This window comes from Myxocyprinus asiaticus, chromosome 22, assembly GCF_019703515.2.
Source record: "Myxocyprinus asiaticus isolate MX2 ecotype Aquarium Trade chromosome 22, UBuf_Myxa_2, whole genome shotgun sequence".
In the NCBI taxonomy this organism is placed as follows: domain Eukaryota; kingdom Metazoa; phylum Chordata; class Actinopteri; order Cypriniformes; family Catostomidae; genus Myxocyprinus; species Myxocyprinus asiaticus.
This window is the reverse complement of record NC_059365.1, coordinates 21,980,001-22,030,657: the sequence shown is the minus strand read 5'-3', so window position 1 is coordinate 22,030,657 and position 50,657 is coordinate 21,980,001. Positions and strand designations below refer to the sequence as shown.

The 50,657-nt window shown below is 38.8% G+C and overlaps 1 protein-coding gene across 3 annotated transcripts; it reads right to left on the bottom strand.

Annotated features, from left to right (window-relative positions):
* Positions 1 to 10,180: 10,180 nt before the first annotated feature.
* On the bottom strand, positions 10,181 to 43,363 carry LOC127412914 (glycine receptor subunit beta-like). Of its 3 annotated transcripts, none has more exons than XM_051649632.1 (11): positions 43,081 to 43,363; positions 32,400 to 32,524; positions 31,024 to 31,130; positions 28,336 to 28,403; positions 24,699 to 24,925; positions 20,792 to 20,874; positions 18,789 to 18,929; positions 18,026 to 18,209; positions 16,957 to 17,030; positions 15,230 to 15,531; positions 10,181 to 11,025 (listed from the first exon to the last, which is right to left on the bottom strand). In XM_051649632.1, exons 1-11 carry the CDS (start codon positions 43,081 to 43,083, stop codon positions 10,729 to 10,731), a joined length of 1,611 nt encoding a protein of 536 aa, XP_051505592.1. In that variant the 5' UTR covers positions 43,084 to 43,363; the 3' UTR covers positions 10,181 to 10,728. The 3 variants fall into 3 exon arrangements, with proteins under 3 accessions (XP_051505592.1, XP_051505593.1, XP_051505594.1); XM_051649633.1 differs by having other exon boundaries at positions 15,260 to 15,531; XM_051649634.1 differs by lacking the exon at positions 16,957 to 17,030 and having other exon boundaries at positions 18,057 to 18,209.
* Positions 43,364 to 50,657: the final 7,294 nt, after the last annotated feature.

Below are 50,657 nucleotides of genomic sequence, written 5' to 3'. Positions count from 1 at the left end.
AAGTCTATCTACCTAAAAAAAAAAAAAAAAAATGCTTATATTGCATTACATAGCACTTTTTGACTATTATCAAACTGACTTTTATATATTCAAAGGCTTAGCACACCTCCACGTTGGCCTTTCTAGTTACGCAAATGTAGCAGCACTAACACAGTAATTAGTCAAATGGCTGTGGAGGTGGATTTCACTGCATAATGCTTTGAGGGAAGACATACATAAATCAATTGACCAGATAACAGACATCATGAGTGTGGCTTGGGAAAAATAGATAGTTTAGTAATTTTGCAAAAAGTTGTTTATCACAATTCCATCTCCTGTTTTTGATTATATTTTACAGTTATACTGTGACAAAGCATGATTGAAATTTGAAGGGGAGGTTCACCCAAAATAAAAATGGCAGATGCTGTTTGCACCTTGGTGAAAATAAAGGTAGATGCTATTTACAACCCAGTGCAAATAGAGGCAAATATGATTTGCACCTCAACCCTGGTACAAGTAATGATAGATTCTGTTTGCACCCCAGTGCAAATAGTGGCAGGTTTGCACCCATAATTAAATACTAACAATATTGGGGCATCACTGCAGCGTGTTTATTGTGTTTATCTAGAGTCCCACAGTCACACTACACCAACCAATAAAATGGATGCAATAAAATGGATTGAATCGTATTTGACTACGAGAAAACAGTGCACTCAGGACATGAAACATATATATCCTCCTTAAGAGGTTGTTCAACTGGGGTCCCTCAGGGGTCTACACTTAGGCTCTTACTCTTCAGTTTGTACTTTGTACTATCTTCCAGATGCCTGTCCGGATGTACATACTCAAATGTATGCAGACGATACTGTGATTTATGTACATGCCAAAACTAGTGAACAGGTGGCGCTCAAGTTATCATCTGCAATGACAACATTTTTGATTGGCTTACACAGTGCTGTCTTACATTAAACATTCAGAAAACAGCATGTATGTTTTTTACTAACAAAACTAAGTTAGAAGTCCAACCCGATATTTTAGTTAATAGTGAAATATTACAAATTGAGCCATATTTTAAATACCTTGCAATTATTTTAGACTCATATTTGACATTTGAAAAGCATATTTAAAAAGTAGTTTGTGCAGTTACATTTAACATAAGACATTTTACATTTATACGGAATCAACTTTCAATAAATGCTGCTAAAGTATTTTTACATTCAATGATTTTTTCTCATTTCTCTTACTGTATCACATCGTGGTCACAAGCAGGAAAAACTACCCATAGACCTTTACACAGTTTATACAAACAGGCATTAAAAATATTTGATAAAAACCCAAATACATATCATCATTGTCACATAATTACGAAGTATAATTTTTTTTAAAAATAAGCCAAATTTGCGAACATTGAATAATTTGTAATCTGGTCATTTATAATCATAATTTTGAGCAATTTTTAATTTAGTAGCTCTGTTGTCTATTGACTAATGTTTTAATGATGCTATTTGTAATTAATTTTTTTGCCCAGGGACTACAGATGAAATTTAGCTCTGTAGCTAATTCTGGGGCAGTCATCGACTATCCATTGTCCCTGTCAAATAAACTACTACAAAAAAAAAAAAAAAGAAAAAAAAAACCTACCCCTAAACCTAACCCTAACAAAAATTAACCATGGTTTTATTACAGTAACCATAGTATCACCTGGTATCTTGCAGTAAAATCACAGTAACCACAAAATTAAACATGGTTACTATATAAATACCTTATTACTGTTGTAATGCCAATTTTAATTGCATCAAATCTATGGTTTCCGCCAAAAAACATGGTTACTACAATATGACTATAGTAAAACTACCTTTATATTCATTTTTGAACCTGTTTGACTTTCTTCAGTGGAGCTGAGTTGTTAGGCAGAATGAACGCCTTAGTAACCATTCACTTTCAATGCAATTTCAAATTGCAATGAAAGTGAATGGTGACTGTGGCAAACATTCTGCCTTGCATCTCTTTTGTGTTCCATGCCAGAAATGTAAGCGCAGTGTAGTTCTAGCGGGAAGACTAGCAGCTGTACATCATCGCACCATTAGCTAGGTAACTCCTAGCCAATCACATGTAAGCCATTGCTTTATGTCTGCTCATATTATCACATTGCTGTTTCAGTTGTGCTAGCACGGCAACCTCCACCACCCCACCATCACCAGTCGAGTCCCGTCCTGCACAGGGGTAGGCTCCTCGCCCCTGCCTCCTATCTCCGGCAGGATATGACGGTTCCGAGTACAACTTCTTCGGACTGCCAGACGGAGCTTACGCCAAAGAGAGACATTACATTTTCTGTTTTATATTCATCAAATAAATGTCATCTTGAATTTCACTCAAGTCTGCAAGTCTTCCTGATAGAAATAAAGTTATGTTGGTTTGGTGAGTAAATGATGACAGAATTTTCCTTTTTGGGTGAACTATCACTTAAGGTCATCTGCTTTAGTGAGTGAGTTAGTAAGAGGAACAGCTAGAGGGCTCTAAAGTGCATCTTAACATTTTTGAAGTCTGAGGCTTTAATCAACTTTAAGGAGTAGGCTAAGTCAAAATAAAGTATTTAAAATACATAATTGACAAGAACATTTCCAGAAGAAGCTCTTTAGATGTTTTTAAATGATGAATGATGTCTTGATAAGGAATGTACTACCTGAGACGATTTTGTCCACTAGTTTGAATATAATGTGAGTGCTTTAAAGGTTTTAAAAGCAGACCTGGCTCCAGACAACCCTATGAGACTGGGAAGTATATCAGCAAAATCACGCAGTAGCTGTCTCAGTGTCTGTTGCCATAGCAACTGACTAACCATTCGACACATGCTCTGGTACACTGTGTATACCACAAAGATAACAGAAGAATAAGTGTGGGGAGCGGGGAGTGGTCAGTTTTTGTGCCTCAAGACATTTTCCTATTGCACATCTTTTTTTAAATAAACAACTCCAGGTTTCTCTTAGGTTTCTTGACATGGCCTTTTTGTTGTGTGAATGTGGCAGGGAGGGGTAGGGCATTCTCATTTAGCACGCTTCATAACATTACAGACAGATTTCATATTCTGACTAAGTAGAAAGACACCCGTAGGTCAATCTGCAAGAATATTTCACAATATAATGAATATTGGGCTTGGACCCAGGACAGCTGTGCTGTGTGTTTTATGTCTCTACATGCCCGGTCAGTAACACATATAACAATTAACCAGCTGCAAAACAGCCATTATATATGGAAAGATACTGACAGCTTTCACCTAGAAGTTGCAATCTGGGTGATACAAATGACTACTGACATTATGGCATTATGGCAAGGTGAAGTGTGTAATTTCTGCACCACAAGCATCACCAGATGGAACTGCAAAAATAATGAAAATAAAAGTAATGTTTTGAGTGCCACAGAGCCACAATCAACCTACAGATAACTTACTTTTATTTTTCTCTGCATACTTAGCAGCTGAAGGGATAGTTCACCAAAAAAAAAAAAAACAATTATTCACTCTCATGCCATCCCAGATGTGTATGACTTTCTTTCTTCTGCTGAACACAAAGATATTTAGTAGAAATTGTCAGCTCTGTAGGTCCTCACAAAGCTTATGAATGGTGGCCAGATCTTTCCAGCTCCAAAATCATATAAAGGCAGAATAAAAGAAATCCATATGACTCCAGTGGTTAAATCCATATCTTCAAAAGCAATATGATAGGTGTGAGTGAAATATTCAATATTTAAATAATTTTTTACTAAATCTTTCCTTTACTTTCACATTCTTCTTTTGTTTTTGGCGATTTGCATTTGTCATGCATATCACCACATACTGGGCAGAGAGGAGAATTTATGGTTAAAACTCCTAAGTAATAAGAGTATTTTAATATCAAAAAATTATACTCTTCACCTTTAAGGCATAATCTAACAAAACTACCCTGAAGCATTTAAGGCTAATGGATATTTTTATTTATTTATTTTATTTTATTTCAACCACTAGGTATTGTCAAGTTCTTAAATATCAGACAAATCATCAAAAACTGTTTTTTCCTTTTTCGTTTCTATCAATGAACTATTGAGGATATATTGAATTTAACCCTCTTGTGGTGTCTGACTCATTTCTGACCCATTTTGATTTTGTTTCTTTAATAAAAATGGTATCCTTTATCTGAGTGGTAGAAGACTTAGTGACTTTTCCTCCACTAGCAATCCTGTTGAAGGTGCTGACATACAGAACCAGAAATAAAATCAGACCAGAAATATCAAAGTTGCAGTGTGGCTTTTTGGAGGACAGTGGAACCAGGAATGCAATTTTTATGTTGAGAATTTTATCAGAAAGATCAATAGAAATGAAACAGGATCTGTATATGTGTTTTATAGACTACACTAAAGCTTTTGATACTGTGAAGCATGGGGAATTGCTGAATATAGTAAAAGAAATAAACACTGATGCAAAAGACCTAAGAATTATAAGAAATCTCTACTGGAACCAAAGAGCAGCCATTAGAGTTGGTAATGACATTGGGGAGTTTGTAGAAATCAAGAAATGCGTGTGTCAAGGATGTGTTTTCTCACCGGATCTATTCAATATATCTGGTGAGTGGATACTGAGAAAGCTAGACGAAGTTCCAGAAATAGTGATAGGTGGTATAAAGATAAACAATCTAAGATATGCAGATGGCATAGTCCTGATAGCTAGATCTGAATCAGACCTCCAACAAATAGTGAGTAACGTTGCATCTGAGAGTGAGAAGAAAGGGCTCTTTATCAACTGCAAGAAAATGGTATGCCTTGTGGTTACAAAGCAAAAGGAAACTCCGATCTGCAATATTAAAATCCTTGGAGAAGGTCTGAATCAAGTGAAAGGCTTTAACTATTTGGGAAGTTGGATAACATCAGATGGGATATGCAACAGAGAGATTGAGAGAAGAATTGCATTGGCTAAAGAAACTTTCTCTAGAATGGGCAGCCTTCATTGTAATTGAAAAATCACCATGGAAACAAGGATCAGGGTACTAGACTGCTATATAATGCCAATTCTGAAATATGGCTGTGAGAGTTGGTTGATATCAAAAGAAATGGAAGATCAATTACAGGCAACAGAAATGTGGTTCCTCAGATGTATGTTACATAAGTCATACTACAAATGAGACAGAGCAGGCAGTCAAAGGGTGCTGCTCAGGAAGATCCAGAAACAACAATTTGAGTTCTTGGGCCATTGTGTAAGGAAAGAAGGTCTAGAGTATTTTCTTTTAACTGGCAGCAGCAAACCTCCATGTGTTGCTTGAAAAGATGGTGGTACAAGATGATCCGGAGGCCTTCCTGGAGCTCTTGGAGCACACACCCAAGCTCTGGAATGGCCGTGGGCGCAATGGGCAGTCCACCTCTTACCGCTGCTGACCGGGGAGGCCCAACTCGCGGCCCAACAGTTCCTGGTCGACAACCTCCTGAGGTACCCCGAGCTGAAGAAAGCCATCCCGCAGCAGGTCGGCCACAGTCCAGAGGAGCACCGCCAGCGGTTCCGGTCCCTGATGCTGAGAGAAGTCGGCCGCCCGTTTGCCTTTGCATAACAGCTCTATGATGCCTGCGGGGTGCTGGCTGAGGAGCCCAGTGATGTCGGGCATGTCGTCGAACTCATGGTGCTGGAGCAATTAATCTCCCAACTACCGAAAGGATCGGCAGAGTGGGTCCAGTGCCATCACCCGGCGTCGCTGGATGAAGCAGTAGAGTTGGCAGAGGACCATTTAGTGGCATACCCGGGGGCCGGCACGCCCCACTCTCTCTCTATCTCTGTGATCCCTCCCCCTCCCCTCCTTCCTTCAGACCTATCCCGTTCCCCCAGAAAGAGTGGAACAATCCCCTGAAAACGGTACCCTGGCCTCGTGGGTGTATTAACCCTCCTGTTTCTCTCTCCCCCGGCTCTACCCATTCTTTCTCTCAGGTGGGGAAAGCTGCTGCCACTAGTGTGGGCATGAGGTTTGTGCCGGTCTGTTGGAGTTGCGGGGAGATGGGTCACGTCCGCGAACAGTGCCCGGTGATGGAGGTGGGGACATTGATCCAACAATCCACAGGCCGCCCCCGACTGAGCCGGGATGTAACAAATACCCATGAGTATTGGGGGGGGCTACATACCAAGCCTTGGTGGATTCAGGTTGTAACCAAACCTCCATTCATCAATACTGGGTTCAAAATGGGGCATTGGACACAAATAATCGGGTGAAGGTGAGGTGTGTGTACAGGGATATTTACTATGATCCTGCAGTGACCGTCACTATTCTATTTCGGGGTTAAAATCATAACATTGAGGCTGTGGTTAGTCCCCGCCTCACCCATCCACTAATTCTGGGAACTAACTGGCTGGCTTTTCCTGAATTGTTAAAGGGGTTGTGTGTGGATGGGTCCTGTAATACAGTGGGACTGTGTGGGGTGTGCAATGCGCTGACAGGGGAGGTGGAGCCGGGGCCATCTACGTCAGCCTCGGCTTCCCCAGCCCTTAGGGGAATTCCCACTGGGGATTTCCCTCTGGAGCAGACGCGAGACGAGACTCTTAAGCACACATTTGTCCAAGTGAAAGTAATTGATGGTCAACACCTTCAGCCATGCATTGCACTCACATATCTATATTTTTAAATTATAAATGATCAGTTGTATCGAGTGATGCAAGATGCTCAGACAAGAGAAGATACAACACTGTTGTTAGTACCATAGTCTGATGGTGGGTCACTTGGGACAGGGGAAAACACTAAGCCTTCTCATAGCCCATTTCTATTGGCTGGACATTCACAGGGATGTTAGCCGGTGGTGTGCGACATGCCGCGAATGTCAGCTGGTGAATCCGCCGGCCACTCCAAAAGCGTCATTGCACCCCCTTCCGTTGATCAAGCTTCCCTTTGACAGAGTTGGCATGGAACTCGTCAGGCCATTGGAATGGTCAGCATGCGGGCATCGTTTTGTGTTGGTTCTGGTAGACTATGGTATGTGATACCCAGAAGCAGTGCCTCTTCGCAACATCTCAGCACATAGCGTTGCAGAGGCACTCTTCAGAATAATCTCCCAAATGGGGATTCCAAAATAAATCCTCACTGATCAGGGCACTACATTCATGTCACGTACACTATGCGAGCTGTACGAATTATTGGGCATTAAATAGATTCGGACAAGCGTGTACAAATGGATGGCTTGGTTGAACGATTTAATAAAACCTTAAAAAATACGATTAGTAAGTTCGTACATGAAGATGCTCAGAATTGGAATAAGTGGCTTGAATCCCTGTTATTTGCAGTGCGAGAGGTCCCGCAAGTCTCCACTGGGTTTTCCCTGTTTGAATTGTTATATGGGCGTAAGCCCTGTGGCTTGTTAGATGTCATGAAGTAAAATTGGGAGGAGGGAACTTCACAGAGCAAAAATGAAATTCAATACGTTCTTGACCTGACAGCAAAACTCCACACACTGGGGCGACTATCACAGGAGAATTTGCTACAGGCTCAAGAACATCAGTCCTGGCTGCATAACAGGGGAGCTCGGCTACGGGAGTTTGCACAGGGAGATAAAGTACTTGTATTCCTGCCCACATCAAGCTCGAAATTACTCACGAAGTGGCAAGGGCCCTTTGAGGTCACACAGCGAGTCGGGGAAGTTGATTATGAGGTAGTGCGTATGGAATGACCCGCCATCAGACTATGGTGATTTCTCTATCCCTTTTGTGTTACAGACGGACACATCAAACAGGGGGCTGGGTGCTGTACTGTCCCAGGTGGTGGAGGGTGAGGAGCGCCTGGTGCTTTACATTAGTCGGAAGCTCTGTATGAGAGAGATGAAGTACAGCACCATAGAAAAGGTGTGCTTGGCCATCAAGTGGGTGGTCCTTACTCTCTGTTACTATTTATTGGGATGGGCATTTACCCTCTGTTTGGACTATGCCCCGCTCCCACCCCACGCCTGGATCACCCGTTGGTATTTGGCACTCTAGCCGTTTAAGTACGAGGTGGTCCACAGACCAGGGGCACAGATGGCTGTCACAGACTTCTTCTCCAGAAAAGAGGGGGAGTGGGCAGTCCGGACTGTTCCCCCGGCCTTAGTCGGTTGGTGGGGGTATGTGGAGGTGAGGGCGTGGTCGAGGAGAGAGAAAGTGGTAAGGACATCCGCCTGAGATGAATTGTGACTAATTGCAGTCTCTATGTTCACAGAGAGAGGGAGAGACAGACCAGAGTCTTCATGTATGTTCCCCAAGAGAGAGAGTTTTGTTGTGTGAAGCTGAAAAACGGACTTTTTAATTGAGTGATGCTGAAAAGCAGTCTTGTGTTTTGAGTGAAGCTGAAAAGCGACTGCTGTTTATTTGTTAATAAAACAGACTCATGTGAACTGTGGAAACCGGCTCCCGCTTCCTCCTTTATCTGCCCAACACAAACCTTTATCACAATTGCAAATTGGACAGGCATGGATAAGATCAAGCTTCTGCAACTGGCAAAGCATAGGAAGGAGTGGCATTACATGGTCACCAACATCACTGGATACAGCACTTGACGAAGAAGAAAAAGAAAGAAAAATCTAAACACACAAAAAAATATAGACTTGATTCGATAAGAAGTGGTCGTAAAAAAAAGAATTGTGGTGTTTGGGTCAAAATTGACCCACCATAGAAAATGAATGGGAAATACAAAAAAATATATATATTTTTATTTGTCAAATAAAAATCAATACATCAGACACAATGCAGAAAACAACCACACATAAATGAAGGGGTGAGACTACAAAACATCCACAATGCAGAAAATGCATGCACATGTAACGGTAGTCAGCTGGTAGGTAGCTGTGCAGTGTGTAAACTTGTTAGCGCACCCGCCTTCCATGTTGGAGACACCGGTATGAATCCCGCTTGGAGTGGGTAGGGTAGGACTGGTAACAGTGGTGCCGTGACCCGGATGGGAATGAGGTTTAAGGGGGTGAGTGTAACGGTAGCCAGCTGGTAGTTAGCTGTGCAGTGTGTAAACCTCACTCCCCTAGCCTCAAGAGGTGCACTAGTGACTGATGCTAGGGACTGTAGCCTTTAGCCTCACTGTTAGTGCGCCTCCCTCTCATGCCAGAGAAGCTGGTTCGAATCCCGCTAGGGTAGGGTCAGTTACACACACACACACACCCACCCACACATACATACAGATTTTTTTTAATTTTTTTATATTAGTGATCTCTCATTGACTTCCACTGATTTCATATCAGGCTAAGGATATTTTCTATTTCCAAACTCTACCCCTAAACCTACACCTAACCATCACACAAACAACTGCACATCACTAGATTTGAAGATCAACATCATCTGACCCAGTTAAGAGTTTTCTTTCTTTCTTTTTTTTTTTTCTTTTTTTTTTTTTTTTTTAACTGATGAGGACAATTGTCCCTCACAAGTGTAGACAAACCTGTCTATATATACCAAACATACCACACATGTCAAAGTCTGAGTCTGATTCCTATGTGACAAAGTTTATGGTGGAATTTTGATGTTCAAAATAAATTACAGTTAACACAATAATTACTCTGTCTTTTCTATGTAGCACAATCAGATTTGACTGTGGCATCATGGTCAGGTTTGACAGCATACTGGAGCTTCATTGCAAAATCTGACACTTCAACACAAGTGGTTTAGAAAAAATGCTACAATTTGAATAATAATAATAATAATAATAATGTCTTAATATATGTCCAATGTGTAATTTGTGACATTCTCTAGAAATTAAGTTACAATGCTGGCTTATAGAGATCAGCTACTGCATGGAGCACTGGAGCCATCTACTGAACATAGTTGTTATTTCATGTAATTATGTTTTTTTATTCCAGCAGATGTCACCAGACGCATGACAAATTGTGATGTTTCGACACTTTCAAGGTTTTTATTCAAGTGAAGATTTTATAAAATATGCTTATTTATTTGAAAATGGTGTAATTTAGTAATTTAGAGCTAAATAAGGTCTAACTACCATAAAATCCCCCCAAAAATGCACAACTTTAGTGTTTTTACTTTAGTAAATTTAGTGTTTTTACATATCTTAATTTTTTTTTTTTTTTAAATCTCTAAAAAGTTAATATTACACATGTACGTTCGGGTCATTTTTGACCCACGAACACCAGTGTGACTCACACGAACACCGCACAACAGTTAAGGGATCTGAAAAATGGAGGAAGAAAGAGATCTGAAGGCACAAGGTCATGAGGTCAGCTAAGCCATTTGGCCATTTATTGGTGGTTGTTTTCACAAGCACAGGAGATGTTAGGTTTTCTCTGCTTTATGCACTTGCTTGTAATTGGAATGCTTGTTATAGGAACATCATTAATAGACTTATGGCAGTGTTTGTCAGTACAAATGTATCACCATCTTTACAGCTGATCAGTAAGTCAAAAATAATATTATATATATATTAAATACAATTTATTAATATGCATATATTCCATTTCCACATGCAAGATAATAATTTCTCTTTTAATTTTGAGCATTAATTAAATATCGAAGCTGAAAACAAACAAATCTTGTTGAGCTATGTTTCAAGCAATGCCTTCGCCCTTTCCATTAAAAAATAAATAAATTGCTTTTGTTCAGCAATATGGTGTTTCTCCCCATAATTTCTCTCTGTAGTCTTTAAATCAGTGGTTACAGAACTGTAATGTGTGACGCCTGAGGTACAGTACAAATTGTAGGGACAGAGACAAGATGAAGGTAGGAAAGGTTAGTTGAAGATCAGCAGGCTAAATTTTACACAATCACAAATACACAGACCAGTAAATTACATTAAAGAAAAGGAAGGAGAAAGGGAAGAGAGCACGGGCATACAGATCAACGCGTTTGGCTGCTGAGGGGATGACAGGTTTAGGAGGTGGTGGTTTCTTGTTGTTCTTGGCTTGCAATTTGCCGAAAGCAGAGCCGACTTCAATGGGTTTTCCGTAGCAGTCAAAGTTTGAGAGTTCAAAGTCCCGTGGGAGAGAGCCTACAATGCTGAAGTCATTGGAGCGCAAATCCGACTTGGAGGTGCATACCTTTTTGCACCTTGTCTCTGTCACCTGAGAGATAAAGAGAAAGAGAGATGGCAAGACAGACACATAAACAGAACAACGTATCTCCTGATACTCTACATTAATTTCACACTTAGATATTTTTATTTCTAAAATCAGCAAATGAACAAATAATGGTTGGCAGCTGGAGTCTTTCAGACATGATCAAGAATTAGAGCTAGGCATCTACCAACTTCAGTGGAGAAGACCTCATCCCAAATCTAATTGAATTTTTCCCTTATACTTTATTCTCTAATGCAAAGGCACATATTCTCTAAGTTAGTGCTCGACCGATATATCGGTCGGCCGATATTAGCCTTTCACCGATATATCGGTATGTTTACCAATATGCGCAAATATGAAAACTTTTTTTCAAAACATATAATGCAGAAACCAATGCTTTAGAATTGGTTTCATAATGTAGTTTGTCCAGCAGAGCGCGCGCCAACTCCATTGTTTACAGAGCTGACTTTGAGCTGATTTTGAAGTTCAGCGGTGCGGAGTTGAGCAGTCTCTTCTCGGTAAATTGCTAACTAGTTTGTGAAATACATACTGGAAAGTTAATAAACAATGACCCCATCATTTTATATAACTAATATAACGTTAACCCTGTCCCTGACAACAACGTCACTCAGATTGATCACATCTGTTTGTTATGTTAGCCAGCTATAGTTTGTCAGTGCAGTCAGTAATGTAGCAGATTGAAAGGTAAACATCAGAGCATCTTTTTGCAGCTCAGCAGACAATGGTGCAGTGGTGGATTGTGTCTGCTGAGTGTTGATTTCACACTACTCTGTTACCTAGTTGGTGAGACTCCATCTTTTACTCTCCGTGACAGCAGACAGAGCTTATAGCTAACTAGCTAACCACGTTGCTACTTTCATAGCTTGTCAGCTGATTGGAAGCTAATGTGTAAACATGTATTCACCAAACTGTTTTGTTAAGGATTCACAGTTTGGTGCCCCTTTTAACCGAACAATTCCAGTCGCATTTATAAAATGTAATATTTAAAAGTCTGGTTTTCCAGACATTAAAATAGGGTACATAATAAAAGTAGATTTAATAAATAGTATATTTGCCCTGTGTAAATAATAATATATAGGAACTGTATCTAAAATAAGGGGTGATAAATAAATACTAATATAACAGGCTGGAAAAATAGACATTTATTCATTTTAATATCCTATATATAGTATATTTTGAATGCGTTGAACCTTGACACCGGGCGACGCACCCTAAAAACTGCACCGTTAGATCGGTTTCATACTGAAGAGCCACTTAAATGTATGTTTTTTCTGTGTAAATGCCAACATCATCATATATGTCGAAAGGACTGAAGCCTGTCAACCAAAACATGAGCTCATTGATGTCATTAAGTGAGTCTGCTTTTTTATTCCATCAGTTACTCCTGGTCGGAGGCTTCGTTAAATACTCTTTTTTTAGCATTCCCCTTCCTTTCCAAATCTCTTGACACTCTTGTGCTGCTGGGAGAGAGAGTACAAGGATAGGCAATTATTCTGGGCTCCTCCTGAATCTCTAGCAGGACAGCGCCAATGTTGCATGGCCTTTCCACAGAGGAACACCAGGTGCAAAAAATAAGTGGTTTGAAGATACAGTACTATCTACCTTGCATCAAAATAGAACAGGACAAGTCAAGTATCAACCCATTAATGCCCATGTTTTTTTCTCCCAGAGATGTCTTAATTAGAATAGTTTGCACAATATTTCTTATAACATTATATGTTGTTCTTTTTTTTTTTTTATGATTTTAATGCAGCAACTTTAGTGAAGGGTGACATATATCTCTATACAGAAACTCCCATAGAAACACATGCAGATATTCAGATAATAATAAGCTGCACATGTGTATTTTCTCAGGCACTTACTGAGTCCAAATATGCGTTCAACTTACAGAATTTCAGCCAAATGACAAAAGCCATATCATACTGCTCATGTGTTGTACTTGCTCTAGTAGTCTTGCTCTACTCAAATACCAATTTTAAATGTAAATCAAGTCAATCACTGAAACAATAGTGCCACCTTGAGTAATAAGTAACATTATATGTATAATATAATAAGTATAATAAATATGTGTACATGCATATGGGATACTGATAATTTACCATTGATGCGCAGAAAATCGAAATGCTAAAGTAGAAATTTATTTGAATATAGTACTCATTTGTTTTGTTTAAAACATAGAAATAGATATCCTGTGATAGCATAACTTACATAGATAAGAAATATTCATAAAATAAATGATGGAAGCAAAAATATATATTGCGACAATATCATAGATCTCAGGACAATAATGACTCTATACGCTTTTGGTAATTATTGTTACCCTATTCATAAGAGAAAGGTTGAGAAATACTTAACAGGTGGGGGCATAACTACAAAACTGATGAGGTAAAGGGGGTGGAATGAGATCCTAAAGACCCGAGGTATGCATTTAAGGACATGACACATGACACATTAACCAGCAAGATGTCAAAAGCTCTTCCTAAGGTTGTCTACTCGTATTCCAGTTGTTTAAGTCACACACACACACACAAAAAATCTACAGATAGAAAAGGATTGGTAGAGCGTTCTGCAACTTTAGTTGCCCACGGCTTTAAATAGGTTAACAACTGATGTGACACTGTACCATCTGTTTGCTCCTCTCTCTTTCTCTCTGACTAACAGAGCAGAGTGTTGTCTAATAGTGTAACTCCAATCTGTCTGATGCATTAGTTCCAGATGTGTGGATGGGTCAGAAGCCATGCAGGGCTGGACCAAGCTACTCCCCCCTGGGCACACAACACTTAAATCCTCAAACAGCTTGATATCGTTGCTAATATATCGAGTGCACATGCACACATGTAGGAAACTAACTGACACAAATTACAGGAATTGTATTTGAGATAAGATATAACCTTGGAGCTTCCATTTGTATCCCTCTGATATGATCTAAACCCCAAGAAATAAAAACTGGAGTTTTGTAGCTTTCAGTCCATTTCTATTAGCTTTGAAGCCATCTTTATGCTAGTGAACTTCTTAAGTAGAAAAAAAAATAAAAAATACTTTTAACAGATATTAATAAATCATGTTTAGTAAAATTTATAAATAAATGTACAGTCTTTCTATTCCGGGAAAACTGACAAAAATGATTTATGTCTCATCTTGCACTATACAAGTTTTTGTAGAATCAAATGCTCTCTAGAATGAGAATTATCCTCCCCCATTATGTCCAGCAACCCGATAGTTGACATGAAATACTTTTAGAAACTTCATCTCAAATATTTTCAACAGCATTTTCTAATTATTATATAATTATTATATATGCAGCTTTTATGACCTAATTTTAATTGAGAGACTACATGGAATATTTGCACTTTTAAAATGAATGTATTTGTCATAAAGCAGGACCATTTCAAATCAACTAGTGAGAGCAAAAAAAAAAAATAGGCGTCAACTACCCTACCAACTAACAAGTAGCAAATCATGGTTCATGGCTGTGACAAACTCAAGCCTATTGGATATTTAAAAAAAGGATGAGCCATTAAATAGCTTCATTTTTAAATAGGAAATTCATATAAACAGAAAAGAAAAATAAGCGACCTTGGGTTTTAGAACGGCGCTATATAAATAAAAATTATTATTATTAAAACTGCATTTTGGAACACTTCCAAATGGCTTCAAATCAAAGCAATGAATGAGATTTTCATGGAGTTCAGGAACTGTCAGGGGTTGTCCAAAAAGCATGTGGGTTAATTTAGGTTCAGATGTTCTGGAAGCTGTCGATGGTCCAGTCTGAGAGTAACTGTGTGACAGTGCTTGAAAACACACTGCATCCTTAATCCTCTTCAGTAGAACACATTATTCAGCCCATTTCTCCTGTCTGTCAGACTATCCCTGCTGCCAAGCACCACTTTCACTTGTTGCTATAAAGCTGTCTGTTTTCTAAACAATCTGAATTTATGATTATCACACCTACACTTTTGCAGTGTACTATTTTAGATTATATAACTACAAGGAAGACAATACAGCTGAAAACTGAATAAAAACTATGATCTACTGTGGAAGGATAATATCTCCCAAAGGTTAAATATAACATGTATATATGCTTATCTGATGCATATTATGTGTTTTTACATTGTGTCATATCTTTGATTCACTTCATTCTCAGGCATCATGCTGGATTCAAATACAAAGTTATTGTGCTGTGTCTGACCTGAAGTGTACTGACATGAAGTGTACTGACATGTATCGGGGTGCTTCCCATGCCATTGATGGTGTTCTTGGCAGGGGTCTTTCCCTCTGCTTTCTCCTTGCTGGCAATCTTTGCCCTCTCCGCCTCCAGGCGTTTAGGGCTGTTAAGCATCACCTGAACCACAGCATATTCAACCAGAGAGGCAAAGCCAAAGAGCAGGCAGGCAATCAGCCAGATGTCAATGGCCTTCACATATGAGACTTTAGGCAGTTCGGAGGCCAGAGAGGTGCACTCAGAAGAGAGAGAAAGCACTGACAGGATCCCTGCAGAAAGAGAGAGAGAGAGTGCTCATTAGATCAAATGAGCTGAGGGGAGATGAGCTTAAACATTGATCTGAAACACTGTTTCCAAAGATGATAAATGAGTTTAACAGTATTTGAACATAAATAAATAAAATGCCATCCACTCTTTTTGTAATTAAAGGAATATTTAACCTAAGAATGCAAATTCTGTCATCAAGCTTCATGTCTTTCAAAACCTGTATGACTTTCGTTCCTTTTTGGAAGGCATAAGGAGTTGTTAATAGCAGCATGTGCAAGCTGCTCTAAATTGTATGATCCAAACAATGAAAGAGAATGGTGACTAGGCATGTGACGGTATTCTGTAATATGGTATTTCAAGGTAATTTGTTATCGTGGGCACTTCAAAACAATTAAAGATAACCTTTTAGATATCTGTTTTTTTTAGATTTTTTTAGATGACACGTGCACTCTGATGTAAACAAAACCAACATGGACGGAAAGCATGGCTGAAGGAGGAACGCAGTCGACCCTTTATCCGACGTAAAAAAGGGTTAAGTTGGAAATGTGGAAGTATTTTTTGTTCCATAAAATGCAGAGGGATTGTTGGTCGAAGATGGTTTCCCTTTGTGTACAACGTGTGGCAGAAAAGTGGCAGCGAAACACAGGATCACCTCAAACATGTTCACTTATCTGCAGGGGCAATCATCCCATGCAATTCAGTGAGATAAAGGTAAGTTGTGACAGTTCTGCTAGTTTTTGCAAACTGAGAGACAACCGTCATGGAATGCTTAGCAGGAAGAAGGATCCAAGCACAGGAATGAGTGAAAAATAAAATAACTTTCATTTAAACAACAGAAAACAAACAGGCAACACACAAATCTCACAGGGGAGAGAAAACAAACCGAAATGTAAACTAGAATAAAACAAATGACTTAGAAATTATTGTGATGTGAAAATTTGTCACATGCCTAATTGTGACCACAGCTGTTCCTCACACTATGTTATCATATGAATTTAGAAGACTTAAAATATAGCACACAAGCCAAATGGACTAATCTTATTGTGTTTTAATGGTGTTTTTTTTTTTTTAGCTTGACAGCACCTGGTCCCCATCCATTTTCACTGTATAGAAGAAAGCAGCACAGACTTTGTGCTAAAAGTTTCCTTTGGTGTTCCACAGAAGACAAAGTCATACAGGTTTCAAACGACATGTGGGTCTGTAAATGATGAAAGAATTTCCTTTTTTGGGTGAACTATCTATTTCATCTCTGTTTATATTTAGTCTTTAAATGACACAGCGAAATGCTATTTGAGATTTCATGGTTATTATAAGCAATCAATTTAATGCAAATACACACACACACATACAGATACACACACACACACACACACACACACACACACAAAAAGCAAACTAATAACTCACAAACTGCATTAATGACTGACCTGAAATGGTGTGAATCTGAGACCATGGCATGTGATGACACCTGATGTAATCACAGGCAGTGTGACACTTTATACTGCAACAATGTCAGGGAAAAGACAACAATGTGGACAGAATAATGGTGGTGTTGGTGTTAGAGGTAAACCGATATATTGGTTTTACCGATTAATCAGTGCCGATAGTTGCTTTTTGGAACTATCGGTTATCAGCAAAAATCTATGCCTATATCTATATATTAAAAATAATAATAATAATAATTTTCTTAATTATAGCTTGATCATAGATAAAAGTCCCACGTTATGCACCAAATCTTAATTTTTCTGGTTATTATTGAGATTTAGGTAGCACAATAAAATGCCTTTGGGATACGTTTTGGAATCTTGTAGCCTCAGTTGTGCCTGTCAAAGTAAAGAAAGAATAAGAAATGTTTTATCATTCAATAATTTTTTTTTTTTTTAAACTATCGGCCAGTTACCTGCCTTTTCCACCACCTTAGTTATCGTATCGGCAAAATCGTTTATCGGTTGACCTCTAGTTGGTCACAATGGAATCGCAGAAAAATCCCATTGTAATGAAATAGCTGCCATGGCTTTGCAGATATTTTGTAATGTACAGTAGTGTCCAACCCATGAGACGGCACTCAGCGCACCAGGAATCATTGTGTTGCATAAAATAGCAGTGACATAAAGCACGCCTATCTCAACAACATCAGGGTATAATTGGGAAGCATGTGCAACACAATTGTCACATTTCACGGCATCTCAGGATCTTATCTCAAATAATCTTCTCTCGCTGACCTCTGCAGTTTCCAAACTGAAAGAATGCCTTTGGGCTACAGCTGAGGCTGATGGAAATAGTATGATGGCAATTTCCTGGACATGAATTAAAATTGATGAAAAGAAGCAATAGATTCCATCATGTGCTTTAGGGGATAAAAATTATCATCCATAACCTCCTGGACTTCTGTGAAGTCAGTGGCATTGACAAGACTCACTGGTGGATGTTACAGTACATTGGTGAAAAGGGGGAGATGAAAAACGTAAAGAATGGGCATCGGTTATGTGCTGATACTTGTGGAAGGACTGATGATTGGAAAAAGTACCCAGAGGCACACGAGCAGCGCTGGCGTCAGGGTTGATCCAAAAGGAGAGCCAGGAGAGAACAACGATAAGCAGGGTGGGAGCGTACACACCCATCATGTAGAAGCCGACCTGCCTCCTCAGAGTAAAAATCACCTCCACACACGTGTAGTAACCTAACATACAACAGTTCAGTTAAAAAAAGGTTTTAAGTGGACAAGTACTGCTGGGTTCAAAAGAGTCCACATTGAAAATCTGGGATTCAAACACTAAGTTAAACTGGTAAATAAGCAGAAAGTTTAACTAAAAAATTTAAATAAATAAATGTTATGATGTAAAACGAATAGAAATATTTTAATTATTTGTACAATTTCTAGGCCACTAATCAAATAAGCAAACTGTTACATTGACCAGGTTAATGGATGATTAATGGATCATCAGGTTTTGCACCAACTTGTAGAGTTCAAGTGCATGCTGTCATTAAAGCAAAAGGGGGACATACCAAATACTAAGAAATTCATGTTTATTTATCAGTTCAACTTTCCACTCATATAGATATACTGAGAAGACAATTTGTACTGAAAATAACTTTATTAAAGTAGAAAAATTCTAAATTCATTTTTTTCACAAGTTGACTGTATATACTGTATCTCGACTGAATATACGCATTATAAAGCCTTTGATAACCAATACAAAACAGAGAGCTTATGCACATATCCACTTAGTGCCATTAATGGAAAATGAAGAGCTTTTACCTGTCCCTGCATAGAACTTGGTGCAGTTGCCATATTCAATGTCCTCTTGCTTAATATCAAACTGGGGCAGAGCAATTTCTTCCATCTGTACGGGGTCCCCAGACTGCCACATGAACTGCAGGTCATCTGTGGTGTAGCCAACTACAGACACACATTTCCAAAAACATACATGTTGGTACTGTATTCCTTTCATTATGAGGATTTTCCATTGAGTTTCTATTGTTTCGATACTGATCTAACAATCCTTTCTATACCCTAACCTAACCTTAGCCCTAAACCTAAACCTCATAGAAACCTTTGGCAAAATATTTTTTTTTGTTTTTTTGTTTTTTTGAATAACATAATTTAGTGCTTTGGGAGGTCCTCATAGTGTAGGAGATTTCAAGTGTGTTTCACACACACTCATGCTGAATAACAAAGATTTGACACCAAATAACACTACAAATAACAAAAGTAGGAGTTGTTATATATCTTAATTTCATACTTAAAGGAATATTCTGGTTTCAATACAAGCTGAGCTCAATCGACAGCATTTGTGGCATAACATTGATTACCACAAACATTTATTTTTGACTTGTTCCAAAATTCTGGGTAACATTGAGGCACTTACAACAGCCATGTTTCCACTATCGATCAAAATGAGGGCGTGCAAGTGCGTGCCAGGGCCAGTTGCGTTCCCACTGTCACTTCCGGAGCTTCATCGTGCCTCCTCGGGGCTTTCTCGGGGGCAACGGCCAATGGCCTTTGACCTGCCAATTACCCTTTGGCCAAACAAGGCCAACCGGGGATTGAGGTGGGTTCAATGTCAAAGACGGAGTTTTGCCGAACTTCCCAGGTTGTGTATCCAGCGCACAGTGGTACAGGATCAGGGAAAAAATGTATTTTAAAAAATTTGGGTACAGTACAAATCCATTAAAACACAAAATGGACAAAGCGGTCCCCAAAGAAATGACTTTCCATGGTTCGGTGAACTTTCATAGAAGGTGTGCTGGGATATCGTCCCGCTGTTAGTGAAGAGACCACTCAGGACACCATGGCAGTTACAGTTGGTGAGTTCTCAACTCTAACTTATCTTATTGTTTACATTCAATATAAACTCGATATTCTGGATAGCTAGATAACATGATACCTCAGCTTGAGCTTCCCTCTTGATTGTGTAATGGGTGGAATGTGTGACACTGGCACTGCAGCTGTGTATTAAGGGCGGGTTTTTGGGCAGCGCTGCTAAGTTACTGGCTCGATTATGGGAACGCAGATCGATTTTGGTCTTGCGGCTCGAGGTTCCGAGGCTATTGGCCCCGGCTGGCCAATTAACAGCCCTGGTTCACACTGCGGCTAGTAAAAGTGAATGGGGCCAATCCATAAACTTTAAAATACTCACTGTTTCAAAAGTATAGCCATAAGATGTAAACAATATGCATGTTAACATGATTTTAGTGTGATAAAACGCTTACTAACCTTTTGTGTGTAAAGTTATGGCCAATTTTACAACTTCGATGCTATGACGATGTAATGTCAAAAAACCCTAAAACGCTAAAATAACCATAAAATGATGACTTAAACAACTTTACAGCTCAAATAATACTTAAGTTTGAACAGAAGAATTAATATAAGTGCTTTTTTATTATTATTATTATTATAAGCTTCACATTTCTGCCTTTAAACCCTCCAAAATTGTACATATTCACTTTCATTGTAAGTGCCTCAATGTAACCTCAACTTTTGCTTTTTTTTTTTTTTTTAAAGAAAAGGACGGATGAGTTGAAATAAATTTTTGTAGTAATCAACATGCCACAAATGCTGCTGATTGAGCTAAACTTGTCCTGAACCCGGAATATTAATTTAAGGATGCGGTGAAGCTAAAGCTAATAACTGAGAAACTAGGTAGAAACTGACAATTCCTATGGTTTCCCCCCTCTGTCTTTTTTAAGCATTTAGTCTTGTTTTATTTTTTTCATATCCATATACAGTACATTGTCATGGTTGTGTTCATATTCACGTACAGCTCTCAAGCTGCATTTTACATCTCTGGGTGTCCATAGGGAAGAGGGTCAGGTCCAGTGGACAAGACAGGGTCACTGACAACCTGAGAAGAGATATAACAAAGACATTTGAGCACCATACAACAAATCAGTTCGGCGAGTTGGTGGCAAGTAAATAATTATGAGAGATTTTACGTTACATTTGAATGACCGGCACACTCTATAATGCATTAATAAGATATGTATGACTGAATGATTGTCTGAAAAGAACTGATTACACTGGCTGCATCATAAGTTGCACAATGAGACATTAATTTTTAACTTGTGAATCAAATATACTTCACAACTTCGGATTTTAGCTAAGATTATTTTATCGCCTTACAGGTTGCATTACTTGAAAGCCAATCCAAATTTAACTGATTTCTGAAATGCCACAGACACAAAAGGTCTCTGCCAACAGTGGGATAAATTCTTCATGCAGTTCCCATTTTGTGCACAGTGTGCCAACATGGCATATTTATTTAAAAACCCCATTAACACATGAAAGCTTTTTGGGTATCTCCTATAATTTGACAATCACCATCTCAGATGCAGCAAAGAGCTACTTTTCACACCAGCGAGGCCACACAGCACTTGTGAGTATGAGAGTGCGATAGAGTGCAACTGACGTACTGTGCCAACATATTTTAGTAAAAGGCCTGGGAGAGGTTAGAGGAAATGGCTGTTTCACTCTAAGATCTGTTTTTGTTTAGAATGTATCTTTATGGTGCGTTTTACAAATTATCTGAGAGAGAGAGAGAGAGAGACTGTGGTTAGGATATAAGATATGGTCAGGTAAGAAAATACAGAGGGGCAGACAAAAATAAATGTGCTTGAGTTATTTCTTTTTTAGGTGTACTTACTATTCCGAAGTAATAACATCTTGAAACATTCAGGAACAAAAGTAATGCATCTCAGTGGAGCTTTCTGTTTGTTTAGTCAAAGGTTAAACCAACAAGCATAGCAGGTAAACTGGATTAATTGGTTTCAAATAGGCCACAATCACAGAAAATATAACAAAATTATGGTTCAGTTCCATTCACACTCTTCCTAACATGCACTAGTTAAATAATTATGGTTGCACTGTTTGATCGTTGTTTGCCAGTTTTTGTTGAATAAAAAAAAAAAAAAAAAAACATTTGTCTTGTTTAATAACTTGCTGTCTTGTGATGTCAGTATGAGCAGTTTCTTTTACTTAAAATGATCAGTTAGTTGATTAATGTTTCGTGTACCATGTGTTAATGTCTGAATATGGCGATTTAAAATATTTGATAAGTGTTATTTGTCTCATGAGTGTTACTACATGAGTAAATTATGTTTTCAACAGTTTAAGACAAGCCAAATATAGAGCCCAATGTTACCCATGAAATGTAGATCTCTCATAGATAACATAAGATGGATATCATAATGTTGAATGATCTAAAGCAATTTAAAAGTAATAAGTAAAACCATTGGCATAGAGCTCTTTTAAGTTGACAAAATTTAGTCTTCCTAGAGTTACTTAAAGGAAAATTCCAGGTTCGATACAATTTAAGCTCAAGCGACTGTGGCATAATGTTGATAACCAAAAAAATATATGTTCTCTTGTTTCTCCTTTTCTAAAAAAAAAAAGAAATGTGAATCGGATCAATCCGTATATGTAAAAATACTCACTGTTTAAAAAGTACAGCCACAAGACATAAATAATATGCGTGATACCATGAATTAAGTATGATAGCATAACTTGCCATGTCGACGTAATGCCGTAAACCCTAAAATGACAATAACAATTATGATTTAAACAACTTTGCAGCTCAAATAATATATAAGCTTTAACAGAAGAATTCATATAAGTGCTTTTGTAAAATTATAAGCTTTTTTGACTTTAAACCCTGCAAAAATTGTCCCCATTCACTTCACAATGTTTTTTAAGAAAAGGAGAGACGAGGGGCCTGGATAGCTCAGCGAGTATTGACGCTGACTACCACCCCTGGAGTCGCGAGTTCGAATCCAGGGCGTGCTGAGTGACTCCAGCCAGGTCTCCTAAGCAACCAAATTGGCCCGGTTGCTAGGGAGGGTGCAGTCACATGGAGTAACCTCCTCATGGTCACTATAATGTGTGGTTCTCGTCTCGGTGGGGCATGTGGTGAGTTGTGCGTAACGCGCACAACAAGCCATGTGATAAGATGCAAGGATTGACAGTCTCAGACACGGAGGCAACTGAGATTCGTCCTCTGCCAACCGGATTGAGGCAAGTCACTATGCCACCACGAGGACTTAGAGTGCATTGGGAATTGGGCATTCCAAATTGGGGATAAAAAGGGAGAAAATCACAAAAAAAAAAAAAAATAGATAAGGAGAGGCGAGTCTAATTTTTTGTGGTAAACAACACTATGCCACAAATGCTGTTGGTTGAGCTTAACTTGTATTGAACCCGGAATATTCCTTTAATATTTGTAGTTAATCATTACAATGAGGGCAGATTTTAATACAAAGCAACTTTGTAACATTTTAAGTAAATGAATTCAACTTTTAAAAAGCCATGCAAACTGCTGTCTTAATTTATTTTTAAAGTTCCAAGAACACCTCACTTTTTTATATTTTGTCCATTTCTTGAAGAAAAAAAAGGTAAAGAAGACAGAAAATGTAAAGTGTATGTATTGTAAGTGGGTTATATGTACAGTATATGGAAGAGTAAAGGTTAAATTTGTTCCAGTGAGGTATAATATGAAATAAACACTCTATTTTCTTTTTGGGGGTCTCTCATTAAGACAGTAATCCCCTGCCACACACATACCCTGAGACAGAGCTAGGCATCCTGGGACAATGCCAAAAGTGAGAGAGGGCTCACGAAAGACCACCCAGCTCATGCTGTGATCCGGATGGCATGGAAAAAACACTATGGAAATACATTTGCCCCAGACATAACAGAATACAACATGATGCTCTTAAAGCCACTTCCCATCCAGACTGAAAGGGCTCAGAGCCCATGTTTAGATTTTATATTTGGCCTAAACTGGACCAGGTCCAAAAAATGGCTGGCACAGTGACCATGGAATCAATTCACATGAAACTTGAAGACCGATGGAATTGTTTAACTTCATAAATAACTGTTTATTTAAATTCAGTACATCTGTCTGCATTGATAACCGTTTGCTAAATAAGAAAAGGTGCAGATCAAAACAAGATTTCCACAGCACATGTTTTATATAACATGGCATGGCATCAATTTATGCCATGGACAAATCTACAGCAGGTGTAGTCATTGACTACTAGAAGACTCTGAGAGCCTTTTCCACTCAGTATGGTTTGCAGATAAAGCAGCGGAAAGATAATGAGAGAGGTGTCCACCACTTCTAAGGGACTGAACTTTCACATGGGATCAAATGACAGGAGACATTTAGGTGTCAGTGGTGAGGTAAAATCTTAGGGTCAACAGATGTATTGGATCTCCAATTCTCAGATCACTTTAAGTCCCCTGAGGTTTATTAAAAGCATTAAAAAGAGCTCTGTAGATGGGCCAGTAAATATGTCGGCTCTCATTCAAACATGAAGCCAAAGCTTAGAGTGTATTTCTTGTTATTTTGATATTATAGACTTTAAGAGACTTATTTTAATATTAATGGATGTATTTTTTACAATATGCCTGTATAAAATAAAGAACACTTTCTAATTTGTGAACATAAACAGAATGTTAAACACCCTTGGATTAAACGACTACATGGTAATTTGTTCCACTTTAAAAACCACAAGCACAAGGCCTTGACATTTGATAAGCTCTTGTGTTTGCTTTGTTTTGATAGCTCTAGTAAAGAATCAGAGTGGGTGTTATCAGCACCTAGACTCCATTTGTCACCATCTACAAAGATAGAGGTTAGGAGCTTTGCTGGAAAAGAGCATTAAAGATCACCTCATGCTGATGAGGACGTCTCCGTTTCTGAAGATAAAGAGCAGGATGTTCTCCTGTGTAACATCGTGAAAGTTTGCACTCTTTTCATTGGCGAAGAAAAGGTCTGGTTTCCACAGGCATTTGAACATCTTTGGGTCCACGGTGAGTGAGTCAGACTTGAAGTCCTGAGGAAGTCGGAGTCTGGGGTCGTTCCAGCGCTGTCTCAAGAAGATGTTTACACGATAGTCCTGTGCGATAAAGTACAAACCAGAATATCTGTTAAACTAAATGTAAACATCTAGGAGGTAAATTCACTGAACAGTTGTGCCACTTTGCATGTTGTATTTCAATCCAAAAATCGGCATCTTAATCACTAACCATCCGCAATCCAGTTTAACCAGGTGCTAAATGTGCTAAATTGTGCTACACTATGAGTATTTAAATTAAATAATTGTCATTATTTTGAGGACAAACACGATTTCTTTTTATGTAACTTATTTTTAACTTAACTCCTTATTCATAAAGTGAAAGCTATTTGCTTGGTTCAATTAATGTTGCATTAATTCTGCAAGCAGCACATGGAATTTATTTAAAAAGAAATGATTGTGTACTGTAAAATTTCTAGCAATTACGGCAGTAGTAATTCCTCAAATAATAATCAAATCATGGAGGAGAGCATTTTATCTGGCCATAAGAGTCAATTCAGGTCAGAGGTCTGCTAACGGCCTGCCCCCCGACGGGACCCGACAAACCATCAGGTTTCAAAGGGATAGTTCACCCAAAAATAAAAAAATCTCTCGGAATTTACTCACCCTCATGCTATTCCAGGTGTTTATGACTTTCTTTCTTCTGCAGAAAACAAACTAATATTTTTAGAAGAATATCTCAGCTCTGTAGGTCCATAAAATGCAAGTGAATGATGAAAGAATTCCAAAAGCTTCAAAAAGCATACAAAGGCAGCATAAATGTAATCCATAAGACTCCAGTGGTTAAATCCATATCTTCAGAAGCAATATGAGAAGTGTGTGTGAGAAACAGATCGATATTTAAATCCTTTTTTACTGTCAATCTCCACTTTCACTTTTACATTCTTCTTTTGTTTTTGGCGATTCACATTATTTGTGCATATCGCCACCTACTTGGCAGGAAGGAGAATTTATGGTAAAAAAGGACTTAAATATTGATCTGTTTCTCAACCACACCTATTATATCGCTTCTGAAGATATGGATGTAACCACTGGAGTCTTATGATGCCTTCATGTGCTTTTTGGAGCTTCAAAATTTTGGTACCCATTTACTTGCATTGTGTGGACCTACAGAGCTGAAATATTCTTCTAATAATTTCGGTTGTGTTTAGCAAAAGAAAGAAAGTCATAGACATCTTAGCTAGCATGAGGGAGAGTAAATAATAAGAGTAAAAATGCATCTCGAGACATCTGCATTTTTATTTTTAATTCACTTTCATTTTTAATGAATTCCCCCCTTGTGCTATCTATTGAATTAAATCAAACTAAGTGTACACTAAAACAACCACTGCTTGAGACATTTCTTGAAAATAAACATTTTTTGTGACACATAAAAGCCGAAAGCCTGCTGTGGGTGGGTGAGAGGTTGAGGGCTGACACCTGTTTTTGTGTTAGGTGAAAGGAACTGTGAAAAGCCCTGACTTGGACATAAAAACAGCACATTAGTCCTTTAGGGTGACAGAGGAGCACAGGTGTCTTATGCATCGCCATGGCAACCAGCAAATCTTACCACCTCTCAATGATGTTTTAAAAAACATTCGTCTCTGAAGTATCAAGGCTCCAGTAATGGCTGGTATTGAAGTCATGCAGCTGCGGAGCTCGGAGAGGCTCCTATTTATCACAATCACAAACATCAAGAGGCATGTGATGGGTGCCAGTGAGGGCCTGAAATGAGGGCTCATGCTGTAACTGAGCACCTACACTGGGGAAAACACAGGCTTCGTTAAGTTAGATTGGCCCCAGTTTCGCTGCTGGCTTGCGTGAGCATGAGGCTTTGAAGTGGCATTTTCTAGTGAAGCTTGTTTTGCTAGCACTGATACTGTGAAGACAGATGACATGCCACATAAAATGCCCACACTCCAGCTGCGCTACAGAGCCAAATGATTCACGTCTTGGTATGTCCTGTTTTTTATTCAAGCCTTAAACCTGGAAATTCAGAATGTATTACACACACTATAAAGCACCATTCATTGCATTTTGTCATGTTGTCACATGTGTACTCCTGGCCAAATATTAAAGGAATGCTTCACCCAAAAATGAAAATTCTGTCATCATGTACAGTATTCACACTAATGTTGTTCCAAACCCATATGACTTTCTTCCATGGAACACAAAAGGAGAAGTTAGGAGGAATGTTAGCCACATTCACCATTAACTTTCTTTGTATGGAAAAAAGACTGAGTGAATCATATATTTTTTTATTTTTTTATTTTAAATGAACTATCCCTTTAATAATGAAAAGATAGCTCTCCTAATAAGCTCTTCAAAAACAAAGAGCTCTAGTTCTTAGTCAGGTCTCTGGTGAGGTTGTGAATAGCCTTTTTGTATTTCTGTATTTTGCCACTTGTGCAGGTACACATTTAGGCTAAACACAGCAGGAAAGGTGTACTGGCTCTTTAGGTGATGCAACACAAATAAATGTAATTTCTAAATTTATGAAAGCTCTTTGTCAAGCAATTTTCTGAGCAGATCTACATGCAAGCTGTTTTCAATCCATTGCCCATGCAATGCTGGGCAGAAAACATGGCTCTGTGATCTGCTTCCAGAGGAAATGTTTTCAGTAGAGGTGATCTGAGACACTTTGGCATGATGTTTTGTTTATGGGTGTCACTACTCGTAAAGAGTTAGACACAGGACAGCGGGTTCTGGGGTTGATTCTTCTACCCGGTGGAGCGTTAAGTAAACATGTTAAGCCCCAAATAGAGCACGTAGTCATGAATTCGATTGTCTGTCTGTTGTGAGCTATCTGACATTTTCAAAAGTCCTCTAAAACTAAAATTGTTCTTTGAAATGTGTTGCCATTAAAGCAATCATGCTACAAAATGTGAGACTGAGCTGCAATTACTCTTTTGATTTAATCAATGACTCCAATATCAATGGCATTTTATATTTCAACAACAAAAGAAAGTAAATAAAAAGAGGAAAATGAAAATGAAAGGAAAATATATGACTCAATTTGGACAAACGTTATGAAGATCTCGAACACCTCCATCAAAAATCAAAAAGTTGTTTGATCAAAAAAAGGGGAGTAATTCATAGGGCAAATGTCACTTTATGATGGATTTATGTACAGCTTCCTTTGATGAACAAATTAACATTCTGAAAGTGGACACGTTTTGATGTACAGTGACATTAAAAGGGAACTGGTTGATTGATTGAAGAGGACTTGCTCAGACCTTGATCTTGATTGAATCATTGACATTTACAGTGTCATAACAATTGCAGTTATGAAAGTAGGAAAATGTAGAGAAAAAACATTTCATGTCATTTAGTGATTATGTATAGGAACATAGGGTGCTATTTTTGCACAAAACATAACAAATATAGATGCAACCCTTAAGTGCTTGATAGTTTTTTCCACTGAATTCAAGCACTGTGGACATGTATGAAAAGGTACAAGTAATGTGGACTACCATAGTGGTCTCTTGGATGGACCCAAAGCTGTTGATGAATATGTTCACACGGTCTTCAACAGGAATCCCTAAAAAAAAAGAAAAGAAAAAAAAAAGAAGAAGAAGCAGGATTCAGCCAATCACATCTATCAAACAAGATGTACTAAAAGACTGTGATGTAAGCGTGCAACTGCTAACATTTTTAATAGTGTACTTTCTCACAGACAATTACGCCTACCTTCAACTATTTGGTTTATACCATGAAACATATGTTTTCATTTTATGTACACTATGTGGAAAGCCTGGCATTATAGGAAAAAATGCTCCATCTACTCCACGGCTATTCCTATTCCCAAGATTATAATGTTGACTTTAATGACTGCCAGGAGCTTTCATCTTGGCCATATATGAAGAGCAGCTTGCTGGCTATAGGGAGCAATAACACTGAATCATACAGTGAGCTCTTAACACTCAGACCACATCAAGGCCCCACCAATCCACATTTACATTGAATGCCAGGGATCAGGGAGGCGATAGAGGTTTTCACGTTTAACAACTTACTTCATTATATCTGGAAATGATGCCAACGGTAGCATAAACTGGAATTACTTATCCACCACATTGTGTATACATTCAATAAAACATGCTTTGTAATTCTTTATAATTGTATAAATAAATACAGTAATTGATGAGTGAGTGTGCAAAAACACAATGTAAAAAATTTTAACAAGGGAATAGCAATAGTGAGTGATAGTGATGGGAAGATCGGATCATTTTACTAACTTGAAACTTTCTCGTTCAGCAAAATGAACTCATTTTTATTCAAGTCATTTAGTTAATTTCATTCATTTGAGCAGAATTAAATTAAAATGTTACATTTTCAATAGCCAAATCCCGCCCAACACGTCTACTTACGCAAACTTTGTTTATAGTCCCAATAAGAAAAAATTGATAATGCAGCCTAGGACAAATTATGAGAAACAGAAAGATTAGTTCACCTCTGGAATCTTCGTTAGTCGTTAGTTCTTTTGTCACTGCATAGCGTATACGGCTGTCATGTGACAAAAGAATGAACGACTCGGACCAGAAGACTCGAGAGGTGAACTAATCATTTCTGTTTCCTGTGTGAGCAATTCATAGCGTATACGGCTATCATGTGACAAAAGAACGAACGACTCGGACCAAAAGACTCGAGAGGTGAACTAATCTTTTCTGTTTCCTGTACAGTGCCTATGCGGTTTTCACATAACAAACGAACGGAGGTTGCCCAATGCACATGCGCGGCCAACACAAAATGAATAAATCACTCTCTGAGACTACTTGTTCTTCTGAGTCACATAAAAGATTCATTCAAAATAACCGAATCATTCATGAACGACCCATCACTAGTGAGTGACAATACCAGTAAACAGTATCAAAAGAAGAGCAATTTTATACTAGAAAAGGAACGTTTATTAAGACGAACTTTAAATCTTGGCTCAACAAAGCCAAAAATAAAAAAATAATCCTTGAAGTCTTTTAGTTGGAATAATAAAGAGATTTTAAGTTTGAAGGTTATACGCCTTGTGTAGTTTAAATTCATAGGCAGTTTATTGATCTTTAAGTTTAAAAGCTAGGGTGGTTACTAATGTGTTCTAGGTGGTTGCTCGGACTTTGTAAGGTGGCTGCTAAGGTGTTCCAATTGGTTGCAAGTGTGTTGCTACAGTAGGTGGTTGCTAAGATGTTCTTGGTGGTTTCAAGGCACTTGCTAGGGAGTTCTGGGTTATTGCTTGTCTGCTGCAAGGCGGCTGCTAGGGTCAAATGGGTGGTTGATAGGGCATTGCTAGGTGGTTGGTAAAATAATTTTCTGGGTTCAATACAAGTTAAGCTCATTCGACAGCATTTGTAGCATAATAGTGATTACCACAAAACATTTGTTTTTTACTTGTCCCTCCTTTTCTTTAAAAAAATACAAAAATTGAGGTTACAGTGAGGCACTCACAATGAAAGTCAATGGGGCCAATTTTTGGAGGGTTTAACTGCAGAAATGTGAAGCTTATAATTTTATAAAAGCACACATGAATTCTTCTGTTAAAACTTGTGTATTATTTGAGCTGTAAATAGTCGTTTACCAGGATTACAGGGTTTATGCCACAATGTAGTCATGGTAACATGGTAAGTTGTAAGATTGCATATAACTTTACAGAGAAAGGTTAGTAAGTGATTTTATCACACTTAAATCCTGTTAACACACATATTGTTTACATCTTTTGGCAATAATTTTGAAATAGTGACTATTTTAACGTTTACAGATTGGCTCCATTCATTTCCATTGTAAGTGCTTCATTGTAAGATTTTTGCTTTTTTAAAAGAGACAGTACAAGTCAAAATACGTTTTTTGTGGTAATCAACACTCGACTTTAGCTTTTTTTATTAATGAAAAGGAGGGACGAATCAAAATTATTTTTTGTGGTAATAAACATTATGCCACAAATGCCGTCAACTGAGCTTAACGTAACTGTACCCGGAATATTCCTTTAAGGTGTTCTGAGGTATTCTGGGTGGTTGTAAAATAACAGTACAATAACGGTTTGTACATAACAGTATGTTGGCTTTTTTAAGACAACATAATGAGTCTTGTTCATAATTATCCATATAAATATAGCATGGCACTACAAGAGTATGCAAAGACCATTAAATGATGGCACATAACTGTCAGTAAGTACTGACCTTTGAAGTTGGGCCGAATTCTAGGGTCATAGGTGATCAAAAGCCTGTTAAGGATGTTACTGGTAGAATTTGCCGGAACTCGTGCTAGGTCCTCTGATGACAGTTGCCTGAAGGGACCAAAGAGGAGGGACAGCATGAAGGGTGCAATAGTCAACAACAACAACAAAACTATATTTATGGTGCACTCCATTTTTGTTTTTTTGTTTTTTGCTCTGACACCTTGCAGTATAGATAAGAGCATCACATTAAACCAAAGGTTCTCAGTTACTGCACAGTTATAAAGTGAGTGATACTCGGCTGGTCATATGATCTCAACAAGACAGCGTTCATTAATGTACACCCAGCACCATGTAGAATTAAGCAGCCTGATAGGAATGACACGACTAGAGTCTTCATCTCATGTGAGTGTACATCATTTTAAACATTTTTCAAAAATATTATTCTATTTACTTCTGTTTAAACGTTTAGCAATTAGCAAAATATCACTATAAGCCATACTGAGATAGATTTATATATATGAATATGTTTAGCATTTTTCACTACACCATTTTGGAGGGAGGCATTTCCATGAACAAATCAAAGTAAACATGCACTGTTACATGCAGACAGTATACTGTGATGTGAGTTACTTCATTTGCCATAGTTTGAAGTACACACAACATTAAAGCAGATTAAATCTGGGGGAAGAAGCTGGACGCAGTAGCATGATTAAAGTGAACTCGCCAAGTGTTTTCCACTCTAAGCCCTCCATGGATGGGATGTGCACTGCTGGAGATGAACTTCAGCTAGAAAGAATGAGCACAACTTGGACAGCAAAAGATGATACACCCGGAAAACATTCCTTTTTATTTTCAATTATTTGTCTACGAGCAAATGCTCAGTGTCAAAACATCCAGGATCTCCGGGCACCCCAGAAAAGAGTTGGAACCTTATTGTAAAGTGTTACCCAAATATCATTACTTATGTGGTGAAATGTGTACTTATGTAGTAAAGATGCATACAGTACCGCACATCTGCTGGGTATTTTATTTTTATTACTTTTATTTATATATGTATTTATTTTACTTTTATATGCCACATTTCTCAGGATTCAGAAGTGTTGCATTATATTGTGTATTCAATTACCTGTTTCACGTCATAAATTAAAAAATAATTATATTCTTCCAAAAAACTTAGTTTGTAGCCTACATAATGTATAATACTTAACAGATAATTAGAACTGTAATACTGCTCAATGTCCTTATTGAAAGTGATTGCATGATGTGTGAAGTCCTGATAATTTCATTAACTGCAATCAATGTCACAACGTCAACATGAGATGTGTGTAGAGCCATTCAGAAGCAATGTTGAATGACAATAAATACAAATTCACTTACGAAGGACAGTAAACCTGTTTTCCTTTCTTCTTTCCCTTCTTTGCCGACTTTTCTTTGGTGAATCCTCCCTCCATCCATAGACAGATGATGAGCAATACGAAAAGCACCTTCATATTGCAGAAAGCCTGGAAGAGATAGGAAAAGAGTAAAGAGTAAATCATTCAGAAACCAAAGCACAAAGCACTATGTTTAGAGCACACTCTGCTTTATAAGAAGGCACGGGTCTCTTCAGAGTGTAGACATGTTTGAACAGCAAATAACAGCTGGTGGGCTTTTCTACTCTGTGGTTTGTAACTGGAATTTTGCTACCTGTGCTCCGCAGAGACCAATGCTTGATTCTCATTTTGCTCTCCCACTTTTACTTTTAAACAGCATATCACAATACTTTTTCCCAAGTTGTACAGTAGAGGATTGTGGCAAGGGGGCACGTGGTCATCTGTCACTGAGATACGATTCAGGGGAAAAGGCATAGAGTTGAGGCCGCGGTTAATTCCCGCCTCACCCATCCACTAATTCTGGGAACCAGTTTGAACAATTTTAAAGTTTTACAAATTTATTGAGGGTAATGTGTGTGGATGGGTCCTGCAAAGTGGTGTCGCGTGTGTGACGTGCGACGCTACGGCTGGAGAGGCGGTGCCAGGGCCATCGCCGTATGCTCTGCGCCATGATGACACAGACGAGGGAATTCCTGTACTCAGGGCTTCCCTGAGGGGGATTTCCCTCTGGAGCAGTCGTGTGTCGAGTCCCTCAAGCACACCTTTGACCAAGTGAAAGTAATTGATGGTCAACAGCTCCAGCCTAATGTTGTGCTCACATAGCCATACTTTTCTATTATTAAAGAGCGGTTGTATCGAGTGACGCAGGACACTCAGACCAAAGAGAATACAACTCAGCTCTTAGTACCAAAGAGCCGTCAGGAAACACTCTTCCAGGTGGCTCACTACAACCCAATGGCTGGTCACTTATGTCACGAAAAGACTTTGAACCGTATAATGGCCCATTTCTTTTGGCCGGGCATTCACACCGAAGTACGCAAATGGTGTGCAGTGTGCCGTGAATGTCAGTTGGTGAATCCACTGGCCACCCCAAAAGCGCCATTGCGCCCTCTGCCGATGATCGAGGTCGGCTTCAAGAGAATTGGCATGGACCTCGTCGGGCCATTAGAGCGGACAACATGCGGACATCGCTTTGCATTAGTTCTGGTGGACTATGCAACACGATATCTGGAAGCAGTGCCTCTACGAAACATCTCAGCACGTAGTGTTGCGGAGGCACTCTTCAAAATTATCTCCCGAGTGGGGATTCCAAAGGAAATCCTCACTGTCCAGGGCACAACATTCATGTCACGTACACTACGAGAACTGTATGAATTATTAGGCATTAAATCGATTCGCACCAGCATTTATCACCCGCAAACCGACAGGTTGGTCGAATGATTTAATAAGACATGATTCGTAAATTCGTACAAGAAGATGCTAAAAATTGTGGCTCGAACCCCTGTTGTTTGCAGTACGAGAGGTCCTGCAAGCCTCCACAGGTTTTTCCCCATCTGAGCTACTGTATGGGCGTCGGCCACGTGGCGTGCTCAACGTCATACGGGAAGCTTGTGAGGAAGGTCCTTCAAATAGCAAAAAACAAATTCAATACGTTCTTGATCTAAGAGCAAAACTCCACACTTTGGGGCAGGTAACACAAGAGAATTTGCTCCAAGCTCAAGAACGTCAACGCCGACTGTACAACAGGGGCACTCAACTACGCGAATTCGCAAAGGGAGATAAAGTGCTTGTATTGCTGCCCACTTCGAGCACCAAATTACTCGCAAAGGGGCAAGGACCCTTTGAATTCACACGACAATTTGGAGATATCGATTATGAGGTTAGGGAACGGATAGGAGAGGTGCACATCAAATCTACCACCTCAACCTCCTCAAACCATGGAGGGAGGCGGTGCCTGTAGCCTTGGCAATGGTAGTTCCGGAGAGGGCGGAGCTCGGGCCGGAGGTGACTCCCAAACAAAATTAATTCACCACGGTCCCAAGTGGAGACCACCTCTCACTGTCGCAGCTTACAGACTTTGCCCGGTTGCAGGCGGAATTCACGGACGTGTTTTCACCCCTTCCAAGTCACACGAACCTTATAGAGCACCATATTGAGACCACCCCAGGGGTGGTGGTTCGTAGCCGCCCTTATCGTCTTCCTGAACACAAGAAAAAGATTTAGAGACAATGCCTGAAATGGGCGTAATACAAGAGTCGCACAGTGATTGGTCCAGCCCGGTAGTTCTGGTACCGAAGAGCGACGGCTCGGTCCGGTTATGTGTTGACTACCAGAAAGTGAACGGGGTGTCCACATTTGACGCTTATCCAATGCCGCAAATTGACGAGTTACTCGATCGGTTGGGCGCGGCTCAATTTTACTCGATGCTGGACTTAAAGGGTTATTGGCAGATCCCTTTAACTCCAATATCCCAAGAAAAAACAGCTTTTTCCACACCGTTCGGATTACACCAATTCGTGGCACTTCCGTTCGGTTTGTTCGGAGCCCCGGCCACATTTCAGCGCCCCATGTACAAGATCCTCAGACCACATACGGCATATACCACCGTAGACGATATCATAATTTATAGTAATGACTGGCGGCGGCATATGCAACATCTGAGGGCTGTCCTGAGAGCGCTGCGACAGGCGGGACTCACGGCCAACCCGAAGAAGTGTGCAACTGGGTGGGTGGAAGTTAGGTATCTGGGGTTCTTCTTGGGTCACGGGCAGGTGCGTCCACAGATTAACAAAACCGCAGCGATCACGGCCTGCCCGACGCCCAAGAACAAAAAGGAGGAAAGGCAGTTTTTGGGGTTGGCTGGTTACTACCAGAGGTTTGTGCCTAGTTACTCTGATGTCACCAGCCCGCTGACAGACCTTACTAAAAAGGGGGCCCCCAATCTGGTACAGTGGACAGAGTTGTGCCAACAGGCTTTCCTGAAGGTAAAGTCTGCACTTTGAGGGGGGGCTGCTTTTACATGCTCCTGACTTCTCTCTCCCCTTTATTTTGCAGACTGATGCATCTGACAGGGGGCTGGGGGTGGTGCTTTCGCAGGAGGTGGGAGGGGAGGAACGGCCAGTGCTGTTTACTAGTCGCAAGCTCTCCTTCAGTGAGACAAAGTACAGTACCATTGAGAAGGAGTGTCTTGCGATTAAGTGGGCTGATCTTACCCTCCGCTACTACCTGCCAGGGTGGGCCTTCACCCTCTGCTCTGATCACTCTCCTCTGCAATGGCTCCACCGCATGAAGGATACTAATACATGGATCACCTGTTGGTATCTGGCTCTTCAGCCCATTAAATTCAAGGTGGTCCACAGACTGGAGGTGCAGATGGTTGTGGCTGACTTTCTTTTCAGAAATGGGTGGGGGTATGTGGCATGGGGGGGTGTGGTCACGTGTCGGTCTGCGGGAGAGGGAGAGCGGTAAGGCTCGTCACCTGGGTTATGAGTACTCTAACACCTTTCTCTAATTATAGTAATGGCGGAGGGAGACCTGAAAAGGCACACCAGAGCGTCAGTGTGGGGGAGAGAGTGACCAGTGATTTAGAGTATTCCATTGAATCTATGAGTTTTTATGTTATTTCACGGTTACCGTCGAGTGTGTGCCTATCATTAAAGCAACTGACCTTGAACCTGTTTCGTTGTCTCCTGACTCCTCCATTGCCCACGAACTCAACATTATTTCAAGGATTTAGTTATGTTGTTTATCTACATTTTTAAATAATCCAATTTATTTACTGTAATTCTAAATACAAAATAATTAACTGTCCTTATAACAGCTACAACATTAAGTAAAATTTTGGCTTATGAACACAGCTAGAAAGCATTATTTAGGTCTTATGTTCTTTGTTCATTCCCAGCCTCTAAATGGATAACAATGTCCTTTCTCAGAGGACAAACAGTTCAGCAGGACTGGATTGGACTGTCTTGGAGACTGATGACTTGTTGGCTCAGGAGATGTGGCTCTGTTATGTCCATGGACACTTTAAAATGGCTAGTGGGGTCTGTCATTGTGGGGGGTCTACAAATGTGTTATTCCAATACAATACCTCATTGTTTCCTTAAAACTTCCACAACTAAAAAAAAAATATATATATATATATATATATATATATATATATATATATATATATATATATATATATATATATATATATAAGTGTACCTGCATAACTACTCCCTGATCACAACTAGGTCACTTTAAGTTGATATAATAGCACTCTGTGGCACAGGACCCAAAATATGAAGAAGACTAGCACAAGATTAGCAGGACATTGATTATTAGCCTAAGTTAAAGGAATGTCCTGTGTTCAAAATGAGTAAATTCTATTAACAGCATCTTTGGTACATTGTCGATAACCATGGTTAATAATTCTGATTCATCCCAATAATTTTGATCCATCACAGGACCTGAAATTCATTTCTAAAAATGGGTGGGAATTCCCCCTTACATGGGTCATATGAGGGGATATTAAAATATCTCAATTAAATCTCACGGGGGTTAATTTTCTCAATTCTGTTTTATTCAGATGGAATGATTTTTAAAGTATAGCCTACATTCTGGCCTTCAGTCAAATCCTGTATATATAGTATATATACACTTATATTCATATTATGTATTTTATTAATATTATAGCATTAATATTATTATATAATTATAATGTGCTGAAATTTGACACTATATATACTTCTTTTCCTGTCAAAATGCATTTATTTCCATCTCAGAAAACAAAACAATATGTAATATTTTTCCTTCCATAGTACAAAGATAGAAATGCACTAAAACAGCACCAATTCAAGTAACAAAAGTCTAACTGGGAGGTTGACTAATTGAAAGAACTTGTCCCCACATAGGTTGCATTTTCATTGCAATGTGCGTTAAATCTCTTAAACTCAAATCCTCCACAATCTGCCGGTACACTGTGGCTATCAGCTTTCCTACAGCAAAGCCGCGTGAAGACGCATTCATGATTCACGTTAGGGCGTCAACACCAGCGGCACTTTGAAATCCACATGAACAGCACTTGCAGACTGGGCTTGTTTTGTACATCAAATAGCATTAAGATGTCCTTTCTCCATAATTTTATCATGGAGGCACTGTTGTGTGTGTGTGTGTGTGTGTGTGTGTGTGCAGAGATTATTTTATATACTGAGATAACAACCTCCTCTATCATAGGAGAGAGCGTAACGGTCAACTAGAGTATTACGACAGTACCGCCCATATGCTAAGCTTGTAGGATTTCTTTTTTTTTTTTTCTCTCTTCTTGGTCAAAGTCAAGCATCACAGTTTTAATGAAAGCAGTGATGAAAACTCTTGCTTGTGAGGTATTGTTAAAATATAATGTAATTATTATTGATATATTTTTATGATTATTATTACTAGTATTACATTTTACTATACAGAAGTAATACATTTCTGCCCCATTTTTTCAATTTCACACATCTATTTAAATTTTGTCGTTTTTGTGGTTGTTTATTACAACTTCACTCCTCACCTCCAGAAAAGCCATTAGCTGTATGGGCTGATGTGCTTATTAAACCGCTAAAGCCTATGATTTAATTATAGAAATATATCCTCTTCGTGTGCTGCGCTTCACAGTGAATAAAGTGCTCTAATCTTTGTCATTAATACACACACACAGAACGTATGTGATGTTAATGAAGGGGGGCCCGCTTATCACATTTTGTACTGGGCCCAAGAATTCATAACTGCAGCCCTGTGTGTGTGTGTGTGTGTGTGTGTGTTGTGAAGTGAGCGTCAGTGTAGTCTCACTTAGCCAGACCTTTGTCAGACTTTTGAACTTTAGCAAATGTCTGGGGTCCATCGCAGCTAACATTGGCAAAGAACCGCCCACTTAGGCAGGAAAAGCCATCTAACTGACATGTAAAGCGACCAGTCACAGTAGGGTTTGTCATTACATGATGTTTAGGAGCGGGGTTATCGGAGATGGCTAATACCATATATAAAAAACCAAGGGAAAATAAAAAATTTATATAATTGCGCGCGAGCGATTGCACAGAAAACACACTGGAAAATAGCGGAAAATGTGTAGCGAGTGTAAGTACAGCACGTAACTTTCTGCTACGTGCCTCAAACCAAATGCTGAATATCTTTAAAAGAGATGATGTGACTAAACTGGCAAACTTGGGCAAATTCTGTGATTATTTAGTCCTCAAAAGCACTCATTGTATCAACATGGAACCTTGTGCACTCGACTTGTGCTTCCACCTGTACCAGCGCAACTAAGCTCTCGGAAATCCTGTAGAAGTCCGCCAATCAGATTTGGTCTGACTGAACTGAGAAAGCGTTTACAATTTTGTGTGCTATAAGCATCAGATGGTTAGTACACAGACTGTGGGCTTGCAGCCTGAGGCAGAGACTAGCGTCAGTGCAATGACTACAGGCAGACACATTGCAAAGGTTTATGTTGTATTAACGGTAAATGCGTTAATTGCTACTAAGAAAAATGTACCCATTAAACTTTTTTAATTAATTGCATGCGTTAATGTGTTAATTCTGACAGCTCTAATATTTTTACATACTTATTAAAATTGAGTGATTCACATGGCAGAGAAAATACCTGTAAATGTCAGATGGAGCTCTAGAGAGATAGAGATGAGTGATAAAACAGGTGTGTAAGCATTTCTCTTCACCCTGCAGCTGTGAGTGTTTCTGGTAGCTTTACACAAAGCATTTTTGCTATTTCTGCCTTTTTTGTCAAAGGTGCTATAATATGAAGGAGCGCCACGATGTCACAATGCCACGATGCAAAACTAGTTTGCGCCAACGTTGCACCTGCTATATAGACAGCCTCGTTGGTTATAAACAGGAGAGATAGTTTTATCGCATCGCTTCCTTACAAAGACATGGTATAACGCCATTTGGATGTTGAATTAGCAGGCTTATGAAGGTTTATACATCTGTAACATCTTTTGTTCCGTAAATATGCGCTTCCTCACTGCACGCTTACACTGAACTCAACAAGCATTTAAAGAACTGCTGCACGAGAGAGGGAGAAAGAGGGACACAGCAGAGCCGATTTACTTGCGTAGATTCTGGAATTACAGTTTGATTAAAAGACAAGATTACTGATTTGATTGGTTTACTAATTGTCGGCTACATGTTAAAGTGAATAAAAGTGTGCAGGAATTCCCAGCATTATGAACATTATGAACAACAAAACATGCATTTCCAGTGATGCATTTCCAGTACTGTACAGTGGAAGTCTATGGGCCAAGGCATTCCGGGGGGTTTTAAAGCAGAAATGTGCTTGAAAAATTTTGTATTTTTTTTGGTAATAAACTCATATTAATTCTATCCTGCATAAAATTTTAGTTATTTTAGCTGTAAAGCTGTCTGAATCATCCTATTAGACCCTTCTTTGCATCCTGGATATCATGCAAAAGTTAGCAGTATTACTGAATTTACAATATACATTGAAATAACTTTGCACTAGGGGTGTCATAAAATATTGACATATCAATTACTGATCGGCATGTTATTTTATCGCTATATTTTTGAGGCATCGATATAGTAAAATTTGCCAACATTTAAATTAGAAGCCCAATTTGCGTTATTTCCATTCACTCAGTTGGCCATCTGTTTAATAGTCTGGCGTAATAGTGTTGGAGACCACAAGAGGGGCATATAACATTTACTGAAACCGGTCGTGGTCACAATCACACACACACACACACACACACACACACACACACACACAGGACGAGTTGAAGCGGCACAGGAGATGGGAGTCCAAAGCAACTAAAGTTTTGGTACTTCTTCAAAAATTAACAAAGTGACGTTTATGAGTGTGCATGATGAGGATAGTGAAACTGGTGTAACTGCACAAACTGAATGATTAGAAATGACGATGTTTATTATGCAGTTTCTCTGTATGTAGGTGTAGGTCTTTCATTCAACCTGTCAAACCACAAAATGACATATTGTCAGTGGCACCTGCAGCTGTACATCCATACGCACTGTGCGTACCATGAGCGTTCCATCTGACCTGAGACACATTTACTCTCAGAATATTTCACCAATCATGAAGTGTGTCCAGTATGAGTCGTAGCCTGTTTAAAAGAACTAGCCATGCCCAATTTTCGAATGAATAATTATTTTGAGTCGGTTCTTTTTAGTGAATTGGCCAAACGGGCTGAATCGATTCGTGATTCAGTAAAATTCGTTCAGAGTGCTCTCTCACTGAATCATTTGGAGCAGTTTCTCACACAGTAAAACAGTATCGGGATATTTATGAACAGAGAGAACAAACAGTGCTGGAGACAGTGGAAATTTCACTGCGTTCTGCTCTATTCATTGTGGTGCATTTTGCTTTTTTAGCGAGATAACTCGTTTGTTCTGAACAGTTACTGGAAGAAATGCTTAGCCAATAGAGAGAAAACAAAATGCTTCTCTCAAAGTCACCAGAACTGAATGCTTTGGTGTTATGTTTGCCAAAAAAAATTAAAAAAAATAATAAAATATCCCGGGGGAGCATAGCGCCCCTACATATAAGTTTGTATTAGGCAGATTTCTGCACATACCCCCACATGAAATCCTGCAAGCGCCCATGATTCTTGTAACTGAAAATACATTGTGTAGGCTATATGAAAGAAAAATATAAACAATATATCATCCAGTGATGGCTAGAGTAAATAATCTTTGTCCATTGATAATGATTTGGGTAACATTTAATGGAAAACTATGCAAGATGAGCTCCGTGGCACTTCACAATTTTGACTCTGAACGTTGGCGGTATGTGCGTACCTTTTGTAGAAAATAAATTATTGTTTTGAATTTTAAAACGCGCCATGTCATCCGCCAGATGTATCTGGTGTGTGACCCCCTTTAATTTACCCTGCTGCTCACACTTTATTAAAGTTGTGTTGAGAAATATGTCTGAAGAGACAAAGACTATTTTGCAACGAGCAGCCCTATTTATATCTGAAAAAAATCCCGATATATATCGATAATCATCAGGAAAATTTTCCGATTATCGATGCATGAAAAAGGCATCAATCCCAGGCCTACTTTGCACAGGTTGGTAAGCAATTCTTTTTTAATTGTTTAATTTTCTTGTTTCATTTGAACAAGAAAAAATCTAAACAAGGAAGGCCTAAATATCACAAGTTTGAAACATGCCAAACTTCAGCCTACTCAACAATGTACACATGTACATTCTGTACAACACAGCCATCGATGAGTGTCCAAGATGTAGATGAGAGGAAGCGCTTGGAAAGATCAGCATGAGGAATTCCCCTCCGAGGAACGCTGCCAGAGAACTCCCCTGTCTAGACTCTTCCACCCTCCACCTCTGGAGGCCTGATTCTTGGCCAGTGCATTGATCATCATCTTAAATGAAACAAGCCAGCATTCATGCACTCCTGCAATCTCTCACTTTTTCCATCACTATTATTATCACCAGATGCTAGTGCTTCTCTTTACCATCCCTCTTTATCTCTCAAGCTCTTTCTCTCTCTCATTCCCTGATTCAGTGGTCATGGCAATTTAATGTTTAATGTTCCTCTTTGAAAACACACACACACACACACACACACACACACACACACACACACACACATACTGACTGCAGGACTAAATATAAAGTACAACAATTTAGGAAATGGATTATGTTTTAGTAGGGAAATAGAAGATGATTTAAGGAAAAAAGAGGATGGTTTTACTTAATTTCCAGAACAGACTGAATGTACTGTAAATAAACTTGACCCTTATTCAATTTAAGCACTCCTCCTATTCTTGGCTGCATGTCTTTAGTTTGTCTGACTGCTTTATCCATGCAGGGCTACACGTGCTCACTCTATTCCACTTACAGTGCACACAAGTGATGCCCATTTATCATATAATGATCTCTGACCTACAACAGATAGATGTGTATTAACCTAAGGATAAACCTCCAGAAGAGAAGAATTAGAGGTAACTGGGATGGAAAATATGTTCAAGACAATAATTTAGGCTGCTTCACACAATATGCAAGGACATAGAATAGAAAAGAAATATGTAAACAAACAACAGAAGTGATAGTCAGTCAAGGCTAAATTTCACTTCAAATGTGCAATGCAAGTCTATGGTATATGCAGCCAGGCAATGTATTAATATTTCAGTTGCATGTACTTGCTTGCATATATGTATAAAACAAATGGATAACAAACAACTTGTAAGTGCTGGATTCAATAATACAAATATTAACAATATTAAGGCACATATTATACCATTTTAGCCTGAGAGATCATTCCCATAATGACTACATATTATATAAATTTAGCCCGAGAGATCATACCCATATTTGCTAACCTTATCACTCTAGCCTCATATAAACGTGCATGCTTATATTTTGATGTGTTAATGCAAATACATAACGACATAACAACGACCTGTGGATGTTTTGAGCATCAAGTTGAAGAAGTTGCAGTCAGGCATGATAGAAAAAATAAAATAAACCAGGGCAATATAGCAGATGGAGGAGAGGGCAAACATATATCGACAGCATCCACCATGACGACGAGGGGGGTTGGGATGACAATCGGGGGAAATACTACACAGAATGACAGCATATGCTTGCTTTGCACCTCCCCCGTGCATCATACACATTTAAATAATCGCTGTTCGTTTAAAATATCCCTTACCATTTCAATATGGTAGCTGTTGTTTTTCCACAGATCCGATCCAGTAGCGCTGATAGTGCAAGAGGTCGTTAAACAGTCTTCATGACCAGTCGCTGTCTGTATCGCATTCTGCTCGTCGTTTTCTCAGTGCGCGCGAAAAACGTCTGCCGGATTAGTGTACATTACAACAGAGAGTCCTTTGTATCCTATCTATTTTGTTTGATTTATCTGAACAGATAAATATCTATATTGACGCTGTCCTATTGCAATGGTAAAGAGCTGCCAAGATGGAGCCTTGTGTGTGCACCTGTCATATAACATGCGCAGTAGCAAGCTGCACAGGGACAGAATTAATCATACAGCATTCCAAGCAGCATCACTGGAACATAATGCAAGGCCATCAGACTTGCTCTGCCATTTCAGCACAAGCAATGCACTCTTGAAAATTATTATCACATGCAGTATTCAGTATTGTACCCATATGATGTTGGATACAGTATAGTGCCGAGAGAGAGAGAGAGAGCATTGTAGAATGCTTATGTGACAAGCAAAATTGCATAACAAATCTTTGTCATAAAGCCTTAATGTATTTTAGGTTTACATTTTCAAATATTAAAGCATATTAAACTATATTAGTTATTGTAATATTCTATTATATTAATTTATATATATATATATATATATATATATATATATATATATATATATATATATATATATATATATATATTTGTCAATTTCCACATAGTTACATACCTTAAAATCGTATTGAACATTTTCATCGTTATTGCCCAAGAGGGAAAAAATACAGAACACATGTTGACCTTTTGTGACAACATCCCCCAATAGTGGGGCATGTTGTCACTGTTTATGGGGCTAGTTGTACCAATGGAACCTCATTAAACCAGTGGTGTGGGTTTCAGGTGAACATGAGGGGACATGTTCCCCCGTCACCCTGCATTAAACAGCCTGTTATAGGGTTTAGAGCCAATTTAAAAAGTAAAACCCACACAAAATGGCGTAAAATGAGGGCATTTAAAACCACCTGCCCTGATAAAAATGTGACAACAATCTCTCTCCCTCAACGTATTCCTAGCTGAATGAATATTGCAGTTTTATTATAGCTGAAACCAAGCCGTGTACTAAAGTAACTATTGTAATGGTGGCCAGCTGATAGATAGAGTGCAATGTGTATAAACCTCACTCTCCTGACTTCAAGAGGTGCACTTGCGACTGATGCTAGAGGCTGTAGCCTTTAGCCTCCTTGTTAGTGCACCTATCTCCCACGCAGGAGACGCCAGTTTGAGTACCGTACTGAGCGGGTAGAACAGGAGCGTATGACCCGTATGGGAGTGAGGTTTTACTGGAGGTTGAGTGTAACGGTGGCCAGCTGATAGATAGCTGTGCAATGTGTATAAACCTCACTCTCCTGACCTCAAGAGGTGTAATAGTGACTGATGTTAGGCTTTAGCCTTCTTGTTAGTGCACCCGCCTCCCACGCAGGAGACGCCAGTTCGAGTACCGTACGGAGCAGGTAGAACAGGAGCATAACAATGGTGCCGTGACCCGGATGGGAGTGAGGTTTTGCTGGAGGTTGAGTGTAACGGTAGCCAGCTGATAGATAGCTGTGCAATGTGTATAAACCTCACTCTCCTGACCTCAAGAGGTGTACTAGCGACTGACGTTAGAGGCTGTAGCCTTTAGCCTCCTTGTTATCGCACCCACCTCCCACGCAGGAGACACCGGTTCAAGTCCCGTACAGAGCGGGTAGAACAGGAGTGTAACACTAGCAAAAAGAAAAAAGTGTCCAAGGCAACAGACTCAGAGTGAAGATGCTTCCCAATGCTTTAAAGTGAATGACTATTTGTGTTTAAAAAATGTGTGAGTATGGATGTGTCTATATTTTTAAGCCCATTGGGAAATACTGTAGAAGGAGAAGGAACTTAACTGCCCTTTGTGGAATGTAGCAGTGGGTCAGGTACAGCCCCAAACCAAGACCAAATACATTTTTATTCTCTGTAAGTGAAGTCAGACACCACATTACTTCCTCAAAAGATAACACAAACATTGAGCTGTGAACAAAAAGCAAAGCTCAGACACATTTCTCTCTCATGCAGATACTCTTCAAGGATCCTCGGTGAATGGTGTTTTGATTAAGCGAGAATGAAAACACAGACATTCACAAATTTCCATAAGGCACTCTGGCATTTTGTAGAGGTCCAAAGACCTCAGGCATTGTTCATGTGAATTCTAAGCAATTCTATACCTCCTTCATCAGCTTTGTCAGGACAATAGCTGGTTTCTGCTTTTCATTGTAGTGAAGCAAAACATATTAATAATCTGTGCACATAAACTAAATCACTGATTAATACCGGTTGAGGTAAACCCTGACAATAAATGGCTAAGAACAAAGGGAGTTTTGTTTTCAGAAAACGTTCAGTGTTTGGCTAAGAGCCACCTAGCTGATGGACAACACAGCACTGGTCCAAAAATATGTCAGTACGTTCTAGCAAATCGAATGTGGTATTATGTCTGGCATGCAGACACAACTTTGCTATCAGTCTCCACACACCCCTGCGCTGACACATTCCTCATTTAATATAAAAATAAAAGCAGTCACAGGGTGAAGGTACCACTTTTTTTTTTTTTTTTTAAATCTTTGTTTTCTCAAAGATACTGGATGATTGACATGCTTTCCACAGGTCTGGTGGAATATCATGAGACATGGATGCAGAATAACTGTCATTAGGGATTATTTATCAAATATAGCCACTAGATATTACAAAGGCAATGAGAAATGACATCTAAGAAAGTAAATGTCATAAGATTGTCACAGAAGTCTTTCCAGGCAGAAAGAAAGTTGCATAAAAAAAAAAAATCAACAAAAAGAAAAAATCAAATCAATCTCATCTCTCTAGAGAAGTATGGAGTGAAAATAAGCCCTTGGGTTGCAATTGCAGCTTCCCAAGAAATACTTTTAGCTATAATTTTCTTTTTATATGTCTCTTGGAATGGACCAAAATGAATAAATATGACTTCAGCTATCATTAAAAGGTTTCACATAGGAAAATTACTTAATTATAAACTAAAAGCAAATTTCTAGAAAATGATTTACTCACCTGACAAATTATGTGGAAATTGAACAGTACGAAATTTTAAGGAAGGTATAAATAGTGATTGGATGTTCAACATAACAGGCCAAGATAAAATCTCTATGGTCTTTTCATGGGAGCCATTAGTAACCTGTCGTTATGCCATATTTGCAATTCAAAATCACAAGTGCAAGCTAAAAAAAAACGAAAATATTGAAAAAGTGACAAACATCACACGGAAGTGGCAGAAAATCATTGCTATGTCATCGTCCTCACCAATGAGGATTTTCCTCTCTTGGGCAACATGCATATCCTGCATAATGGCTGCTTCACTGGATAGAAGGTGACACAAAGTTTCACTTTTAGTTTCCTCTATGACCTCATTGCAATAAAACAAAGACTATGTTCTTGTGTACTTTCCTCTCGAATGCCAACTCAGTGTTTGCTGGCTAGACAGTCAGTGACCACAGTGACCTCTCTTCTTCCAGTCCTGAAATATCTGCCTTGTTTGTAAGTTCACTGTTTATACAGAGTCTGTATCAAAGTGACTTTACAGGACCACCATGAAAGCATAAAACACAGTAGTGTCTCTAACAAGACAAAATACCAATCTACTGAAACCCCTCCCCTTAATACACACACACACACACACACACACACACACACACAGAGAGAGAGAGAGAGAGAGAGAGAGAGAGAGAGATTCTTTCTGGCAGAGGTGCTGACATCTGCTGTAGGGTTTGGGATGGAATCTGATACTCTCCCATAGTCTGGACATGACCTCCACTGCAGCAGCACTGCATACTATACCTTTCTATTGCTAGTTAGGAATCCATTTCTTACATACCTCTAGAATAGCTCTACAAACAAATAAACCTGTAATAGTCAAAACAATGCATTAGGTACAGTGTGCATTTTAAAATGTGCCAAGATTGCCTCAAAAACCTCTTCCTGTCATTTTGCACAAGTCAAAACATTTTGTCCAAAATGCCATAATTACACTATCCATAACACTAAAATTAGAAATGAATGAAAACATACAATAAACAATGTTTTAACCTTACCAACTGATATTTTTTGTGGGTTTGGTCCACTTTTATACCACGCAATGCAGAAGCTGTTACTTTTATGCAAAATAAAAATTTAAAACAAAACAATAATATAATAAAATATATTGAGAAATCTGATAATCTGGCTAGATTCAGATCTTCAGATTCCACATGCTCCTGGCCCTTCCTCAGATATTTTTCCTCTTCTGTAGTACGGCTGAAAGTGAATTGCTTTGCCATTGCATCATTTGTCTGGTCAAATCACTTCAATGTGTGCCCTTCTCTGATTGTTTAGTCTGCCATATAGGAATCTACAGTGGTAACAGGCACGTAAGGAACCCATTGACAACAGGGAAATGATTAACCACATGAAAAGGACTTTATGGGTTGATGCATTGAGCAGGGAGAAGGAAATGACTTGCACAGGGGAGTGAGTACACTGTCTGCAGCTTTGATATGACAAATTGAGAAGCTCCTTAACAATTCCCTTAAGATGCATTAGGCATTGTTCAGACTTTACAGTGATGAAATACCAAACAAAATGATGAAAAGATTAACACGAAAGGCCCAGCACAGTCAAAAACATGAGAAAACAATAGGGTCAAGCCACGTTCCAAATGGTCGCACTTATTCAGGAAACCTTTCCATAAACGTAAAGCAGTCATGAACTAATGATTAAAGTATTCTCATGGTCCTTTGCCAGGCAGCCAGGGGCGACATTGACAAAAGCTGACAAGATGACACCATGATAGCCTCTTATTCTTTTAAAACTTTAAACACTTAAATCATGACAATAGTTTCTGCAAAAATAATAATCATAATAATAAAAAAAATAATAATAATAATATTACAAAATGATCAAAAGTTTAAGATTAAACATAATCTTACTATGCAAAAAGTGAAAACTTGACATTGGGCACCACTGTCATATTTGTTTTTTTTTTAATAAATAAATAAACAAAATATCTCTTACAAAAAATATAATTTGGGTCTGTTCACACCGAACAAATGTTTGTGTCTGTCTGCTGTGTTTTTTCATGTTTTTTCTATGTATAAATGCTAAACGGATTGCCACGTCTCCTTGTTTTTCTGCGTCTCGCTAAGGAGCACCACATTTTTTAGATGCCATGTCAGGAACAGTGTTGGGAGTAATGTAATTACGAAGAAATTAGTTACTGTAATATAATTACTTAAACTTGAAATAAAAAAAGTAGTGCACTGCATTACATTTTTAATCCGTTTTAAGTGTACTTTTAAGTACATTACTTGGGTAACACGTTTCTAAAATAGTATTATTTATGTAGAATTTAAAACATTAAATATGTTTATATGTATGTCTCCTTGCATTTCTGTGACAGCTAACGTGCGTATATCTCCTAATTCAGTGGGTCTCATCCTTTTTTTGATGAACGCCCCCCTACTTCATTCCCTTACCCCAGCCCCTGAAGTAGTGATATGATCATATTTATTATCAATCTACAGTATTTCTGCCTAAAGTACAGTTAGTGTTACTATAGTAAATTCAAGGGTGGTGATGTAGAATTCTGTGCCGAATTCAAATGGTTTCCACTTCTCGCAAATTACTTCTCACCTATTCTCGCAAAGCTGCAAGTTTAAGAACTCAAGCTTTAAGAGCTTTGTACTCGCGCTGCTCTGTCCATTGAGCCGTATCCATTTACAGAGCCATACAGGTGCCTTGGCTGAGGTAGTGCCTCCGCCTGTGTATTTGATGCTACTAAACCAGATACTTCAGATGCATCGCTAGACTTCAAAATCAGATGAACCGCGGTACAAATACGTACCAAACCGTATAATTGAGAACCAACTGATATACTCCAAGTCTAAATAAACGTTTTAATGCAAAGAGCAACTTGACAATAGATTTGATTATTATGACTGATAAATGCCCCCATTTGTAACCTAAGGCCCCGCTCTCTACTAATTTGCTCTCAGCGCCCCCTGGCATCCTTTGAATGCCCCCTGGGGGGCGGTACTGCCCCCTTGAGAACCTCTGCCCTAATTAGTAATTGTAAGGGAGAAAAGTGTGTTGCTGAGTGTATGACTTAAAGGAATAGTTCACCCAAAACTGAAAAATTCTCTCATCATTTACTCACCCTCATGCCATCCCAGATGTGTATGACTTTCTTTCTTCTGCAGAACACAAATTTATTTTTAGAAGAATATCTTAGCTCTGTATGTCCATACAATGCAATGCAAGCGAATGGTGACCAAAACTTTGAAGTTTCAAAAAGCACATAAAGGCAACATAAAAGTAATCCACACAGCTCCAGTGGTTTAATCAGTCTTCTGAAGTGATCCAGTTGGTTTTTGGATGAGAACAGACCAAAATATAACTCCTTTTTCACTTTACATTTTGTAATTGCAGTCTCTATGCATGTTAATGAGTTCAAGCTCGATTACACTTCCTAGTGCTTGACACATGCGCAGAACACTAAATGGCACTGGGAAGTGTGATTAATCTTGAAATCATGATCACCAAGGAGACTGCAGATGTCAAGATTTATTGTGAAAAAGGAGTTATATTTTGGTCTGTTCTCACCTAAAACCGACTGGATCGCTTCAGAAGACATTGATTAAACCACTCAAGTTGTGTGGATTACTTTTATGTTGCCTTTATGTGCTTTTTGGAGCATCACAATTTTGGCCACCATTCACTTTCATTGTATGGACCTACAGAGTTAAGATATTCTTCTAAAAAGCTGAATCTGTGTTCTGCATAAGAAAGAAAGTCATACACATCTGGGATGGCATGTGAGTGAGTAAATGATTACAGAATATTTACTTTTGGGTGAACTATCCCTTTAACCCTTTAAGCTCAGATGGGCCGGTGGGCGGGCCCGCAGACATTTTTTTTGTCCAAATATTAACAACTACATTCTTGACCAACACAAAATATGTATCGTTTGAAAGCTTAGAAGCACTACTTTCCAATGCATGCAGGCATTATGACCAAAACTGAACAAGTGCTTTGAAATTTGCAGACAAATTTATAAAAAATATATATATATATATATAAATTGCACTGTACATATTATTGCAATCACTAAAAACATCAAGCTGATCAAATAGCCATGTGTCATATGTTGTTGGAAAGCTCTCAAAGAGTAAAATACAACCAGCCTATTTGCTTTACTCACAGACAAAAATATAGCAAGTAATAGCTAAGTATATGTCTTTGACAATTATGTTGGTGTTGCTAATAATGTGCTTATAACTTCACGAAAAATAAATGGAACATAAAATATCACATGCCATTATTTAGAGGAGGTGATTATCTTTCAAAGGAGCTCACACACAAGTTAATCAGATGCTTAGATCATTAGATAATTCACACGAAGCACAATGTTACATATGGCCACCAGGAGATGGCGCCAAGTAAATAACACAAACTATGATGCACACTCATTCTCTGAAATCTCTTTACTAAAATCATGTC

Excerpts from the sequence above, each read along its gene's own strand:
- LOC127412914 (XM_051649632.1), bottom strand. Across the intron at positions 28,404-31,023 it reads AATTCGGCCCAACTTCAAAG|GGATTCCTGTTGAAGACCGT; the intron begins GTCAGTACTTAC and ends CTTTTTTTTTAG. Across the intron at positions 18,930-20,791 it reads TAAAATGCAGCTTGAGAGCT|TTGGCTACACCACAGATGAC; the intron begins GTACGTGAATAT and ends GTGTGTCTGTAG.